The following is a 72,089-nucleotide window of genomic DNA, read 5'->3' as shown; positions in this document are numbered from 1 at the left end:
TTGGTCATCTCGCCTACAAAGCGCGGTCCCTGGTCTGAGTCAATGACTGCAGGGAGACTGAACCGGGCGAACGTCTCATTTAAGAGGACCTTGGCAGTGGTGGCAGCAGTGCAATTCCAGGTAGGATAAGCCTCAATCCATTTAGTAAAGATGTCTATAATCACTAGACAGTATCGATTCCCACGACTGGTACGAGGAAGAGGTCCAATGAAATCTATCTGCAACTGGCACCATGGGCCCTCGGCCAGCTGATGCTGTAGTGGGCCTTTCATAATGTGGCTATCCGCATTATTCTTAGCACAACTTAGACAGGACTGGATGTACATAGCCATGTCTCTATTTAAGTGTGGTCACCAGGCCACACAGATGATCCTGTCCATGGTCTTGTCTGCACCAAAATGACTCTGTTGGTGGGCGAGGGTCACCATCTCCTTATGGAGGCACGATGGAAGTACCAAGACCGGTAGGGCCTCTTCGGAGTTGTTCCTTAAGGCCATGATCAGACCATGTCTGTCCTTAAATATATAGTAGCCTTTATAGTCCTTCTTCTGCAGAAGACTTTGCACATCTGGATCCTGCTGTTGCAGCTTCTTGATGTCTACCTGGGCATTTAGATCAACGTCTGGCTGCTGTATTTTCATCACAGGAGTGCCCCTTCTTTAGCCAGAGTGTCAGCCGGATTGTTCAACCTAGAGGTTTGGCCAAACCCTTACGGTGAGCCTTTACTATACACAGGACTGTGTCTCCCTCGCAGTTGAAAGCCAGTTCCCATGCATGTCTCAAGTATGCAGCATACTTGATTGGCTTTCCATCAGCAGATATCATGCTCCGCTGCATCCAGATGGGCATTCAGGATGTAAGTGCTTGCACCACCCGTTCTGAGTTGGAACAGATGCACAGGTGCTTACTCCTGTCCTCCTCATACAGTACTGCTACTATTGCCACCACTTCCACAGATTGTACTGAATGGGGCTTGACAGTTCTTTGCAGTACTTGCTGGGAAGAGGGCTGAAAAGCAGCATACCAAGTCCTTAGGTGGCCATCCTGGTAGTAGCTACTTCCATCCACAGCCCAGATGGTTAAACCCTGCTCCTTTGCTTTACTGAAGCTGAGTTTGACCTGGAAAGGTGATGCAATAACTGGGTCCGGTGCTGGAAGTGGGCATTCATGTTCCTGGCCTTTGGTCAGTAAAGCATAAGGTAGTATGCTTAACTGGGGTGATTTCTGCACTGTGATGTCTCTATTCAGGAGATTAGCCAAATAAGGGGATGTCCTCGTTTACCCTACCAGAGAGGACGTACCTTACTGGAGTGTGGGAAGTCCTGAGGATGACAGAGGACATCCCCACCAGGTACTCGCAGTGGCCAAGTGCCCAAACTAATGCAAGTACCTCCCGCTCGCAGGCACTGAACAGCCTCTCGACTTCACTCATGACTCTGGAGCCATAAGCCACTGGCTGCAGCCCAGTCCCCTGATCCTGGACGAGGACTGTGCTGATGCCACTATTAGTTGTTCCCAGTTGCAAATAGTAGGGACAGTCGGGCTTAGGGTAGGCTAAGGCCGGTGCTTTGGCCAGAGCCTGCTTCAGCATGGTGAAAGCCTGCTGACGGCTTTCCTCCCATTGCCACTCCTGCCCCTTCTGAAGTAACTGGTATAGTGGCTTAGTGATCTCGGCGTACTTGTCAATAAACTCCCTGGAAAAAACAGTGAGCCCTAGGAAGGACCGGAGGGCCGATACATCATGCGGGGCTGGTTGCGTACAGATCAGCTCCCTGCGCTGCTGATCCAGCTTCTGTCCCTCTGGACCCAGATTGATTCCCAGGTAAGTTACAGTGTACAGAGCCATCTGGGCTTTTGCCGGGTTTACAATAAAGGCCCTCTCCTGGATCTTCCTTGGGACCTCTTCCAATGCATCCAGGTTCTCTTCCCTGGTTGGGATGGCGATGAGTATGTCGTCCACATAGCTCAGAGTACTACACCGGTTCCTCAGGGACTTCCACATTGCAGACACAAAAGCAATGGCAGATGGAAGGAGCATTGTGTAGCCCCTGTGGAACCCTGGTGAAAGTTAGTTGTCTGCCTTCATATGTGAAGGCAAACTTGTGTATTGATGACTGGTGTAGAGGGATGCTAAAGAAGGCATTGGAAAAGTCCAGGACCGAGAAGCACTTGGCGCCTGCTGAGATTGCTGCCATGATCTCATTGTATTTTGCCACCACCAGGGACAACCTGGATGTAATTCGGTTGAGCTCCTGATCGTCAACAGTCAAGCTCCAAGTCTTCTGGTCCGCCTTCAGAAGGGGCCAAATCAGAAAATTGCACGGACTCTCCAATTCTATGAGCACCCCTTGCTTCAAAAGAGCCTCAATGGTTGGCTTCTGCAGCTGCGGCAGGGTATCAATATTGTTTCAACGGCCTCGGATCGGGCCATCCACCCGGACCTTGGCGTTGATCCTGCTGCACTGGAGCTTGTTGCTGGCAAAAGCTCCAGAGTGCTTCTGGGCTATAGAAGACATGTTGGCTTCCCACTCAGGCTTCTCGATGTCCTCAGGTGCTTTGAGGGCTGCCACTCAGTGAGATGCCCCAATTACCCCATATTGATCGCAGTCTGCTGCTTGGAAGAGTTGACCATTGGGAAGATCCACGATAACTCTTAATTGTCACATTAGATCGATCCCTAAGATCCCTTGGCCACCCAAATGTTGGATACTGAAGGTGATCTCAGTTACGAAGTCCTTAATCTTACAAGTTTACTGGAATGGTAAAGGAGACAGTATTGTTGTCCCCTGCATACCCTTCCAATACCTTGGTGTCTTGAATGGGGATTCTATTTACAATGGGGTCTCTCTCCGAACAAAGGAGAGAGATCAAGGCACCGGTGACCACTAACAGCCTTTGGCTGACTTATCCGAACTTCCCCTTGATGATCGCCAAGGTCATGGGCCTGCACCAGGCATCCAGGTGGATGGGTGCCTTCCTCTGGGGCTGTGGGGATGCTCGGCCCCCGTCACATCAGGTCCTTCTTCTTCTTTTGAGCCAGACACTGCAGCAGCTCCTCGGTCGATAACCTATCAATGTCCTCTTTCTTTTCAAACTGGCTCACCTGCTTCCAGATCAGGTTGCGAAAAGTATTGGCCTCCTCCTTAGCCAAGTTGCTGCTTGCCAATCAGGATGTCTTGTGTGGAGGGGCTGGACTTTTGATGGTCTATGGGCCTTTGGAAGGTTGTGGGCTTTTGGGTCTATTGCAGGGGCTGTTCTGGTTGCTAGGTGGATGCTGCTTGGTATATTCCCGCTTGCCGGACTCGGTCACCTTTTCTTGGGAGCCGATGGAAAGGCCTCTCGTTGCAGCTCATGGGCTACCCGAAGGTGATCCTCTAGGTCTTTTAGAGAGGTGGCATGTGGGACAACCATTACCAGGGCAATCCTTACAGCAGGACTTAAACCCTGCAAGGCCACCTCAACAAACTCTGGCGTGTCACAGGAGAGTGCCCCCGCCAACCAAAACAGAAATTTCTTTCTGCTTAAGTAGCATTGTGGGCATTCCCATGGATGCTGATGCTCTGAATAGTATTTCCAATCAGGTTGTGATGGGGAAAGAAAAACCTCATCATGGCCTTGTACAGTTGCAGGCAAGAATCAACATCCCCCACCTGCAGCTGGCATGGCAGGGCGATTAAGTCATCCCCTGTCATGCACTCCCTGGTTAGGGACACGGCATCCTCCTTTAAAACCACAGGCAGTGAGCACAACTGTGCTAACCAATCTAGTGCCATATCCCGAGTAAGGGGTCCCAGAGTTTTCCCCACCACTCGAGCTTGCTTGGGCATATATGCCTTCAGCTCCTGCCTAGTTTCAGGAAGTCTATCCACCCCCAGCCCATAACTCACAACAATAGTCGTGACTGGTGCAATGGGTAATTTCAACCCCTCCTCACTGGCCTCTTGTGGAAGAGCTGATGATATGTGAGAGTCATTAGTATCCCATAAGGAAGCACGGCAGAATTCTTCCTCAGAGAGGATTGGGCTACTACTAGCACTCGCACTGGTTTTAGGTTTGTACACAGGAGTCTTATTCAAAGCTCGCAACATTCCCCTAGTCCTTCTTAGCTTATCCTGGAGCTTGTCCCTTTCCTGAAGACAGCTGTTGTGTTCAGCCAGCTGTTCTTGGCTTGAGCTCAGCTCCTTCAAGAGCTCCCGGATCGCTGGCTGAGACGCCCCTTGTTGGGTATGGGCTGAAAGCACCTCCTCCTCCCACTTACCCAACATCTCACTGAGATCCTGGACTTTGAGCTCCAGTCTCCCAACTTGTGACGTCAGGGTGTTATTCTGAGTCACCAAGCTCTCCACCTTAAATCCCAGCCTTTCATTTTCTGAATCCCTTGCTGACACTTGAGAGTTGAGATCTTTGATCTGGGCAGCTTGCGTGGAGCTGTGTTTATCCAGCTCCACACATGTCAGATAGGATCCATAGATCAAGGCATGCTTCTTCAGCTTTTTAGAGGGCTTAGGTTTCTCTCCCATAAGGGCTTCCCAACTACAGGAAAGCTCTACTAATGCCTCTGCTCCCTGGAACAAATCACTAGCCCAAGGGATTTTACCCTTCCCGAAAAGGTGAACACCAGTCACTAGAGAATCTTTATTATTTACCTGTGTCCAACCGATTCTTCCATAGGCCCACACACACATTGTGGCAACAGGGATAGTCCTTGTTCCACGAGCCTCAGACTTTTGAGCTGTTCGTCTACTGCCTGGTTTTGGCTGGCAAAATAAACCTACACTGGGCGCTTGGCACAGTGTGATGGAGAACTGTAATTCAGTCTCCCCAGTAACAGAGGGATATAGCAATGATGCAAGGTGAGGGATCTTTGGGCCTACAAAACAAAGCTGACTCCTGCTTGCTTTGTTGCTTCCCTGCTGCTAGCGGTGTGCAGAGTCGGGCCCAACCAGATATGGTGGTTGCCGGGATGGCCTCAACCCACTGCCCACCTTGCTGATCGGTCTCCATGGGACACAACGGCACCCTGCCGACAGACCACCGCGGTCTTGCCCACAAATTCCCTGACCAGTGACTGTTCCGGGTGTCACTCGTACTTGGTCACAGCAAGCCCATTCAGCCACCTTGGCCGAGAGTCCCTTTTTAACAAAAAACACTTTGACTCCGTGGGGAATCAACCACCCTATGGCAGCTGGGTATCCAACTGTGGCATATAGTGGCACTACTGCCATCAGGCCTTATGGTCTACCCACTGATCCCTGTCCCCTCGTGCGCTGCAGCACAGAGACCCAACCATGCAATTATTGGGTTGTGGTCACAGTCAGCAAAATAAAAAGGGCAAAAACAAACTGAAAATGGTGCCCTGCCGCAGTCACCAGACTGTTGAAACCAATCTAGAGGAACGTCCCCATAACTACATCTATCATCGGGGTTTGTTGTTAGCCCCTTAAAAAAAATAACCAAATAGAATGTATGGGTGTAAACAACCAAGGTATTTATTAAACCATCAACAGTTCTAAACAAGGTAAACCAGAGGTAAACCAAATGAATAAGAACACAGGTAAAGCAAGGACCCCCACAACAGGTGATATAAGGTAAGTGAAAGACAGGCAGTATACTGACTGTGACTGAGAGCAAGTTCCCTCCCCTAGGATGGGACCCAGGTAAGAGAATTGAGGATCAATGGATTACTACCATATCTTGCAGCCTTGAGAACCCTCATGACGACAGGACAGCTCCAGACACCATCCAGGTGGGTGGAACCCACAGATAAAGCATGGACCTCAGGATCAGGTGATGACAGCTCTGCCCCAGCGATGACTTGGCTAGTACTCCCCCGCGACATCATGGGTGTGTTTGTCCTCAGTGAAAGAGTGGCAGCTGGTGACACACTCTCTGCATGCAAGTGAGAATTATCCTCACACAACCAGATGAAAAAGCACGGTGCTCAGCGTACTCCTCTGAGGCAATCTAGAGAGCTGAGATGTGTGTTGTGCTTTCCAACAGTTGCAGCAGCAGCACCTCCAGACTCTGCCACCCAGAGGGGCAGCCCCTTCCCTCTGCTGTGCAGGCCCTTATATGCCCTGCTATTACTGGGCAGATCATAGGTCACATGGTTTGCTTGGTTTTCTGCCTTTCGGCAGAAAGGACAGGAAACTATACCTGAGGAGGGGGAAGAACGGCAGCCAAGATGGATTCCCAGTTGTTGTTTGGGCATTTCAAAATGGCACACCTAAGATGTTAAGCACCAAAGTTTTTCCCCTACACCTTCTGACCTTAAAGTCTATTAGTCTATGAATGAGTTCTGTTCAAATGATGTCAATCAACAGTTTCTTATTTTCAGTTACCATCAAGGCAACTTTTTATGGACACAGCAGTGTATTTGTACTCAACTGATTCACTCTGCTTGCTTCTGTAGCTCTGTGAACTCTTGTGACATTCAGTCCTGACACCTTTGTGCCTGTCAAAGACATGGTGTATATCTCCTGCTGCTAGCTTGCTGTTCATGCGGACTATGAAGTTGATCACAAAGCTGTTGATGATACCACTACTGGCCAGTGTATTACCCAAAGACATGTGGAATTGTCAGTTACTGTGCAGGTGACCTTGCAAAGTACATCTAATTGACACCTCTCTCTGCAGCTGCTTCTTTAGGTTAGATTTAGCATTGGCAATCCTCCTGTCAGCAGAATCAATGACAATGATACAGGAGCCAACTGTGACAAAATATTCTTGATCTCATCCTCTCATGAACTTGCTGGTAGGACTATCATTCTTGAAAAGATAAGGTTAGTGTCAAATATGTTTGTTGGAACAACCTGCACATGCTTTTTTGCCACTGCCATTGTCTCTACTATCCTTGGTGTTGTGTCACAGAACCGTATTGGCCAGCTACTTTCAAATTCTTGCATTTGGTGAATTCCAATTGTGTCATCTATGTTAACTAGTAATGGTGCCACTCTACCAATGACAAAGTTTACTATTGCCTCTGGTTGCTTAGTGGTGTCTCAGGGATCGATACACAGCTCTAGCTTTTTACTAGTGGTTTCTCTGTCCCTTGCATCTGTATCAATCCTTGACTTCATTTCTTCTTTGTAGATCTCTTGGATATGTGCCTCATTGGTGTCATAGAATCACAGAATATCAGGGATGGAAGGGACCTCAGGAGGTCATCTAGTCCAACCCCCTGCTCAAACCAGGACCAATCCCCAATTTTTGCCCCAGATCCCTAAATGGCCCCCTGAAGGATTGAACTCACAACCCTGGGTTTAGCAGGCCAATACTGAAACCACTGAGCTATCCCTCCCCATTGCATTTATGTTTGCAATGTCTTCCATCAACCAGCTGCATATGTGTAAGCTAAAAGTCCAAGTTTTGAGACTCTCTGGTTCAGGATGATTCTGATCATGCCACTATGGCCATACCTCAGGAAGGTGGTTTCAACATATATGTCACTGCATATGACATTCCATACTCCCAGAACACAGCTGACTATGTGTATGTCCAATATTTGAAAATTAATTCTCAAGAGTGAATATGTATGAATTTCAGTTAACCAACTGAGGGATTATGGCTTGTTTCCTGATTTGACTGGGAAGAGAGGGAGGTTAGAGAGAGGAGAAAAAGGTGGCATACTAGCAAGATATATTGCTAATACAGACACCAATTCAGACATAACATATGTACCTCCTAGCAAATTATGTTCCATAACAAAATATCAGTATGAAGTTTTCATTAAAAATAATTGAAAGTTGTTCTATTGTCACCTGTCTTGTGAATCCTGAGGGGTGGTAATAAGTGCTCATATTTCAAAATGCTCAACAGTTACAAGGTTCATTGGACAGTTTCTTTGAATTTAGGGCCTTGAAATTCAGAATCCCCTACAAAATATTGTCTGGACACTAAAGGTATGTCTTCACTGCACACATTGCACTTGAATGGAAGAGGGATCTGGCTAGGGGGTACAGGCATAAATCCCACATTTATTAAAATCTAGTGAAATTAATTTTCCAGTGATATGTGGCATGTCTTTCAACTACTAATAGACTAGAAGAAATTTATGGAGAACCTCTTGACATTATAAATGCGATGAGAGAGATCATAGGTCAACCCTGAGATTTTGTTGAAAACCTTTAGGAAATTATCTTTCTAGTAGCATATAGTATGGATTTATACTAGTCCAGAAAGAGTTAGGTATCAGCACTTAGTGTCATATGTGAAGTCTGAGAGTTTACGGTCACATCTGAAAGACCTCATTGCATATTTAGGCGGAAATGACCTTTCCTTTAAAGGAGACTTAAAGGAGAGTTGAGCCCTAATCCTGGGATCTGCTGCAGCTGCTTTGTACTGTTCAATGAGCGGATGATGGTCCTGGAAGATCTCCACTATGTAGGTGGCTCCTCACATGGCCTAGAACAACTGTAGCAGTTCCTGCACCACCTATTTTGGTGCCTGCTGTCATACAGGGTGAAGAAGGAAATATGTTTGTGGTTCCCTACACACTAGCAATCCCTGGCTGTCATAACAGCAAGACTCTAGGCTGCTGTAACATACACTGGAGGAAAGATGTAGCTCATGGAAGCCACTGATTTTTGGTGCTCAACTTCAGGTACCAGTGATCAGGTGGCTGATCACCTGTCCTGGGCTTTACTTGAGAAATCCAGAGAGAGGAAGTTTGTGAGCCAGGAAGAGGATAATAATGTCTTGACTGATCTTTTTCTTCTCATTCTCAAATCATTGTTAGAGACACTACTCTAGGATGTAGTGTTACAAAAAGTTCTCAGATATGTTCATCAGGGTTGGCGAAAAATTGTTCCAGATTATTTGAGGGTTTATTTTCATGTGAGACATAAATTGTCACCATGGGGTGATCATGGTCTCCTTTGGAGATCCCAGGTGGTCATACCAATGGCCATGTGGGCACAAATGCTGGCTGCTGCCCATGAATGGCATCTTGGGCTGGCACATATGAAGCAGAAGTGTCACACAGTGGAATGGTGGCCAGGAATTAATAGTCATACTGAAGAGTTAGTCAGAAATTGTGAACCATGTTTATTTAGTGGTAAATCCAATAAACCAAGCAGTGTACCCATGATCCTCACTGCCACCTGAGTCGTGGCAGGCCATTCAGCTAGACCTACATGGAGAAATAATCCCTGCCCCACAGCATCAGCAGTTTCCTTTAGTAGCCTATGGTCTTTTTTCCAAATCATCAGAGGTAGCAGCTAGCAGCCCAGTAACAGCACAAATTGCCAGATTTCGGCTGCAGGGATGGTTCTTTAGGTGGGGTTATTCCTGCACAAAAATTATTGATAATAGACCACAGTCTGTTTCTGCTTATTTCATCAATTCCTAGCAGACAAAGGGTACTGGCATGTCTGTACTCCCAGTTACCACCATCAGGCTAGTGAAGGTGTAAAGAGATTTAATCTCACATTGAGGAATGGGTTTCAGGCTCATCTATCTCAGGGTTTGCCTTTTCCACAAGCTCACCATTCAGTATTACAGCATTACCAGGCTGTTCCCCAAAGAACTACAGATCAGTCCCCTTTGTTGCTGAGTTGTGCTTATCATTAGATTTATTAGGCCCCTTTCTTAAAGCTTGCAGGAATATAGGTCAATGGGAGGTTCACCACCACATATGGAAGTATCAGGCATACTCCAAAGGTTATAATGATGACAAATGGAGGGCTAGGGTGAAGACTCTGACCATGGGGCAATGGATCCATGAGCACAGAGCATGCAGAGGGTCCAAATATGAGTCACAGCTTTCAATTCCAGTACAGGTTATGTGGCATCTTGGACTGGTAACACACAAATTTCACAATGAGTCCCATAGGCATATCAGTCATTTAGTGCAGGCATGGGAGCCCAACACAGGTGAAGTGGGTCTGAAAATCCCCACTGCACCTCAGCAGCTGAAGGTGTACTGCCTGCCCATTCAAAGGTTTTACCTATTCTGGAAGTGGCTCAAATTTTGCTTCCAAGTCAGCCCCTTATTTGCTACCAATATGGGTGACCTGGACACAAGAAATGGGGCTGCTCATACGTGGATTGTGGCTTTGCTGAGTTTTGTGGCTGGGCCAGGGCTGGAGGGAAGAAAAAGGGGCAAAAACTGTCCACTATTTCAGTGATGGTGTGGAGGAAACCTTGTGGATATGGCCTCAGCTTGCTGTCTGGTCCAGAGGGAGCTGTTGAAGCCTCACTAGATGACTCCAGGAGCAACTATGGACATAGAGTGTGTCCATGGGGATAAGCGGCATTGTCCCATAGCCCAGGTGCCCCTGAAGGTTCAAGGGAGATTTTGTTTGGGGTAATGGAGGTTGGGGTAATGGAGGCGCTGCCTTATCCAGTTGACTTGGGCATGGACTGGAGTCCCTTCCTCATTGGGAAGCGAGGTGGTGGGAAGAATCCCATGTTAGGAAAAGGAAAACCAGGGGGAGACAGGGAAGGAACCCCAAAAAGGAAACAGGAAAGACCCCTAGACAACAAAGCCTGAGTGAAGAGGACAAGAAATGTCCCCAGGGATGTGAGGAAGAAGGTACCAGGGAGACAGACAGCCCAAACTCCTTAGCCAAGGTAAGGGGGCCAAAAGATCTCCCTGCAACATGAGCCCCACGAGAAGAAACCTAGGCACAGTTAGGAGACTTGATGGAACCTGGGGCCCTGGATGATCTGGGGGATGAGGGGAGTAACCTTGATCCTCTGCCAGATGCACAGAGAGAGAATGAGAGGAGTAACCCCCCGGAATGCCCATGGTGTGAAGACCAATGTGTTGCTACAGAGCTATGAGGGTGTCCACCCCAACACACTGTGAGTTCTGTGGGTGGGGGATGAATGAACCCCACAAGGGAAAACCAGATGATCGCCCTAGGGATGGAGAGAGTTTTTCACAGGGTGGCCCCTCTGGTAAGGGAGGAAGAGCTCGGGGAAAGAAGAATCTTGCAGTTAGATAACGGGGGAGGTATGTGACAGAGTGCTAGGTACAAAGGCCTGAGTCAGCACTCTTCACGCTGCCCCAATCAGGCAAAGCACATTGGAGCTTACTATGCAAGGCTGTGCATAATTTGTGGGGCAGGACAGAAAGGCCAATTAAGTCATTAGCCAAGAGCCCACAAATAGGCACAGGAAGGAAGAGCACAGGGGGAAAGCAGGCAGTAAGAGGGAGAGAGAGATTGCTCTCCTCTGCTTGGGAAAGGTCTTAGGTATGCTGTGAAGGTGATGGGATGCAACCGTAAATAAACTGCACAGGGTGTTGAACCAGCAAAAGGGTCTCTGTGTAATTTGTGGACTGAGACAGAAGCAGGACCAAGGCAGCCCTGTTACACAGACACACAAAGGTCAAAGCCTGTTTTCACCTATGCAAATACCACTCAGCTGAAATCAGCTATTATGCACCCTGTTAACTCAAGCAGAATACGACCCTTCATTTGTAATACTGTTCTGCTATTGGTGGAAAGTGTATGTTGTGCAAATTCTACAGATTGTGTCAGAAATTTCAGGAAGCACTGATTTTATGAGAATATTTTCCAATTGACACCTTATGAGTCTTTCTCCACTCTGACCTATTTATCATCCTAAACCAGGGATGGCCAACCTGAGCCTGAGAAGGAGCCAGAATTTACTAATGTACATTGCCAAAGAGCCTCAGTAATATGTAATGAGTATATGTGTATATATGCACACACATAATCATTATATAATTTTATAATGTATATTTATTATACATTTATATTGTATAGTTAATGATAATAATAAAAACTTAACCTTTTACTTAGTGGGACTTCTGGTAATCCTTGCTTTCAACAATTCCCTTGAAGTTTGGTTTGTGTCCAGTTGTGCTCACATGCAGCAGTTCTCTTAAGTGGATGTCTGTCAGAATGGATCGGTGCTTGGATTTCACATGTTTGAGTGTCAAGAAAACGGACTCACAAAGATAGGTCAAGGCAAACATAGAGATTAATTTTAGGGCTGCACCTCTGATGTTGGGGTTTTTATCCTTTGGTACAGATTTCCAGAAAGTAAGGGTCCCCTCTGTCTTCTGAACAGATTTCAATCTGTCATCTTCCAAATGTTCTATTATTTCCATCTGGGATGTTGCTTTGTCAGTGACTAAAGGGGGCTTCAGACAATCAGAACTAAAAGGTTCAGCACTAAAAGGTTCAATCAGAAATCTGATTTGAGGTCTTTTCTGCTGCAAATCTTGGAATCTTTCCTCAAAACTGTCCGTAAGATCTTTAACCATGCTCGCATACCTAGTTGTGCTCCATTTTAGAGGTTCTGCTGCATCTTCTTTTGATCTGGCTTGAAGTTGTGACATTGAGGGAAAGTGTGTTGGCTCTCCCACAACCATTGATCTGTGAAACAACTGCAGTTTGTTCATGAACACAAATACGCTTTGCAGTAGGTCAGAGAGCAACTGAAACTTTCCTTGGAAGTCCACGTTTAGTTTATCCAAATGCAGTAGCCCGTCTGCAAGAAATGCCAGGGCTTTTTTGCATGGGCTATGTGCCAGGCCACATAATAGGAGGCTAATGTTACAGTCTGTGATCAGTTGACAAATCTGGCGGCGAACTGGGCTTTTACATCCATTTGGTTTTTCAAAATTTTAAGGTTTAAAGTGCGGAGTTCAGAACCTTGTGTGAATTCTTGATCCATATGTGCACAGCTCAAAGTGAAATGACGCTGCAGGTTTGAAGATTTGACTGAGAGATACACATCTGGCAAAGAAGACACATGACCTTCCCATTATGTTCAAAGAAAAAGTACTTATTCTCCCACTCCTGTTGGAAGCCTAGATTTTCATCTGTGTATTTTCTCTTCTGTTTGCACTTTCCTTCCATTATTAGATGGTGTAAGAAAAATATTGATAATTTCCACAGTAGCACAAACAGTGTTTACACTCCCATGTCTGAGTCCAAACTGAGTAATGTGCTCGCCACAAGCAGTCATGTAACATAACAGGTGTGACATTACATAACAGCTATGGAAGCTAATCACTGTGTGCTTGTGCAAAGATTCAAGAAGACACAGGCACCAACTTTCAAATGTGCTGGGGTGGTGCTTGACCCCCTGCCCTGCCCCAGGCCCAGCCCCACTCCTCCTTGGGGCAGAGCCAAGGATTGAACACCCCTGGCACATCGGAAGGTTGGCACCTGTGGCTCCAGGTCAGCACCTATGCTAGGAGATGTATATTAACTTCTGAAGAGTCGCATGTAGCTCCGGAGCCACCAGTTGACCACCCCTGTCCTAGCCTAATTGCTAAATGCGTTTGACATAATACCTTCATTTCTTTCCATGGCATTTTCTGCACACATTTTGTAGTAATGTAAAGTTGTTTTCTAAAGATTTGATTAGGCAACTTTTCAAACTTACTCATTTCAAATAAAGTTTCTACACTTCAATGTTTTCATATATCAGTGTTTTCCTTTCCTCCTGATATGCACTTGTTTAATTTGCTTATAATGGATCACAAAGGAATTTTATCCTCCCACCCTCATTTCCATAGAGACGGGAGGTGTTTGTTTAGTTTTATCCCCCAACCCTTGCTGTTTTACCTTTCTCAGAATACTTGCCAATATTCAGGACATGTACAATTTGATACTATTTTAACAATTTTCTTAGCAAGTTTTGAGTCTGTTTTCTTTATTATTTCTGCATTTAATCTTCTGCCTAAGATATTATTTTCCAACTTAAACATACCATTCTAATTGCAAATTTAAGTCCGGTATAATGCATTTAGTTCCATACAAACGTTTCATGTGACCTTTGCTAACCAGTAAAATGATACATATCCACAATTCAAGAACTAAAAATTTAATAAAAAGTAAGGGAAATGAATATTGTTTTTTCTTTGAATATGTCAACAGGGCACGGGTTTCATGATATTTTAAATTTTATGTAGATATTTTGGTAGAAGTGCTTAATTTATCAAATACAGAGATCATTTTCATCATTTCACCCCAGCAAATTATATAGAAAGATTCTCATTATAATGAAGGCTACTACTAATCAAGTTCTTTGCCTCTACATCTGATTGATACAACTGGTACTCTGTCAAGTTACTATACATACTGGGATACATTTTTTTTTAGTGTATGCATCCAGAAAGATAGACCCTCAGATGGCCTACAATTCCCAATTCATATTTAAAAGCAATAAAATATGTGGAAACATGAACAAAATAATTTTGAATATGGATTGTAATCACCAAGCAAAATACACTAAATGATAATGACTTTCTCTCTTTCTCTCCTTCTCTCTCCTGAGCTGAATCAAAATCACCAAAAAGAATATGAACCCAAACAATACTCATTTTTTAAAGTCCAGATTGTTGTTAGCCCAGCCAACACAAAGGAGGTGGAAATACAAGGAAACTACCCCCACCCCCTAGTCACAGTTGCAGAGGTGCAATCTACCCCATAGGAGGTAGGAGGAATGAGATGGAGATAGGGCCATGAAAATGAAGGGGTGTGAAATGAGAAAAATGGAAGGGATTCTCAAGTCTTCAAATGCAGAAACAGAAAAAAAAGATGAATGAGAATTGGGAACTGCTTATAAATATTTTACTAGTAATCAAAAATCCACAATCAAGAAAAAAGGCTATGCTCATTAAAGATCCAAACTGGCTTAGGGGGAAGTGAAAAAAACTATAAATCTATCTATCTATCTATCTATCTATCTGATATAGATATATACAAATTGAAAAAAAGAGGAAATTGAAGGTAATTATTATAAATGAGAAGTAAAGAATTGTAAAGAATTGATAAGGGAAGCAAAAGGACTTAAGGTGAACTCCGTGGCCAGCAAAATTAAGGACAATAAAAAGGAATTTTGTAAATATCTTACGATCAAAAGGAATCCTAACAATGGTATTGATTCATTACTAGATGAAATGGTAGAAATGTGAATAGTAATACAGAAAAGTCTGAAGTTTTCAGTTAATATTTCTGTTCTGTATCTGGGAGAAAAAAGATGACATATTTATACAATATGGTGATCATGAGATTCTTTTGATTGCAACAATAATGCAAAAAGGTGTTAAACAGCAGCTACTAAAGTTAGACATTTTAAAATCAGCAGATCCAGATAACTTGCATCTAAGCACTTTAAGGGATTGGGCTGAGACACATTCTGGACAATTAATGTTCATTAGCAATAAGTCTGGGAACATTCAGGAAATTTCAGAGAATTACAAAATAGCTACTGTTGTGCCAATATTTAAAAAGAGTAAACTTGAAAATCCAGCTAATTATAGGCCTAGTAGTTTAACATGGATCCCGGACACAATAATGGAATGATTAACAGGGGACTCTATTAATAAAAAAATAAGAAGGGTAATATAGTTAATGCCAATCACCATGTTTTATGGAAAATAGACCTTGTCAAACTAACTTAATATGTTTTTGATGCGCTTACATATTTATTTGATAAATGTAATAATATTGCTATAATATACTTACACTTCTCTAAGGCATTTGACTTAGTACCACATGCCATTGTGGTTGAAAAACAAGAACAATAAAAATTCAACATGGTTCACGTTAAATGGATTTTAAAGAAAGCTAACTTGATAGTCCTCAAACTATAATTGTAAACAGGTAATAATCATCGAGCAGATGTGTTTCTGATGGGATCCCACAGGGGTAGATACTTGGCCCTATACTATTTAAAATTTTATCAATGACCTCAAAGAAAACATAAAATCATCACTGACGAAGTTTGCAGATGATGCAAAAAGATTGGGAGAGTGGTAAATAATAAAGAGGATAGGTCACTGATACAGAGCAATCTGGATCAGTTGGTAGAGTGGGAATAAGCAAATAATATGTGTTTCAGAGTAGGGAAATATAAGGTAATCTAGGAATAAAGAATGTAGGCCTTACTTACATGATGGAGGACTCTATCCTGGGAAGCCATGACAGAAAAAGACTTGGGGGGTCCTGGTGGATAGTCAACTGAGCATGAACTCACAGTGTGATGTTTTGGAATATTAAGTAGGATTAGAGAGGTTATATTACCTGTATGATTGGAACTGGTGGAACCACTATTAGTATGCTGTGTCCCGATCTTGTGTCCACAATTCAAGAAGGATGTTAACAGAGTTCAGAGAAGAGCCACACGAATGATTAAAGAATTAAAAACAGATCTTATAGTGATATACTTAAGGAGATGAATAGGAGAGGGCTCTTCAATCTAGCAGACAAAGGTATAGCAACATCCAATGGCTGGAATTGTAGCTGGACTAATGCAGAGTGGAAATAAGGTGCAAATATATAACAGTGAGAGTTATGAACTATTGGAGCAATTTACCAAGGGTCATGATAAATTCTCCATTACTGGCAATTTTTAAATTAAGATTGGATATTTTTCTAAAAGGCATGCTCTAGTTCAAACAAGAATTAATTTAGGAAAGTTCTATGGCCTGTGTTATACAAGAGGGCCAAATAGGTAATCACAGTGGTCCCGTCTAGCCTTATAATATATGAATCTATGAAAGGGGCATAGCGAGGTTTGGGGGCTGTGGCTAGCTGGTGAGTCCCTGGCAGAGGGTCTTCACACAGATGGCTCTTTTTACCATGTACCCCCATTGAGATTCATGAGGATTTCAGGGGCATCTGCTGGTTTGAGGGATCCATTCCTCTGCTTCTTCTTTGGGCAAACTCCCCACCACCCTCCAAGTGAAGAATTCATAGCAAACTTGAGTGCACAAATTCTGCCTTCTGCAGTGGCTCTGGTAGACTGGCTCCCATGAGGCATCTCTACACCTTGCTCTTTTACCAGACATTGCCAGGATAGTTTGGGATGGCAGATGTACTCTCTAGTTGTTCTGGGCTACTGAATGGCTGCAAAGGGAAATGTAGGAGCACACTGTAAATTGAAGCAGCTCTTATGGCTGTTTTTGTTTATGCTAGTGGTTACTCCAGTCCTCCAGTGCCTCTAGAATCGGAGAGGTACAAAGGTGTCAAAAAGCAATCTTTACCACACCCGCCTTCCCCTCCCCCAACCCCCCCCCCCCAGACTGCACCAAGCTGTGGGTTGAAAAGAGTAACACAAAGGCAACATCTATATTCAGGATGGCAACAGCAGCAAGTTGTAAACTAAACGTACCCTTTCTCTACGCTGTCTGAACAGTGAAAGTTTTGGAAGCTAGATCCAAAAAAGCTGCTGAAATCAAACATCAAGGCTGAATGAAATCACTGTACTATGGTCTCTTTCTGAACATCTTTTGTTTTAGCTCCCAGGAAGGAGGAGCGAGAAGCAAGTTAAATAGAAGGCAAACTACTGACATCAGTGAGAGAGACAGACAGGAAAAAATGAAAGTGGAATGAGAGTTCAATAGAGCATCAAATACTGAAAACATCACTGTAAGTGGGATTTTTCCTCCTTGAACGTTTCAGAGACACTGAGAGAAACAGAATAAAAGGAAGAGATTTTTTAATCCAAACAAAATATATTTTTTTAAAATCTTGGCTACAGCAACCCCTCACACATTTTTTCTTCAGATTGTGTTTTGTCTACCGCCAAATACTAAGTACCGATGCAGACAATTCTCTTAAAAACAGAGGAATTTTAATCTGAGAAAGCTAAAAGCTTTCTATTTTTTAATAAAAATTGACATCTGAATCAGTATTTAATTTGGAAATCTTTGAAAATACACTCTCATATTTAAGATTATTTATTTCCTCTTATGATTGAAATGTTTGCTATACTTCTTGTTCCCCCAATTTAAAAGTAATTCCATATATTAATTTGTAGAAAAACAGGATTTTTATTTTAAGCACTGATCTGTTCCTGATGTTTATTCCTTATGTGAAGATGTTATCCTTTTTATGTGACATCACAAATGAATGCCCTGGAAATCATTATGATATCACAACTGCGTTACGGTGATTTTGTCCATTTTGAATTTGAATTGTGAATACCCAAATAAAACTAGCCACAAAGCATCTTTTATATAACTAAAAGGTTTCTAAATTTATACGTTATAAAAATGGTAACCTGCTAACAATAAAAGAAAGTATTTCTTCACACAACACACAGTCAACTTGTGGAATTCTTTGCCAGAGGATGTTGTGAAGGCCAAGACCATAACAGGGTTCAAAAAAGAACTAGATAAATTCATGGAGGATAGGTCCATCAATGGCTATTAGCCAGGATGGTCAGGAATGGTGTCCCTAGCCTCTGGTTGCCAGAAGCTGGGAATGAGCGACAGGTGATGGATCACTTGCTGATTACCTGTTCTGTTCTTTCCCTCTGGGGCACCTGGCACTGGCCACTGTCGGAAGACAGGATACTGGGCTGGATGGACCTTTGGTCTGATGCAGTAGGACCATTCTTATATTGTTTGTCAGGTGTGTCTGTGTGCATCTGAGTGTGTATAGCATGTATGGTTGAGAAATTATTAAAATTCTCAGAAGATTTATGTTTCTCAAACCCCTTCTTTATACATCAGATTAAACTGAATCAATCACGTAGTGCATCCGATGAAGTGAGCTGTAGCTCACGAAAGCTTATGCTCAAATAAATCTGTTAGTCTCTAAGGTGCCACAAGTACTCCTTTTCTTATCATGTAGTACAGTGGTTCTCAAACTTTTTTTTTCATGGACCGCTTGAAAATTGCTGAGGGTCTCAGCAGACCACTTAATGATCTTTCCAAATGTTGTTTGTATTGTTAGCTAACTACTGTAAAGCGCTTTGGATAAAAGCACCATATTAAAAAACCTTAATAATAATTAACTTGTTTTGTTCTACAAAGAAAAACACACAACTCATATTTTAATATCAGTAGTCTTACCTTTCTAATGTGATGGATGTGCTCTCTCTCTCCCCCACTGCAGCAGCCCCCAAGCTGGGGCTGAGAAGGAGGGGAGTCTTTCCTACTCTCCCCCACCGCAGCAGTCCCCGAGCTGGGGCTGGAAAGAAGGGCCGTCTCTTTCCAGCAGCCACAGCCCTGGAGCTGGGGAAAGTCGCCTCTTTCTCTGGCTGCCGCAGCCCTGCACTTCCCAAATTCCTCCACCCCCTCTTTTCACCCCACTGCCTCCTCCCACCTACCCCCTATTCCTCCCAAGGCCACCACCTCACCTTACATGTGCGTCTTGTCCAGGGTCCAGGCACCTAATTAGTGGAACCACGCCTGCAATGGATCACCTGAATGGAGCTCACCACATGATCACAGTTTGAGAATCTCTGACGTAGTACATTATTGGAGAAACATAGTGGATTTGATGGCATTTGGACAAGTTCTCCACTGCCTTGTACCTTGTGTAGTTATTTATATTCATGCAAGGTGGGTATACAATTCTACCAAATCAGAATGAGAGTGTTATTTTTGCACTCTGCACAGGCCTGACACATATGGTGCTGGTGGTAGACAATGAGACCTTAGAATGGTAGAAGTGCAAGCAAAAAGCAACACGCAAGCAAAATATTAATATGTGCCAGGGGCACTTGTAACTACAGTTCCTGTACTTTGTGGAGCATGTGGAATTCTTCCTTTGAGTTCCTCCAGGTTTGTGCATTATCCCAAAGGGAATGGGAGAGGATGAGAGGAGACAGGGCCATGACTGGCAAACTGTGAGAAAGGATGGTGTAATAAACACAGTCCCCCTGCATTCTGGCCCTTTTGAGACACAATCCTTCCCAACACTCTGTGGTAGACAGTTCTGACCTGCTTCATCCCCCGTGAGGGCCAATGGTTGAATGCCACAGAAAAATCCAGTAAGAATTATAACAAAATATCTATAAAACATGAGAAGGACTGTAACTGTGATAGATCCTTTCAAAGTGTGAGAAAAAAGGCCAGAAATGCTCTCAGTAATTTTCTGGTGTATCATATGCTATTAGAAGAAACCAGGAAGCAAAGTGGACATTACCTGAGACTCTTAACTATATATTTTGTTTTGGCAATTCTTTTCTTAGTGGAAGCAATACGCACATAAATTGCCCTTTCTGCTGAACAAATATGACATCTGCTTCTCTCTATTCAGCCAAGAAAAGGAAATGTCAAGCTTGTTGGAACTAGAACCTGGTTTATTTGTACTGAATTAGTACAATCACTGGTGTTTTAACTATTTTGATTTGGTGACAGTTTGCTACTGATACTACCTCTTGGACAAACAGCTAACTCTTTTAAGTTGGTTTTCTTATCATTGACAGGAGAAAATGACTGAGTGGCTTTGGCCCTCATTTGAAACCCTTTGTGGTGCTTTAGCCTGGTGCATATCCTGCAGCAAACATATTGCTACTGTGCACTGCCGTCTTCATCTAGTGACCTGAACAGGTGTTGACAGATGAGGGAGCTGACAGGCTCCCCATCTGTTGAAACTGGAAGATATTGTTACATGTGAATTTGCTGGCTTTTAAAAACCTGAATAACTGCAATTGTGTGTAAGGGTCACCTCTGGGCTCAGTTATCACTCCAAAGGAAAAACAGGGCCTTTTTTGATTCATACATTTTTTGGCTTTTTGCAAACTGATGTCCTAGGAATGCATGGCCTTCAAAATTCAGTCGGGTCATCATAAAGTGGCAAAGGATTAGTCAGACTAACACTTCTTTGACCATAAATGAGAGTTCAGTTTTTGCAACTCTATTATAAACAAAATTAAATCACTGGTTAAGTTCTCTGATATGAAGGAAATCTGAACTTTACCTTCCTATCTTTCTGTCTTTGTATTTTGGATATTTTAAGACCTCCATTGCTGTGGTATTGAATGGAGTCTTGTTGGCCCTGATCTTTCAGCTTATTCCACATGGCAGGACCTTGCCCATGCATTGAGTTCGGTGGGATTCAGCATAAGTGCAGGGGTCTGCCTGTGCAGAACAAGCTGCAGGATCAGGGTTTTAGTATGTATCCCATTTTCAGTCCTCACAGAAATTCTTATTAACCAAGTGTGATTAATAATAACACAAATAGTACACAAATAAACAAATAATAATAATAATAATAAATACACAAATAACACAAATAATAACACAAATAATCCCCCCCTCACTCTTCTCTTCTGCAGACTAAATAAGACCAGTTCCCTCAGCCTCTCCTCATAAGTCATGTGTCCCAGCCCCCTAACCATTTTCGTTGCCCTCCGCTGGACTCTCTCCAATTTGTCCACATCTCTTCTGTAGTGGGGGGACCAAAACTGGACACAATACTCCAGGTATGGCCTAACCAGTGCCGAATAGAGGGGAATAATAACTTCCCTCAATCTGCTGGCAATGCTTCTACTAATACAGCCCAATATGCCATTGGCCTTCTTGGCAACAAGGGCACACTATTGACTCATATCCAGCTTCTTGTCCATTGTAATCCCCAGGTCCTTTTCTGTAGAACTGCTGCTTAGCCAGTCGGTCCCCAGCCTGTAGTGGTGCATGGGATTCTTCTGTCCTAAGTGCAGGACTCTGAACTTGTCCTTGTTGAACCTCATCAGATTTCTCTTAGCTCAGTCCTCCAATTTGTCTAGGTCAGTCTGGAGTCTGGACCCTATCCCTGTCCTCCAGCATATCTACCTCTCCCCCCCAGTTTAGTGTCATCCGCAAACTTGCTGAGGGTACAATCCATCCCATCATCCAGATCATTAATGAAGATGCTGAACAAAACTGGCCCCAGGACAAACGCCTGGGGCACTCCATGTGGTACCGGCTGCCAGCTAGACATTGAGCCATTGATCACTACCCGTTGAGCCTGATGACCTAGCCAGCTTTCTGTTCACCTTTTAGTCTATTCATACAATCCATACTTCTTTAACTTGCTGGCAAGAATACTGTGGGAGACCGTATCAAAAGCTTTGCTGAAGTCAAGACATATCATGTCCACCACTTTCCCCATATCCACAGAGACAGTTATCTCATCATAGAAGGCAATCAGGTTGGTCAGGCATTTCTCTCTCTCCATGTGTGTGTGGTTTTGAGGTACAAATCCTATCTTCCACAATGCAACAATTTTGGGAAAACTCCACCAGGGGCCATTCTTCCCTCATTTCATCCTCTGAGGCCTCCTCTACAGATGTTTCCCTGTTATTTTCTAAGTGCATATTGGGAAATCTCTTGTTTAGCATATTTCTCATTTCTGTATAATGGGCCGGATCCTCATCTAGGGCAAATCAGCACAACTTCATTGGAATCAATGCAGCTCTGCCAATTTATGTTAGCTGAAGCTCTGGCTTAATATTTTAAACCCATTTCCTGCTTACATTGAAGTCAATAGGAATTTGGCCTTTGAATTCCATTGGAGCAGATTCTTCCCTATTTCCCCTTGTTTTTTTCTGTTTGAGGGTCAATATTTTTGGATAGTTGCTGCAAGTATAGAGCAGTTGAATGTTCCTCCTTAAAAACTTTAACTGATATCTGTCACAGTGGGATACAATACAGAAAAAAATAGTTTATTTATTTTAGATATTTATATCTAAGTATTTATACTGTAAAGTGCTTGCCTGTTCAATCCTGGTTTTGTTGCCTCTTTGATATATGGTGAGAAAGATGTGGTATTTGCATTATGTTAAAGGTGATTTTCAAAGGAAAAGACTATTGGGCTTGAACCCCTTCTTGCTTTCCTCTTCTTTTTTTACAAAAGGCTTTTGTCTGTTTGTTTTTTACAATAGAAGTGCAGGTCCTGTCTATCCTGGAAAACTCTAAGATGATGGGAAGATTTTTCAAATGTTAACAACACACAGGCAAGAAAACTGAGAAATTGAAAAGGGAAGAGATTTTTAGACACACTGTTTAAAATCTTTTTGGTTTTTGTTTGTTTTTTGTTAACACCCATCTAACGTCAACAAATTAACATTCTGAATTCATTATATCATTATTAAAGTTTCACTATACTCACATACATCTTTCAATTAGGGTATTAGAATTAACATTAAATATGCATCTTGATCCCCAGCAAATTTTCCAGCAAAACTAGACAAGGCCAAACTTAACAATCTGCATATTTCTAAGGTAAAAACAGAAAAAAACAACAACTTTCAGGCCTTCTGTAAATATCATTAAAAAATCAAAAAGGAATTTTTTAAAACTCCTTTGCCGGTCACCTTTTAATGCAAGCTTTGTGTTTGTTCAACAGTGCTTGGCTGGTCCCTTCCCTTAGGTCACCTGTCTTATATCCCATTGTATTGATGTGCAACACTTTCCACATTCATTACGGAGGATTGGAGTAGGGCTGTTTTAATACCTGAACACATCTGTGTCTGTCAAGCCATGAGGCAAGGTATTGTTGAGGAAGCACTTCTTTGATCCACAGAGTTTATTTATCTTCTCTCCCTTGTTATCAACTAGCTTGTATTTGACTTATTGTGAAGCCATGCCATGGTACTGAGGTCCCTTTCATTAAAACTTTTTTTGTAAAATTAAGTTAAATAGAGTGGAAGTGAAATTATAATAGAATGCCAATGGAATTGTGTGTTCTATCCTGCACAATACCAAAAGGATTAATCAAATCAGTGGCAAAATGAGTCCCCAGAATAAAAGTTATTTTCCAGCATTGTTTTTTCTGTCTCTTCTGGTTTCTTGCCCTCACTATTTTTTTTCTTTCTTTTTCCATATGCAGTACTTATGGTTTCAAATAATGCAAATAATCTAGAGTTAAGTTAAAGACTGAGTACCAGGATCTGATGTTTTCAAGTAGCCTGAAAGTTTATTAATGCTTTCCAACTCATTTCCTACATCCCTGCCAAAAGCACTCTTAGGTGGTTAGTAAAGTATTTGAAATAATCGACATCTGACCTATGTTTCTTATGCTTTTTTCTTTTCAGGATATCAGATACTTTTAGCAATCTGGTAATTTTTTATTGTAGAATAAAAATTCTGAATTCTGACCAGCTGCTAAGAGTTTACTTTAGTCAGAATAATTACAGTTGGGAAATGATTAGCCTGTTAATATCCATTATACACTTAACAATAGTAGAATTCATTTTCTCATTCTAAGGAATTTAATCTCTCTTTGATACATACATTCAAGTAATGTTAAAGGCAGAAAGACATGAATGATCAATGGAAGAAGGAAACCCTGATCACTCCGCACACACACAGCAACATACTCTATCATGGTGGTCACAAATCTCCCTATGAAATGGCCTCAGCTATTTAAAGGGTCATGTACAACATGGACCTGTAAAATTTGCCTTTTTAATGTATTTTATGTGATTGACAGCAGTCTTTGCATCTCACTAAGGGATCTCCTGACTTGTGCATGACTTCTAAAGCAAAAACAAAAACAAAAAGACACACCCTTAGCACATCTTCTGTGTTTGTGATGGAAGATCCTTCAGAAGACATATGTTAAAGCCCAAAGTGGTTGAAATAAGCACAAAAATCCCAGGGTCAAATTCTACTCTCAACTAAGACCTGGAAACTACAATGTGAAATTATTACTATTAAATCAGATACATTGTATCATTAGGAAAAAAACAAATCTGGAGATAAAATTCTGAATGCAGGTTAATGTGAAACGATCTGTAAAGACTTACGCTCTTCAGTCACCATAGTTGTATAGTCACTTGCTGTGGGTTTGTCTGGTTCCATGTGGACTGCTTGGCAATCCTTGGTACACTTAGGATATAAATAACATATCCTGACATTAAACTGGATGTCTGAACTGCAGTGTTGTTAACATTTGTATGATTGGCCTGGCAAAGAAACTTACAGAAAGGTTAGACTTTTCTACAATCAACAGTCTTTTATGTGCTTTTGATTAAAGTTTAATAAAAATGTTTCAGTGAGGTGAAGACTTGTCAAGAGCAGGTGAGGAAAGATCAACATTTATTCAGCCCAAATCTAATCCAGCCACTTTTTTCCCCTTCTCATATTCCCCATTCATACAGAAAGGCTGGAGTGTCCCATCTGAAACAAAACAGGCCGCATGACATTGCCTCTTAATTAAGTGGGGTGGGGGGATGGGGAAGCTTCTATTTGCAGGACCTTAGGGATCTAAAACTCTATCTGTACCCTTTTACCTGACACTGTTCATCTATTTATTCCAGAGGTTTTTCTTTGACTATAAGGATATAAAATTCCATTGGGGTCACAGTGAGTCTTATTCAAAAACACACCACCATAAAACATAAGAAGGCAAAATTCAGTGATGATCAAATTAGAGCCAAAATAAACCAAGAAATCCAACATTGCCAAATCCCAATGTGACTGTGGAGTTCAGGCTATGCAACCTGTTTAGACTAGGCAAACTGCAGCTCTGTCTCAGAGTACTCTTTACTGATTAGGAAATAGGGCTGATAAAATTATCACATTAACATTTTATAGAAATTTGAGGAAAGGAGAAGAAGGAGAGAGTAAGCAAAGGAGGCTTAGTACAGATGTTTTCAGGGTGCTCTCCAAAGTAATCATGTCCTTTGTAGTATCAAAAGTCTTTATCTTGATGATGAAAATGGTGTTTGAGATGACCAACAGTAACATGAAATAGACCCCAATTAATAAAGCATGTGGTTTATGTATAGACTGGTGATTTTATATTAGCTCATTTAATATAGTGTAAACTTCTAAACTGCTTCAGTCTGCCTAAAGTACCTGGTTTGTGGGGCAAAATGCACCTCCCATACTGCCCAAAGTGGCACTGATGTGCCAGTGTTCCAGCAATGGAATGCTGGCTCTTAAAACAATTCCTACCATATTAAAAATATAAACCAGTCTAGCTTGACTGGAAGGTTAAATGAACTTGATTGTTTCTGTCGTATGTTATTTTTATAGCACAGACAGTTATACTTCTGTCTTGGATTGAAAGATCTGTCCTAACATTGGACTTTTGCATTGTAGCATTATGGCAGTATGTGACTTTAGACATAATTTACCATTGTGAGCTGTACCAGATTTTGGTGGAGATGCAGGAAGTTTGGGACTCTATTATTAAACTTTCAATAATATTTAGAAATTTTATGAGGCCAACAATTTAGAGTCTAGTCCTTTAAGGAGGGGGGGTTATTATTTTGATATTGGATAGTCTGTTTAGTTGATATTTTGTTTGGTGGAAAATTAAAAAAGCAAAATATTGATCACTATTTGGAGAAGAAAGAACATTATTGTCCTTTACTCCATTACTCAAGACTTTAAGGTGCACTTCAGGTTTTTGTATGTGCTTCAATTCAATATATAAAAAGTTAGAGCAACTTAAACAGTTTGTGTAAAAATAAGGAACTCTTTATAAATTAAAACAACCAATCAAAGAAGAATTATACAGAAATAAGAAATTAGTGGTGGGGAAAATCTCATAATTGTCTGAGGTTCAGTTTGGACAGTTTAGATGCTTTTCTCAAGATTAATAACCTTAATTTACAACTCATGTTATCTTAAATAAATGCAGGGATGTGTGTGTGTGTGAGTGAGACAGAGAGTAGAAACTAAAGAGAAAATTACAAACAAAATAAACATTAAGCTTAATATTAACACATCTAGACCTACTGCTACAAATAGAATAACTAGAAAAGCTTGAAATTTAGTTCCACAGACTAATTGGTCAAATTGCCTTAACAGTTCCTATATTCTGCCATTGTCTCTTTTTTCTAACCTAGTTGGCTGTTAAGCCATTAACCATAGTTTCAGCAAGTCTCTCTGGAGCTCTATGTGGTTCATATCCCATAAAAAAGTATAAAAAAAGACCTAACTATGTCTTAGTGATAGGGTGAGTCTATTTGCTTCTTAGAAAAACCAGGCTCTTTTGTCCTTCCAAAAGCACAAAGACGTCTTTTCACATGACCAAGAACAGGTAGATAGATCCAAAGGAGTCTGAGTATCTGAGCTCTACGTTAGTGTAAGATGGAAGGGTCTAACTTCCACCACATTCATATCATTACAAACTTTGGCCCATCATCTCTGATTCATAGCCAGTAGCTAATAACATTTTCAAAATGTTAGTCCCACTGTCAGCTCTCCATAAATCATTAGTGCTTCCTGTTAGCTAGAGAGACCTCAAAAACTGCCAGAACAGATCATTTACACATGTCACATTCTGCCACTCTTACTCATGAATAAAAAGAACATAAGGGGCTCCAGTGCAAAAAAACACTTGTTTCCAATAGACCATGAGCAGGCAAAAAAGAAAATCTCATTGATTTAATTTAGCATATGAAATTTTTGCACAGTAAGTGTAATTCTGAAGGGGGAAACGAGGATTGTACTGCTTTATTTCTTGTTTGAAGCAGACATTCTGAGAACTGGACAACATATTTTTGAAGAGCTACACAATGATATACTGCATAAGAGAAAAGGAAATAAAATGTAACCCAAGTCTGGCATAAAAATTTAAAAAAAAATCAGATATGAACCTTACTTAAGCTCAGGTTCCCCCCATGACCATTTCCCCTGCATGACAGAGGTAAGCTGACAAGGAGAACTGCTTGCCTCACAGATCACTGACAGAGCTCCAGCAAGACATCTGACATGTGAAAGAGCAAACTCAAAAGAAACATCAACAATATATGAAATAATGAAAATAACTTTCAAAAATGTACTTTTTAAATGACTGTACAGTATGTAAAGCATTCAATACCCGATCAATAAGAGAATCCTCTGAAAGAAATATTTATGTTGCCTCAGATATAGATATGAACGGTTTTCAGATAATTTAGTATTTTGTTGACATTGACAAAATTATTTTGTACATAGACACATTTCATTCTCCTTGACAAAGACAAAACAAAAACACAAAACAAAACAAACCCCAACCATCACTATTCCTTGTCTTCCCTTCCTTTCTTTTTTTAATAAGTATATTGTGATGGAAAACAAAACTCAACCTTTTGAGGTTCACATTTCTGTCTTCCTCACATTGAAAAGTTTTGTTTATACCTATAGCCATATTATCTAGAAAAAAAAAAGGCAGTCACAGAGGAATAAGCCATGGATTCCCCTTCTGCATCCTATACTGGGTGAAATAATTGAGTGTAGAAGAGGGACTGCATAGCTGACTAGAAAGACTAGAAAGACAGCTTGGGTAAAGTAATGTCTTTTATTGGCCTAACTTCTGTTGGCGAGCTACAAGCTTTCGAGCTTGCACATCTCTTCTTCAGGTAAAAGATACTACCTCATCCACCTTGTGTAATATCCTGGAACTGCCACAGCTACAACACTGCATACAACAATATCAACACCAGGTTTCTTAAAGAACTACCCCCGCTCAGACAGGCATACACAAACAGACATTTAAACATCTCTTTAACAAAAAACAGATAACCCCCATTTTGTTGGTACAGAGATGTTTAACTGTCTATTTGTGTATATGTGCAACCTGTCTGAGTAGTGGTCGTGCTTCGCAAATATATATGTTATATTTCTTAGACAAGATTTCTACTTTCCACTTCCTGAGAAATGTTTCAAAGGAATTATTGTCTACTAATTCACTTTATGCAGAGTAGCAATATCATCAGAGTAATGAATTAGAACTGTTTATCCATCTTAATCCCATCATTTACTTTTGTGCAAATGGGACTAGCTCTCCTTAGAGGAATGAGGCAGCACATCTTCCAGTCAGGCAGGTTTAACATCCTGGTTTTTGCTTGGCCTGTGGATTATTCTACCCTTCAATGTTTATCTATAACATTCCATTTCACTCTCAAAATTTGTCAAACTGAGTTTGATGTATTGAGAAACATGAGCATTTTTAGGAAAAGTCAGAGACCCTCAATATTTTTTGCTAACAATTCCCTATGCATCCTATTTACTCTGCAGACTCAGACACCTGCAGTTTTTTGTAAGATTGTGGGTAATGTAGTCAGATTGGAATTCTCATTACTAAGATGTACTATAATTAGGATTACCTTTAGAGAGCATTCAAAAAGCGCAGGACAAAAATCTGCCAGATCATGTAAACCTGGCCTTCACCTGTGTGTGCACAACACACTTCCGCACACACTTTTCAAACTCCATCCCTTATACACATAAGTGATAGAATTTATCACCTATGGGCACATTATAATGGTCAAAATGTGTGTATGTAAACATTTCTGTGTGTATGTACATAGCATAAATACAAAGGAAGGCCACTTTTTTGAAAACTTGGCCATCAGCATTCAACCATGCAATCCTATTGAAATTGACTATGAGACGCAACTGTTATGCTGAAGGCACACAGCTATACACAAAACAGAAGCCCTTTCTCCTTTATACTCCTGTTTGGAAGGTTTATTCTGTCAGTTTCCTTTTTCTGACGAGGAATAACAATCTGTTTCCCATTAGCATCCATCTTAAGGAGATCTTAAATGGCACTGAGCAGGGCACTCAGAGCAATTGCTATCTTAAGTAATCAGGTGCTTTTCCTTTTAATAGTTAAGTGGTGTTACAGTAACAGATTCAAACTACCATTTTAGTTGATTCTCTGTATTTTCAATGGAACATATCAATGGAACACACATTAAGGCCACAAGGATATAGAATGAGGTGCACCTTTAGAAATATAATCCATGATGAGCAAACAAAAATGTTTTGAAACAAGATGGGTTCACCCCTGGAACTGCATTTATTTTTCTCATCTTTTTAGGCCAAGTAATGGCACAAAACCTTTATAACAGTTACACCTAATGAAGTACAGAAAGTGAATGATGAATAATATATGGTGTTTCATTGTATGCTCTCTTTGGAAAGGATTTGCATTAAACAACATTCTGACATCATTCAAAATTAAAAATAAATCTGTCTTCTAAATGTAATATTTACAGAGAGAAAGCTTTCTTCCTTTTCTCTAAGTGTGAGCACTATACTGTTTAGATTTCTTTCTGGAATTAGGCAGCTGAAATCGTTTGTCTTGCTCCATCATTTGCTGATTTTAATTCTTTTTATTATCTAGAGTGATGGTCAGGTAGATTTTTATGTTCTTTGCATGAATCAAACTAAATACATTAATAAATAAAGATTGTCTAGTACTTTACTATTACGCTCTAGTGGCAAAGGACCTGTACTAATGCTCAGCATTGTCAAATGAGGGCAGAATGTCTGAAAATTCAAGAAGAGTGGATGGAATGTTTTAGATATAAATGTGTAGATATTCTAATTAGAATGTTACTTTTCTCACTGGTAGAAAACTGAAAGGGAGTACAACTGCTGTGAAGTCTCTGTAAAGTGTTTCTTGAAAAATAGAAATATAATTGAACTGCATGTATGTTTGATTAATTCAAGAAGGTTTCTAAAAAAAAAAAAGATAGCATTAGCCTGACATTTCTAATGACAGTGCTGGTAGAAATGCAGGAATCTGGAGTAGCCCATGTGCTTCCTAATTAACCATCAAAACATAGAGACAGGAACAGTTCTTTACTTTCATTTTGCTAGGAACACACATTGATATACAGCCACACATTATTGTCACTCAACTTCCTGTGGAGACACTTCTATGTAAAAGCCCATCAAGATTGGCTGTAGTCTACTCAAAAACTAACAGTCTTATCTACTGGTTTATTAACATTTAATCACCTGACTAGGGCCAGACCTCCTGGCTGAGCACCTTCTGGTTTCAATTACTTCAAGAAGAGTCAAGGGTGCTGAACAACTAACCTTGTAGGGTTGGATTCTAACTCACAGAAGACATTCCACTAATGCCTGGGTATTTGAAAGGGAGGCAACTAGCTACTGCTTACAAGCTATAGAGTCTGACTTGTAGAGCATCTGTGCGACACATACATTTCAGCACTACATTTATTATTTTTTCCTTTCTAGAGTGGGGTGGGGAATAAAGCAACACCATCTCAGGGTCAGAATCTGGCTGCTTCTGTGCAAGTGCATGTGGCAGGGGAGATGGCACAGGAGTCTCCACCTCTCTGTGCTTATGTGCTGGGGCTGACCATATCTCATTGAAGAGCCAGGTGCCTACGCTACATTAATGTTTTTGTGGGTGAAAGTTATCTGAAAGGAGGTGGAAAGGCTTGTGGTGGGGCAGCTGACTGGTCACTGAGTGGGGATCATTCAGCACTGTCTCCAAGCTGCTGGAGTTGCTGTTCTGGCATTCAGAATCCAAAATTTCCCAGAAGGCATTATGGCTGAGTAACCTTCTGGCAACTCCTCCACTGCAGCTCCAACATACAACCCAGTATTTTGTCCACATGATTCCTGATATGGAACTTATTACCCCACTTTAAAGAGGAAGGAAATATTTACCTGCAGAGCCAATAAATAAATTTGTCCAATCAATATCTCAGAATCATAAGTATGCTGCTTCTTGAAAGGATAATAGTATATTATTCTGATCTTCCTTTTCCTTAATTAGGCAAGGTCACAGTGAATGTGCCGCCAAACTGTCGCCACCAGAATTCCATATTCGCTCTGGCAGGCAGTCTGAGTTCTTCTTTCTATCGCATTCTCCCTTATGAGTTTTTCAGCAACAAATGACAGATTTCTACACGGCAGTTGAATCATGTAACAGTAATAAGAGTACATGAGGAGAAAAAATACAGACATTGTTTTATTTCTGCTACCAAATATCACTAAAATTCTGATTGAGATCTGACCACTCAGATGATCTGAAATAGGGTAGAAGGCAAAGCATAGATCTGACATACCCTTAATTGAGCCTCTGAAGTACTTGTCTTAAGGAAAATATTCAAGTTTATACTCTTTATTTAAAATTGTAAGAATAACTTTGAGGATTTCAGCTACCCAGAGGCTAATAGCAATGAATCTGCTATTTGAAATATACATAGATTCATAGCCTACGTCTAGGCTAACAGTGCTGTACAGAGTCCATACACTTCATGCCCCTCTAGCTGGGTATAAATAGAAATTTAGATGATGAGGCACTGCTTAGGTGACTAGAGTAAAAGACATGTCAGAACCTTAGGGACTATACCCTACTTTGCTCACTACACACCCATGCACTGCATCCCACATCTACACTGCTATTTTTAGCAGTGTAGCGTCCAGCTGACTCCCTGTTGCTGGAGCCTTTCTCCACTGCCTATCCCCTTCCAGAGCCTTTTCTTATGGCAGAAAAAGGCTACAGCAGCTATCCACTGCTGGAGCCTTTCTCCTCTGCCTCCCTTCTGCCAGAAACTTTCACTGCCAATTGCAGCTACACAGCACAGTGTAGACCCAGCCTGCTTTTCACTGCGATGTGCACCTGCATCTATGCTACAGGCTGCCGCGAATGTATACAAGGCCATAGATCCCTACATTTAAAGGCCAGAAGGAACCACTGTGATCATCTAGTCTGACCTACTGTATAACACAGACCATAGAACTTCCCCAAAATGATTCCTAGAGCACAGCTTTTAGAAAAACATCCAGTCTTGATTTAAAATTGTCAATGATGGAGAATCTATCATGACCCTTGGTAAATTGTTCCAATGGTCAAATATCATTTGTCTAGTTTCAACTTGTAGCCATTGGATCTTGTTATATACCTTTCCCTTCTCGACTGATTAAATTAAATATTAAATATTTGTTCCCCAAGCAAGTACTTAAGATTAGAATCAAATCATCCCTTAGCTTTCTCCTTGTTAAGCTAAATACACTGAGCTCCTTAAGTCTATCACTGTAAGGCATGTTTTCTAATCTTTCTTCTCTCAATGCTCTCCAATTTATCAGCATCCTTCTTGAATTTGTGGACACCAGAACTGGACACAGTATTACAGCAGTGATTGCACCAGTGCCAAATACAGAGTTAAAATAACCTCTCTGTTCGTACTCGAGATTCCCCTGTTTATGCATCCAAGGACTGCATTAGCCCTTTTGGCCACAGCATTGCCCTGGGATCTCATCTTCAACTGATTATCCACTATGACCCCCAAATATTTTTCACTATTTCCCAGGATAATGTTCCCCATCCTGTAAGTATGACCTTAATTCTTTGTTCCTAGATGTGTACATTTAGTCATATTTAAAAGCATATTGTTTGCTTGCACCAAACATACCAAGTGATAAAGATTGCTCTGAATCAGTGACCTGCCCTATTCATTATTTATCACTCTCCTGAGTTTTGTGTCATCTTAAAACTTTGCCATTGATTATTTTATGTTTTCTGCCTGATCATTGATAAAAATGTCGAATAGCATCCCTGCAGGACCTCACTAGAAACACACCTGTTCCATGATGATTCCCTGTTTACAAATACATTTTGAGACCTAGCAGTTTGTGAGCTTCTAATACATTTACTGTGTGCCATGCTAATTTTATATCTTTCTTATACATGTTTTTAATCAATGTCATGTGGTATCAAGTCAAATACCTTAAAGAAGTTTAAGTGCATTATATCAACACTATTACCTTTACCAACCAAACTTATTATCTCATTGAAAAAACCCTCCTTTAATTCATTATTAATTGAGTCCCATAGCAGCTGCTTCATAATCTTGCCTGGGATCTATGACAGACTATCAGGCCTATAATTACTCAGGACATTCCGCTTACCCTTTTTAAATATTGGCACAATATTAGCTTTTTTCCCAGTTTTCTGACAATTCCCTAGTGTTTTTTTTTTTTTTTGAAAAAAATCTGCATTAATTGTCCAATGAGCTCCTCAGCCAGCACTTTTAAAGCTCTTGGATTCAAGTTACCTGGACGTCCTATTTTAAAAATATCTAAATTTAGTAACTGCTGTTTAACATCCTCCTGAAATACTAATGAAATGGAAAGAGTGTTATCATATGATATAACTATGTCATTGGATTTTTACCAAATACAGAACAAAAATATTTAGTAAACATTTCTCCCTTTTCTGCATTATTATTGATAATTCTACCATTTTCACCCAGTAATGGATCAATACCATTGTTAGGATTATTTTTTGTTCTTAATATACTTAAAAAATCCTTCCTGTTGTCTTTAACTTTGCTGGCCTTAGATTCCTCCTACTGTCCCTCAGCTTCTCTTATCAATTTTCTACAATTCCTATAACAGAAGTGGGATTATAAACATTTAAAAAAATATTCCTTTAACTGCAGTGTACATTCAGAAGTCTCTTGTTGATCTATTTTACCTTGAATATTAAGGTACAGGCATAGGGTTTATTTGGCAACTCTTATAAAATGTGTTATAGTACAGTATAGGCCATGTAACCTCATATAACTCTATTGCAAACTGTAATGCTTTAATAATAATACCTAGCTCTTATCAGCAGATCTCAAAATAATTTACAAAGGAGATTAATTTCATTAACCCAATTTTCAAATGAGGAAACTGAGGCCTGGGGAGGTGAAATGACTTGTCCAAGGTCATTCAGTTAGGCCAGTGGTAAAACCAGTAACAGAGTGTAAGTCAGTGATCTCTCCATTAGGCCACACCGTTTCCCATTACTATAAAATACTGTTACATATTTACATGGAAGCATACAAGAGTAAACTCCATCAAATTAAAGGGCTCAGCAAGCAATAAGAAAGAGGGGATTTTATTCAGTGCAAGCCAACATTTTTATTTTAAAAGCGTAAATTATAGAACAAGACAGCTGTTAAACATGCTGTTAAAATGTACTTGCCCAATGTTCTTTTATTCTCATTTACACAGATGTGTAGTGTTTATGAGCCAAATTCAGAGAAACTAAATAAATCAAAGCACCTAAGTAAGTCTAAAGTCTAAATCTAACTTGATGTTGCATACATCTGCATCTTCCTTCTAACATGTATGTTATACCACCTTAGACTTCTTCTAAACTCCCGCAGGACTTGATTTTACCACCAATCATACTTGAAGTCAATATGACTACTCACAAAGAATGTCAAAGTTCAGCATGAGTAAGGGCAGCAGAATCAGGCCCTTACTTAGGCCAGGTATACACTGAAAAGTTGGGTTGACCCAACCAGGGCTGGCTCCAGTGTTTTTGCCACCCTACGCAGCAAAAAAAACCCCACTTGCTGCTGAAGAAACAGCTGCAGCTGCACTGCTGTAGTGCTTTGGCATAGACAATCACTACAGCAAAGGGAGAGATTCTCCTACTACTGTTGTTAATCCACCTCCCTGAAAGGAGTAACTAGGTCAACAAAATAATTCTTCCGTTGACCTAGCACTGGAATGCGTTACCTAGGGAGGTGGTGGAATCTCCTTCCTTAGAAGTTTTTAAGGTCAGGCTTGACAAAGCCCTGCCTGGGATGATTTAATTGGGGATCAGTCCTGCTTTGAGCAGGGGGTTGGACTAGATGACCTCCTGAGGTCCCTTCCAACCCTGATATTCTATGATTCAATGATTCTATGATTCTACCTCTGAAATCAATAGGAAATTCACCATTGACTTAAATAGGACCAAGACTTCAACTATATTCTTGATTTATGACAGTGCAGCTTAGGTCACTTTTTTATTCATTTTTAAATAATGACGGACCAAATTGTCAGCTAGTTTAAACCAATATGACTCCACTGATGCTAACGGAGTTACATTTATTTACACTGGCTGACCATCTGGGCCAGTGTACATGCATAAAGAATCTAGCCAGAGAGTGATGGTCAAGGATGTAACTTCCTAATATTGCCTGTGCCACTGACAACTTGTTAGGTAAGCTGCTTTATGTTGCGTAGTTAAACTAGACCAGAAACCAGACTGATATCCAAACAGAATTTACAGTTCACAGACACCATCTGAGGTTTGCTTATTACCAATTACTGACTATAATCTGCCTCCCTTGAAGTCAAAGAGAAAACTTCCATTAACTTCAGAAGAGTAGGACTGGGGTTAAGATTGCCTCCATAGGTAGATATTTTTAAATTCAACGATGAACCAAAAATAAACTATACCTGTTTACAACAAGGACACAGACTACTGGTCTTTAGAACCTGAAACTACAGTAAACTGTGAAAATCAAGTTTAGATTGACACAAAAATGGTCCAGCATAAAAAGTTTCCATTTGATTGGTAAATGTTATTGAGCAAGACATAAGAAAGATGGCTACAAATATCATAGGGCTTCTTTTTTTTTAAATGAACACAGTCTAACTTACAACATTTTTTTTGGAAAATTCCCAGTGCTTCCAAAAGAGATTTTGATTTAAACTTTCTCCTGCAGCAAGTTCAAAAATTTGCATATTTTGCTGATAGCTTGAAATCTCTTTTTGCTACTGTAATATATATCACACAAATATTCCCTTCCTCATAACTATGCCCAAAGGTTTCTCAGAATCTCAGGTCACAGAAAGTCTCTACAGAAAATATTTTTTATTATTATTAGAAAACATTTAATAGCAAATTAGCATGTATAACAGCAAGTATAACTGAAATATACATTTTTCATTTTTTAAAATACATGTACTTTCAGGGCCAATGCCCAAGGCATTTACTTCTGGGCACAATTAATGAAGAAGAAAATAATATATAATTATGTGCTTACGTTATTTAGACTTAGACTAAAAAAAATCTCTTTCTTCTAAGCCTCTGGGAGTATGCACAAGAATTAAAACATAATTAAACAAAAATACTTAATATATTGCTGGCACATATGCTCCAATCTGGAAAACCTCCTAAAAGATCCCATAACAAAACTAAATAGAGTCTTGGGGTGGTTAGGGTGGGAGAACCTTTTTATGTTAATGTCCAGACCAAGGCCTTGATTCTGCAAACTCAAGTTAATAATTTCATTATAAGAAAAAATATTTCTTCTCTTCTTCTTCTAGCCTTAGACCCATTTTCATTTCCATTGTATTAAAGATTTGTTGCATCTTCCTCAGTTCCTCAGCATTCAGAGCCATATAAAAGCCACCATCCTGTAGATCTTATTTTAAAATTTAATAGTCATTCTCCTATCGCAGAGCACTCTACTCACTTCTCCCCATTTAGCCCATGCCTTTTCTTTTCTGCTTATACATTCATCTATGAGTCCATCATTATCCTATATTACCAAACCTAGGTACTTGAACTTCTATACATTTGGTAGTGGCCGACCCCCCAGTTTTATAGGCTCGCTTCTTTTCTGCCAGGTATCATCAAATCTGCAGACCACATATTCTATTTTATTTCTGCTCATTTTCATGCCATTTCTTTCAAGTACGCTTCTTCATCTCTCTCATCTTTTCTTCCACTTCCTCTTTACTTTTCCCCATCTTCTGCCAAAAAGCATGCACCAGTGCTATTGTCTGGATATTTACTGTATGTGCATTTAACACCAACATGAACAGAAGGGGGCTTGACGTTTCTCTATGTAGCCTTATAACTGTTGTAACAGTACACTTAGACATGTCCTAAATGAATCTGATATAGTATTCAGGTATCTGTTTCATTCTCATATACCACCTGATGACTTTTCTCAGAACATGGTCATAAACCTTCTCAAGATCAATGAGTACTATGTTCAGGATTTTCCTCTTTTCTCTATATTTTTCCACAATCTTAAAGCAAAGATAGCATCCATTGTTGCTTTGACAGTTTGTCATTGACCTTTATTTGTCTTCATAGTATTTGATTAATAACTTTCTTCCAGATCTTCTTCATGTGGCTCATGAATTTAATTCTGGAATAGTTACCGCAATTTTGTATGTCTCCTCTCTTAAATATTGATACTTTCTCCAGGCATCAGGTATCTTCTCAGTCCTCAGGTTGCCATTAAACCATTGTGTCAATATATTCGTGCCTACTTGCCCCAGACACTTCCATACTTCTTGCCTCTGGGGCCAAGAGCTTTCTTATTTTCCATGTTGCCCATGCTTCTGCAACTTTTGATTTTAGGACAGGTGCCACCAGATCCTGGTTTGGTGTTCTCATATGGCATGGTTCTCTTGGATTCTCTTCATTCATAAGACTTTCAAAGTACGTTTTCCACAGTTCCTTAATCTGATTTTCATTGATCAACTATTATTACTTTCATCTTTAATGACTTTAATCTCTCCAGTGCCTTTAGTTTTCTTACCATGGGTCTTTGCCAGAATATATATTTCTTTCTCACCCTCCTTCATTTCAAGACAGGAATATAAGCCTTCCGTAGCTTTAGCCGTAATGGCTGCCACTGCTTTCTTCACAATCTTTTTGGCTTTTTTGGACTCCTGAATATCCTTTGGCAGGGGCATCGCTTGCCAAAGTTTAAAACACTTTTTCTTTTCCTTCACAACCTCTCAATCTTTCTTTTTCCACCATCAGATCTCACTGGGAAAAAAAGGCTCTTGCTTTTCTTTCACAAAGCAGGCTCTTTACACATTCTTGAATTTTGCTTGCAATATGATTCCAACATTGATTCATATTTTCTCTTAACCCTTATGAAGAGATCTTTTCAAACACTTTCATTTTAAATTCCTTGCTAACTTCATTAAGCTTCCACCCCTTGGTTTTCTGTATTGCTTTGGATCATTTTCTTCTCATGTATAACATGTATCCATAGTCGAGAACCAACATTCTGTGTTGAGTTGAAGTGCTTTTCCATGGGATGACCTTAAAGTTTGTGATTTTATTCAGCTCAGCTTAGCAGGAAGTAATCTATCTGTGCCCTCATACTACCACTATAGGTACCTAGTCAAATGTTTTTCCACCTTAGTGAAAAATGTATTAACAACTATCAAATGATATAAGATAGTTTCCCCTTCCTTGTTCCTATGTCCATATCCATGGCTGCCATGGTACCTTTCAAAGCATTTACTATCTCTCATCAGCTCCAATGATGACTCTTTCATTCTTTATCACCTGCTGTACAACAATGTCCTTTTCCTCCCATAAATCTTCTTTTTCTTGTTTGTCACATCCCACTTGGGTGGGTATGAACATATATCATTTAGGGGGCCTTTTTTCAAAGAGCTATCTTAACCAAAATTAACCTGTCTCTTGCCTATCTACAAGCACTACACATTCCCACATCACTCTGTCTCAAACTATTCCAACTCCATTTCTCTTAGTAGATATGCCATAGTCTAGAAGCTTATAGCCTTACCCAATACCTATTGCTGTTGCTCCCTTCCATTTGGTCTCCTGAACACAGGCAATATGTAAAAAATATATTTACAGTGTTTCTTAACTTCCAGATTTTTTACATGCAGAAAATATGTACTTTTATCTGCTTCTCCTTTTTGTTGTTGTTCCATCAAATGTCACTTACTAGTCTCTTGTACGCATTCTAACACATTCACACATTCACTCATTACACATGTATTGGAAGTGAGATTTCTAGCCCTAATATTGTCATGGACTCAGTGAGCTAACTTTGTTACCATATGTATTTTCTACAATCCTATTATTGTACTTAGGAGTAGTAGCTAAATTAAATCCATTCTGTTACTCCTCTCTCACTATCAGCGGGTCCTTTTGGTGTGAAAGAGCATCGAAAGTTGCTGTGGTGGCTCATTTGTCTTCTTTATTTTTCACTTCCTCTTACTATCTCTTAGATCAGTTACAGTAAATCCTCTCCCACAGAAAAGAAAGCATATTTAATTAGGATGATCTGTTCCTGAGAGCTTGTTATGAATGCTACCTTTATATTTCAACATCTACTTTAGTTCCTAGAGACAAATTTTAAATCCTTCACTTGTGGATGTATCCTTATATTTGCTTGGGTGTTCAAATGTAATGGGGGTAGTGAAAACCTGGTTCATTGCACCAAATATATATATTAGTCTTGGATGAATTTGAGCTTTCCACAGTAGTGTGTTCATGATGAATTTCCATTTTATATATACACATTGTTATAAATCTATTTGTCTATTTTCACCCTTCTTTCTTTGACACACCATTCATTGTAACATAAAAGACATATTCAGGCATGCAAGGGAGCTTTCTTGGCCAATGACAATAAGGCTGCCAACTGAAGTTCTGCGAAGCTTAAAGGCTGGAGGTCTACAAGAGGACAATCCATTTTGCTGCAGGTATATTAAAATATTTTTTCTATTTACAATCTTAAGTGAAACTTTACACAAATGTTGTATGGAACAGGAGCATTTGGGAAGTCATTGTGCTAAGGAGACAAGGCTGTTCACTGATGTAATGGAATCCCAGTGGCAGAAAAATTCAGTGAAATCCTTTGATACTGTGGTCCATCAAATCAGCCCACATTTTACTAGAAAATGATTAGTACCACAGGGCTCTTGTGTGTAAGCCCACTTTGGGAGACAAATGGTTCCCAAAAAGACACAAATATAGAGTTAGGGCAGCAGACTGAGGGGAAAATACAATATAGCAAAAACTCCCACTCTGGATATTTTTATTATGATTTTACTAGAGAAATCCAATGACATGGTTTAAACAGTGGATAAAATGACTCAAGTGATCCTCAGTAAATAAAAATCCTTGCCTTACCGAAATTGCATGTATTGAAGTTAATTTCCTAACACAGTCAGAAAAGTGGTAACAATCTTTTGCTGATACAAAAAAAGTTACTGTATATTTTTTCCAACCAAAACCAACAGCACTGAAGATTAAGAATGAGGCTGGCAATGATTTAGAGATCAGTTTTAAGTGCTGCTATTTTTTATTAAATGCCTTATGGTCAGGCTGGGAAATATGCTGACTGGGCTATTTTATTCCCCCTACATTACTATAAATTTTTCAATAATACATTGAAATATATGGTTAGATCATGAATATGAGAGTAATAATTTGAAGGAAAAAATCAGTATTTATAAATAAAACTAGGTTTGGAATAGTAAGAGTAAGAGTAATAGTAAGGCAAGAGAATAACTTAAAAAAAAAAAAAGACATCCTCACCAACTGCTGAATTGCAACTTCAATAAGAATTGAGGATCTTCATCACTTTACAGGATCTGGCCCTGATGAGACTCACACAGTAAATGAGGGCTCAATCTCACCTCTGTTAAAGTCAAAGTGAGTTTTACCATTGACTTCAGTGGCAGCAGAGCCAGGCCCTCTATAACCTTGTTTACCCTAGGGAATTTTTACAGGTTATTTCTCTTGTCACTATCAGTACCATGTCAATTACACCTCTTCTGAGCAGGTTTAATTGACAAACTTCTGGAAATAGCCATCAGATCTTGAAAACTATCAAACACTAAGGTTCCCAGCACTGCTGATAGTAGTATAACCAGATGTTGGCGGGGGTGGGATTTTTTATAGAAATCCTTAGTTCAGACAAGCCTAAGGGTTTTTCATTCCTATTTAGGCTTTCACGGGGCTTCTTAGCGTCTCTTCCTATTGACAAAAGGATCCTTTGTTTTGTCTTCTTTCTTGGAAAAATATTGTACATGCCTTGAAATGAGCTTGTTTTGTGAGTAATGATACTTGTTGACTGCAAACCATCTGAAAGACCATTCAATAGACTCGAAAAGGCAGAACCAAACTTTGACTTTCCTAGGATACAAAAATTGGACTACATTTATGTGTGTGGTTTAGTGGATTAGGCAAAAGCCTAAAAATCAGAGAGTCGTGAGTTCTATTTCCATCTCTGCTTCTGAATGATCCATGCACTTACACAGTATTTACAAACATTATTTAAGGTGTAAATATTATTATTCCTATTTTACAGAATTGGAGTAGAATCCTGGCCCCATTCAAGTCAATGGTGAAATGCCTATTGGCTTCAATGGGGCCAGGATTTTACCACTGGAAACCAATTCTCAGAAAGACTGAGTGACTTGCCAGTGTGACATATTATTTTAATGAACTTGAATAGCATTTGGAGAGAGAACTGCATTTTAAACCTGGGCCTAATAAAACTTGGTCTATTATACTGGGCATAACAGTCCATAACTTTTCTATGCCTCAGTTTCCCAATCTGTAAAATGATATTGTTTGTATGTGCAAGACCAGCAAAACTTTTCTTTTTCATTCTCATTCTCTTTTAAGGGACTTAATCCATTTCTCTCTCCTTCACCTCTACCCCAACTCTTTAAATTACTATAGCCTTTTGTCTTATTTATCTTCCTTATTCTAAGATATCTTAATTACTTGGGATTTTTTCTGATTATATTCAGGGCCCATCCTGTTGTAACAACAGCCTTTATATTCAGGAAAAGCTCTTGCTTTCTAAAGTGAGCCGTTCACTTGGATGTTATATCAATGTTCTCTGGGATGTGATAATGCAGCATTGACATGACCTAAATCTTTTCAGTGATTCTGAGCACCTCCGTGCTCAGTAAGGGCACACAGACTCAACTCCAAATTATTGTCACAGATACAAAGTGCATCACAGTGGTGTTTAGGCCACCAGGATAACCTTGCTGCAGAACCCAAGTGGATAACCTCCACTGAAAGAATATAGCTGTTGAGGTGAGGAGAAAAAGAACACCAGCAAGAGGGTAGGTAGGTGGTCAAGAGTGTTCAAAATCATCTGCCTCTCAATACTATTTAATCTTCTCTTTGACATAAATTACATATAGAATAGATTTACTTTAAAGTAAATCAATTGCCTGTTGTATGTAGTTGTTATCCTTTTACCTCACAAAGTTTTGGAGTAAATTAATTAAATTTACATAAATAAATTTACACTCTTCATGGAACCTCTTGGGTTAAAAAAACACAGAACAACTTTCCCATTTGTCCTCTCTAATTTAGATTACTCAGAGATGGGAACATCAGTGCAGAACCCAATATACTTTCCTACACCTACATTAAGACATTGTATTTTTGAAGATGTCTCTTATTTTCACAACATTGACAATAAAAAAGAGTTTTAAACATAATTAAGCTTTGAAATGAAAAGCATACCAAAATAAAGAAAAAATATTACTTAAGTAGCATTGCAAATATGGTAATAATATGCCTTTAAAAGTTACGTAATTCTAACAGGAAGTTATGTATCTGTAAGAAAGAAGAAGAAATTATTCAATGGAAGAAGAGACTGCAGGAGAATATGAGACTCATTAACTATTAACATCTGTAATGAGATACACTAAAAAGGAAATAACAAGGAAACAAAGTGCATGCATTTTGTTATTTACTAACAGGAGAGAACACAGCCACACCCATGTGTTTCAAAGAAAGCAATAATTACGAAACATCACTTTTTAAATTATTTCTGATATAAATTGTTAATAGTATCCTCATGCTGTTCTTCTTTTCAAAATCTGGCTACCTCCAAATATCCCTTTGGAGACTAGATTATTGCTTCGTAAAAGAGTACAAATCCACTATCACCTCCTATCCCCAAATACTGTACATTGTCTAATAAGAGTATTGTCACTTTAAACACTACGGAGTGGAGCAATTTCTAGGAAAGAGTTGTATTTCTCAAACTCTAACATGAAAAATCTTGGAACACATTAAAAAAATCTTGAGACAAACAAATTCACATTTATATGAGTAGTTATGGTTTGCAGTGCCCGTTGACTTGGGAACAGATAATGGGTCATACAGCATTTTATTGATTCAAATCCAGCATAGGTTGATATGGACCATCCAAAGGCTAGTAAGTGGACTATGTAAAATGAATTCATTGACTCAGTGAAAGCTCTAGTGAACCAGTGTTAACTTCACCCCCAAAATCTTACACCAGAACTGGAACATACTTGCTCATCTTCTTGCTGCAAGAACTGGTCTATGTGTTTGGTTTTATTGTATTTGGATTCTTTTCCCCCGGTTTAATTTCATTTTGTTATTTCCTGACTGTGTTTCTAACATCTCTTGACCCTGAATTACTATTTGTGTTATTTCCCTGTCCTCACCAATGTTCATAACTCCTAATTTTGACTACACAATTTTACTGATGAGGAAAAGCCATTCATTGCTGTTCAGACTGAAACAAATCAATCCAAATGTTGTAAATATGGATAGTTTCTGAATCTATTTAAGATGCCTACTGCCATTTTCTTCCAGTTCACAAAGGCAACAGCTACTCAAAGAACTTGGCATATATGATGCTGTGAAAATACTGAAAGTTGAAACTATTTCTTCCCTACTGAATCTCTGATTGCTACACTGCACGTTCACTTTCAGTAGCTACAAAATGATTTAGTCCGGATAATATCTCTCTTTCTGAAGTATTCACTGGAGATTCTGGGTATGATCTTGTTCTCGCTGAAATCAGTTTTATAAAAGTGTAACTCCATTGATTTCAAAGAAGTTACTTTTATTTACAGAGGTGTGAGAAGTGAATCAGGTTCTATGTCAAATCAAGAGTTGTTAGTTAGGGAAAGGCACATGAAGATGCCTGCAATGTTGTTTAGCTGTTTGGCAGCAGCTCACTGAAACCAATAGTTTAACTGCTGCATCATGAAGCAGCAATGATATTCTACAGCTGGAAGAATTTCTATACTGTAAATAGAAAATATATTCAGTGGGCCTGTGCTTAAACACTTGAATATAAAAAAGACAAAAATAACCCAACAATACCCATTTGGCAATGAGATTCTGGAAGTTGTTTCTTTGCCCTGGTCTACACTGGGACTTTAGGTCGAATTTAGCAGCGTTAAATCGATGTAAACCTGCACCCGTCCACACAATGAAGCCCTTTATTTCGACTTATAGGGCTCTTAAAATCGATTTCCTTACTCCACCCCTGACAAGTGGATTAGCGCTTAAATCGGCCTTGCCGAGTCGAATTTGGGGTACTGTGGACACAATTCGACGGTATTGGCCTCCAGGAGCTATCCCAGAGTGCTCCATTGTGACCCCTCTGGACAGCACTCTCAACTCAGATGCACTGGCCAGGTAGACAGGAAAAGAACCGCGAACTTTTGAATCTCATTTCCTGTTTGGCCAGCGTGGCAAGCTGCAGGTGACCATGCAGAGCTCATCAGCAGAGGTGACCATGATGGAGTCCCAGAATTGCAAAAGAGCTCCAGCATGGGCCGAACGGGAGGTACGGGATCTGATCGCTGTATGGGGAGAGGAATCCGTGCTATCAGAACTCCGTTCTAGTTTTCGAAATGCCAAAACCTTTGTCAAAATCTCCCAGGGCATGAAGGACAGAGGCCATAACAGGGACCCAAAGCAGTGCCACGTGAAACTGAAGGAGCTGAGGCAAGCCTACCAGAAAACCAGAGAGGCGAACGGCCGCTCCGGGTCAGAGCCCCAAACATGCCGCTTCTATGATGAGCTGCATGCCATTTTAGGGGGTTCAGCCACCACTACCCCAGCTGTGTTGTTTGACTCCTTCAATGGAGATGGAGGCAACACGGAAGCAGGTTTTGGGGACGAAGAAGATGATGATGATGATGAGGTTGTAGATAGCTCACAGCAAGCAAGCGGAGAAACCAGTTTTCCCGACAGCCAGGAACTGTTTCTCACCCTGGACCTGGAGCCAGTACCCCCTGAACCCACCCAAGGCTACTTCCTGGACCCGGCAGGCGGAGAAGGGACCTCCGGTGAGTGTACCTTTTAAAATACTATACATGGTTTAAAAGCAAGCATGTGAAAGAATTACTTTGTCCTGGCATTCACGGCTCTCCTGGATGTACTCCCAAAGCCTTTGCAAAAGGTTTCTGGGGAGGGCAGCCTTATTGCGTCCTTCATGGTAGGACACTTTACCACTCCAGGCCAGTAACACGTACTCGGGAATCATTGTACAACAAAGCATTGCAGTGTATGTTTGCTGGCGTTCAAACAACATCCGTTCTTTATCTCTCTGTGTTATCCTCAGGAGAGTGACATATAATTCATGGTCACCTGGTTGAAATAGAGTGCTTTTCTTCAGGGGACACTCAGAGGAGCCTATTCCTGCTGGTCTGTTTGCCTGTGGCTAAACAGAAATGTTCCGCGCTGTTAGCCACGGGGAGGGGGGAGGGTTGATGGGGTAGCCACGCAGTGGGGGGAGGCAAAATGCGACCTTGTAACGAAAGCACATGTGCTATGTATGTAATGTTAACAGCAAGGTTTACCCTGAAAGAGTGTAGCCACTGTTTTATAAAATGTGTCTTTTTAAATACCGCTGTCCTTTTTTTTTCTCCACCAGCTGCATGTGTTTCAATGATCACAGGATCTTCTCCTTCCCAGAGGCTAGTGAAAATTAGAAAGAAAAAAAAACGCACTCGAGATGAAATGTTCTCCAAGCTCATGCTGTCCTCCCACACTGACAGAGCACAGACGAATGCGTGGAGGCAAATAATGTCAGAGTGCAGGAAAGCACAAAATGACCGGGAGGAGAGGTGGCGGGCTGAAGACAGGGCTGAAGCTCGAATGTGGCGGCAGCGTCATGAGAGGAGGCAGGATTCAATGCTGAGGCTGCTGGAGGACCAAACCAGTATGCTCCAGTGTATGGTTGAGCTGCAGCAAAGGCAGCTGGAGCACAGACTGCCACTACAGCCCCTGTGTAACCAACCACCCTCCTCCCCAAGTTCCATAGCCTCCACATCCAGACGCCCAAGAACGCGGTGGGGGGGCCACCGGCCAACCAGCCACTCCGCCACAGAGGATTGCCCCCAAAAAAGAAGGCTGGCATTCAATAAATTTTAAAGTTGTAAACTTTTAAAGTGCTGTGTGGCATTTTCCTTCCCTCCTCCACCACCCCTCCTGGGCTATCTTGGTAGTCATCCCCCTATTTGTGTGATGAATGAATAAAGAATGCATGAATGTGAAGCAACACTTTATTTTCTCTGCAAGCGGTGATCGAAGGGAGGAGGGGAGGGTGGTTAGCTTACAGGGAAGTAGAGTGAACCAAGGGGCGGGGGGTTTCATCAAGGAGAAACAAAGAGAACTTTCACACCATAGCCTGGCCAGTCATGAAACTGGTTTTCAAAGCTTCTCTGATGCTTACCGCGCCCTCCTGTGCTCTTCTAACCACCCTGGTGTCTGGCTGCGCGTAACCAGCAGCCAGGCGATTTGCCTCAACCTCCCACCCCGCCATAAACGTCTCCCCCTTACCCTCACAGATATTGTGGAGCGCACAGCAAGCAGTAATAACAGTGGGAATATTGGTTTCGCTGAGGTCTAAGCGAGTCAGTAAACTGTGCCAGCACGCCTTTAAACATCCAAATGCACATTCTACCACCATTCTGCACTTGCTCAGCCTGTAGTTGAACAGCTCCTGACTACTGTCCAGGCTGCCTGTGTACGGCTTCATGAGCCATGGCATTAAGGGGTAGGCTGGGTCCCCAAGGATAACTATAGGCATTTCAACATCCCCAACAGTTATTTTCTGGTCTGGGAATAAAGTCCCTTCCTGCAGCTTTTGAAACAGACCAGAGTTCCTGAAGATGCGAGCGTCATGTACCTTTCCCGGCCATCCCACGTTGATGTTGGTGAAACGTCCCTTGTGATCCACCAGAGCTTGCAGCACTATTGAAAAGTACCCCTTGCAGTTTATGTACTCGGCGGCTTGGTGCTCTGGTGCCAAGATAGGGATATGGGTTCCGTCTATGGCCCCACCACAGTTAGGGAATCCCATTGCAGCAAAGCCATCCACTGTAACCTGCACATTTCCCAGGGTCACTACCCTTGATATCAGCAGATCTTTGATTGCGTGGGCTACTTGCATCACAGCAGCCCCAACAGTAGATTTGCCCACTCCAAATTGATTCCCAACTGACCGGTAGCTGTCTGGCGTTGCAAGCTTCCACAGGGCTATCGCCACTCGCTTCTCAACTGTGAGGGCTGCTCTCATCTTGGTATTCATGCGCTTCAGGGCAGGGGAAAGCAAGTCACAGAGTTCCATGAAAGTTCCCTTACGCATGCGAAAGTTTCGCAGCCACTGGGAATCGTCCCAGACCTGCAATCATGTAGCAATGCCGTACCGCGTCTGCCAGCACCCAGGAGACATACGGTGACGGTTACCTGAGCGGGCTCCCTGCTTGCCGTGGTATGGCATCTGCACAGGTAACTCAGGAAAAAAGGTACAACACTATGAGGTCCCACCAGCCTGTGCTTGTTTCCCGAGCCCAGAATTGGCGTTCCACGGCATGAACCTGCCCCATTAGCACCATGATGCATGCATTGGCAGGGCCCATGCTTTCAGAGAAATCTGTGTCCATGTCCTGATCACTCACGTGACCGCGCTGACGTCGCCTCCTCGCCTGGTATCGCTTTGCCAGGTTCTGGTGCTGCATATACTGCTGGATAATGCGTGTGGTGTTTAATGTGCTCCTAATTGCCAAAGTGAGCTGAGCGGCTTCCATACTTGCCTTGGTATGGCGTCCGCACAGAAAAAAGGTGCGGAACAATTGTCTGCCGTTGCTCTGACGGAGGGAGGGGCGACTGACGACATGGCTTATAGGGTTGGCTTCAGGGAGCTAAAATCAACAAAGGGGGTGGCTTTACATCAAGGAGTATTTCAGGCAGGACTTTACGGAGGGTTCCAATAAGAAATGGTGCACCTAAGTTATTTTTCTTATTGGAGCAAAGAGGTTAGCCTGGCCTCTGTTTGATACATGGCTAGATTTACCTCGCTGCACATTCTCTGTGAGTGACTACAGTGTGACCTAGAGGAAGGAGTCCCCTAGACAGGGGAGGGGGGGAAGCAAATGAGTACAAAACAAATCTGTTCTATTTCTTGTTTTGATCCACTCCATCTATCTTTTACATCTTTGGCTGGCAGCAGACGGTGCAGAAGGACTGCATGCCATCCACATCTCATGGCTGCTCGGCAGAAGATGGTACAGTACGACTGCTAGCCATCCTCACCTCTTGCCTGCCCGGCAGAAGATGGTACAATACGACTGCTAGCCATCCTCATCTCTTGCCTGCCCGGCAGAAGATGGTACAGTACGACTGCTAGCAATCCGTATCGCCTGACTGCTCACCATAAGACGGTTCAATAGGACTGACTGCAGGACTAAAGAGAATGACCTGGTCAAGTCACTCCAAATTTAGTCCCTGTGCCCATGTCTGCCCAGGCGCTCCCAGCCAACGTGGCCAGGAGCACCTCGGACACAACGATGACGGCTACCAGTCGTATTGCACCGTCTGCTGCCAGAAGGCAATGGGTTGCTGCTACTGTGTAGCAATGCCATACCGCGTCTGCCAGCACCCAGGAGACATACGGTGACGGTTACCTGAGCGGGCTCCATGCTTGCCGTGATATGGCGTCTGCACAGGTAACTCAGGAAAAAAGGTGCGAAACGATTGTCTGCCCTTGCTTTCACGGAGGGAGGGAGGGAAGGGGGGCCTGACAATATGTACCCAGAACCACCCGCGACAATGTTTTAGCCCCATCAGGCATTGGGATCTCAACCCAGAATTCCAATGGACAGCGGAGACTGCGGGAACTGTGGGATAGCTACCCACAGTGCAACACTCCAGAAGTCGACTCTAGCCTTGGTACTGTGGAAGCACTCCGCCGAGTTAATGCACTTAGCATTTTCTGTGGGGACACACACACTCGAATATATAAAACCGATTTCTAAAAAACCGACTTCTATAAATTCGACCTTATTCCGTAGTGTAGACATACCCTTTGTTTCTGAATCTCTAAGGCATTTGATCATCTGTCTGAGATAGTGATTGCATTTTTGGTTACTTGTCAGGTAATTACTGGCACAGGTAAAGAAACAAGTCAATAAGTAACCCATTTGGCTTCTGAAGTGTTTTTATGAGATTTTCATATAAACCAAGAGACTGCTTGTTAAAAATTGAAAATTGGCTAACACCACTGACACTGTTGAATGGTATTTACACATGTAATAGAGGCCTATAGAATTCTATAGATAATTACAACTTTTGACCCATCCTATGGAATTTAATATAAAATTATATCCATATCTATATATACACACTTAAAATTCTTTAGGTTTTTTGAGTAATTTCTATAGACCACTTTTCCATTTCCATAGAATCTTTTAATTTTAATTTCTATTACATGCTATAGAATTATTAGATTATGGCAGGCTAACATTTGGAAAAACTTGCCACTATTATTTGTCATATGCTAAACTACACATTTTGCAAGATAACATCAGGTTTGTGTTTAAATTCCAGCAATTGCTGGGCTGATCCTTCCTCCTTCATGTTAAGTAAATCCTTACTTAAAGAATAGTCAGTGAACCATATCAAAGGGATTATCAGTGGAATATGTTACTACTCAATGTGAGTAAAGGTGACAGAAATGGTCCCTCTCAATTCAATGGAAGTTTTGTCACTGGCTCCAGTAGAAAGATCTAACCTTGCATTTGTTATTGGGATGCATCTGCTGTTCCAGATCATTCCAGATGAAAATCAAGAAGAGCTGAAAATGTTAGGAAATGTAGCCTGCTTCCAGTAAATCTGTTGAAAGGGTAACCTGATTAACAACTTGTATCATTATTATACATTTTTATATGTTGTGTGGATTCACAGGTGGTATATAAAGTTGGGTATAAATTGATGTAAATCAATAGTGTAAGCAGACATAAATTGGCCAGATTCACACAGGCATTTGGCACCTAACTGCCTCTTTAGGTGCCCAAATCCAACCTTTAGGCACCACTGACTTTCTCAAAATCACCTCATGGCTGCTGCCTAACCGCATAGACACCTACATCCCATAGGCACTAAGTTTCTGCTGATCAGCGTGTGTAAAGTTGCCTAAATCCTGACAGCTATCCACAGATAGCAGCTCAAAGTCCTAGTACAAGCCAAAGCCCCTGAGGCCACAAAGCAGGATTCTCAAGCTATGTGTTCCCCTGCCTGTTTTGCCAGTAGGACTCAGCCTAAAGGCATGCCTTGCTCCTCAGGCCCTCCCCCACAAAAGACAGTCTGGGGTGAGTGGGAATAGCCAATAGCTTGGTGGTTAGGGCACTTACTTGCAATGTCAGAGACCTGCATTTGAATCCCCGCTCTATCTAATTTGGAGCCAGGGTTTGAAGCCAGGTCTCACAAAGCCAAGATGAATGCCCTAATTAGTGGGCTATGAAGTTAATCTCTCTCTGAGGCCCAATGAATATACAAAATGGAACAGCCACATCAGGAGAGAGAGACAAAAGTGGTCTAGACACAACTGTGTACTGCGTTAACTAAAGATGTGATGTTGCATTGATTAAGGGGCTATTAATGGGTTCTCTAATCAGAAAGTTGCATCAGTACTATTAAATATATGATGTACCTATTTAGTTAAACTGGTGCACCTCTGTGCATGGACACACTAAATCAGCTTAAACCTGGCTTGGAATCATAGAATCATAGAATATCAGGGTTGGAAGGGACCTCAGGAGCTCATCTAGTCCAACCCCCTGCTCAAAGCAGGACCAATCCCCAATTAAATCATCCCAGCCAGGGCTTTGTCAAGCCTGACCTTAAAAACTTCTAAGGAAGGAGATTCTATCACCTCCCTAGGTAACGCATTCCAGTGTTTCACCACCCTCCTAGTGAAAAAGTTTTTCCTAATATCCAACCTAAACCTCCCCCACTGCAACTTGAGACCATTACTCCTTGTCCTGTCCTCTTCTACCACTGAGAATAGTCTAGAACCATCCTCTCTGGAACCACCTCTCAGGTAGTTGAAAGCAGCTATCAAATCCCCCCTCATTCTTCTCTTCTGCAGACTAAACAATACCAGTTCCCTCAGCTTCTCCTCATAAGTCATGTGTTCCAGACCCCTAATCATTTTTGTTGCCCTTCGCTGGACTCTCTCCAATTTATCCACATCCTTCTTGTAGTGTGGGGCCCAAAACTGGACACAGTACTCCAGATGAGGCCTCACCAATGTTGAATAGAGGGGAACGATCACGTCCCTCGATCTGCTGGCAATGCCCCTACTTATACATCCCAAAATGCCATTGGCCTTCTTGGCAACAAGGGCACACTGCTGACTCATATCCAGCTGCTCGTCCACTATAACCCCTAGGTCCTTTTCTGCAGAACTGCTGCCTAGCCATTCGGTCCCTAGTCTGTAGCTGTGCATTGGGTTCTTCCGTCCTAAGTGCAGGACCCTGCACTTATCCTTATTGAACCTCATCAGATTTCTTTTGGCCCAATCCTCCACTTTGTCTAGGTCCCTCTGTATCCTATCCCTGCCCTCCAGCGTATCTACCACTCCTCCCAGTTTAGTATCATCCGCAAATTTGCTGAGAGTGCAATCCACACCACCCTCCAGATCATTTATGACGATATTGAACAAAACCGGCCCCAGGACCGACCCCTGGGGCACTCCACTTGACACCGGCTGCCAACTAGACATGGAGCCATTGATCACTACCCGTTGAGCCCGACAATCTAGCCAACTTTCTACCCACCTTATAGTGCATTCATCCAGCCCATACTTCTTTAACTTGCTGACAAGAATACTGTGGGAGACCGTGTCAAAAGCTTTGCTAAAGTCAAGAAACAATACATCCACTGCTTTCCCTTCATCCACAGAACCAGTAATCTCATCATAGAAGGCGATTAGATTAGTCAGGCATGACCTACCCTTGGTGAATCCATGCTGACTGTTCCTGATCACTTTCCTCTCATGTAAGTGCTTCAGGATTGATTCTTTGAGGACCTGCTCCATGATTTTTCCAGGGACTGAGGTGAGGCTGACTGGCCTGTAGTTCCCAGGATCCTCCTTCTTCCCTTTTTTAAAGATTGGCACTACATTAGCCTTTTTCCAGTCATCCGGGACTTCCCCCGTTCGCCACGAGTTTTCAAAGATAATGGCCAATGGCTCTGCAATCACAGCCGCCAATTCCTTTAGCACTCTCGGATGCAACTCGTCCGGCCCCATGGACTTGTGCTCGTCCAGCTTTTCTAAATAGTCCCTAACCACCTCTTTCTCCACAGAGGGCTGGCCATCTACTCCCCATGTTGTGATGCCCAGCGCAGCAGTCTGGGAGCTGTCCTTGTTAGTGAAGACAGAGGCAAAAAAAGCATTGAGCACATTAGCTTTTTCCACATCCTCTGTCACTAGGTTGCCTCCCTCATTTAGGAAGGGGCCCACACTTTCCTTGGCTTTCTTCTTGTTGCCAACATACCTGAAGAAACCCTTCTTGTTACTCGTGACATCTCTTGCTAGCTGCAGCTCCAGGTGTGATTTGGCCCTCCTGATTTCATTCCTACATGCCCGAGCAATATTTTTATATTCTTCCCTGGTCATATGTCCAACCTTCCACTTCTTGTAAGCTTCTTTTTTATGTTTAAGATCCACTAGGATTTCATCGTTAAGCCAAGCTGGTCGCCTGCAATATTTACTATTCTTTCGACTCATCGGGATGGTCTGTCCCTGGGATTCCTTGAAATACAGCCAGCTCTCCTTATACTGGTTTAGCCTGCCTCTGTTATATAAAATGTATATAACATTAAATTATTTACTTAACAGGTGCAAACTAACCTGATATATAGTGTCCACACTGTATACTGAGAGGACTAACCTTAGCAGGAAAAGCAACAGACACTGTAGTACATAAATTATCACCAGGTGTATTATAAATAGAATAAGACATTGAATACAGTAATAATTTAAAGCAAATAGGACTGATGGGGGACCTAATCCTACTCCCAGTGAATTCAGAGGCAGGCACGACACAACTCTTCTCTGCAGCATTCAGTGTGTGTGAAGCTCCTGCTATTCTTTTGTGGCCTTTACCCTACTATGGCCCATTTTGGCACACTGCACAGCCTGCACCTGGAGGAATCCCTGAGTTGGAAGGGACTTGCAGCAGGAAAGCAAGAAAGAGACAGTTTTGGTTATGTTCCAGTTGTTCTCTTCATGCTGCATGCTCCAAGGGGTAGTTGCTGAGCTTTATGCTGGGACCCTCATCAAGTTTGTTCCCAGAAGCATAGCCCAGTCAATATTTGAATGACCTCTGCGGGGTGGCTTTCTCTGGGCCTCCTCCACACACAAGGAAGGTGCCCCACTGGTGCTCGCTACAGGTTTCCTTACCCTCTCAGGTAACATTGTCCCAGTGAGGGGTTTTTCTCTGGGCTTCCCCCACTTCAGTTGATGTTCCTCCAGTGAGGGTTTTTCTCAAAAGCTCTTCCCATCTCCCTGTTGCAGCTGATGGTGTCCAAGAGTGGGCATGTGCTCCAGGCTTCCCCATACCCTTGTAGATGACAGTGCCCCAGCAAGGGTACTTTCTTTAAGCTTATATTTTATCAGGGGACTTTGACTGAATGAGTGCACAGGAGGCCCTGATGTCCTATCCTCTACAAATCCATAAAATGGCAAATACATTTATGGCATGTAGTGGTACTGTTTCATTTAGGACTACTACACCCATGGGAGAAGTCAAAATGTGTCCCTCCAAATCTGAAATTTGTTAGGAGAAAGTTTCTTACTCTGTGTGTGTGTGAGAGAGAGAGAGAGAGAGTGTGAGAGAGACAGACAGACAGAGTTAGTTAAATGAGTGCTGAGCCCTTAGAGGTGATCCATTACTCTGCAGCCATTATAATTTGTCATACATGCTTCACCTAGCATCAGCTGCAAGATGAAATGCTTTCAGATCAGCTTATCAGTCAACCTGGATTTGTCAGGTCAACATCCCTTTAACCCACTGTTCTGGTTCATGGGCTTCTGGAAAACATGGCAGAACCGATCAAATCTAACAGGCATTTTTTTTCCCCCACAATGTGAAGCAGAGCTTCCAGTGCACAACAACACTCACAATCTGACATCCAGACTAATCCAATACAGTTAAAACACTACTGACAGTTAAACCTTTGCGTCTATTTTAAAAATGTAATTAAGAATAATATTAATAGTGCAATAGTTCATGTTTTGAACATATATGCCAAGGATACAATTAAGATTAAAGAATCTATTTTGTTGTCATTATTTTAATTTATTTATCATTTTAAAATATGCACTTTTTAGTCAGAAAACTATACCAAAATTATATGATGTTGAAATTATTGAGATCATATTTATTTTTGTTTTAATTGCTTTCTTTTATCTAAAATGGCACAAGGAATCATGGTATATACTACATTAGCACTCTCAGTTAGAAAATGACTTTTGCAAAACATGGCATGAAACATAGATATATTCAACATTTTATTATGATGCTTTGTGCATAAAACATATAGAAAAATATTTTCAGTGTATATTATCAAGCAACATTGGCTGAATTCCATCATATACTGAGATGTACAAGGTACTTTCAAAATGGATTGGTGATAACATTTCTTGAAATGTCAGTGAAAGTTAAATGGCTAGGTAATGCAACACCTTGGCCCAGTGTGTAATTCACTGTTGCAGATGGTATCATGCCTGCAAGATACTCCATCTTATTCCCCAGTATTTTGTGCCCGTTTGGCTACAGACAAAAGCTTTGTATAACTGGTAAGGGGAGACTCCCAGCTTTCTGCTGGAATACACAGCACTTTTTTCTTCTTCTTCATTTTAATGGTTGTCTAGAATAAAAGTTTAAATATTGAACATATAATTCTATATCAAGACCATACAATTGAATAGGAATAGGAATATATTTCTAATATGGAAGAATTATAAATATTAAGTTATTTGTCATATTTCATATTTATTTCTCTGTGTATTTGACTACAGCAGTTTGCTATAACCGTATAGTACATTTTATGGGAATTTGAAAGTACATAAATGACTGTACTATAGTTTTCATTGATTCATCCCCTTTCTTAAATTATATGTCCCTGGACAGATAGTGTCCTATAAGAGGTAAATGAGAATGTAATTAACTGGGTGGAGTTTGTGGGAAAGAGCTGAATTTTAGAGACCTAGCATTGATTCTTTTTAAATAAATATGCTCTTCAGTTCATATTTTCCGCTACTGTTGTTGAAAATCAGTATCGTGTTGAATATGTTGTGTTTTGCTGAAAATTTTCAATAATAAATTTTCATCCTACTTGACTTTTACTCATAGTTTTTCTGTCACATTCCCCCCATTTTAAGGGCACACAAACTAAAATAATCTTTCAATCTTTGTGTTGTAGCATGTAGCATAGTGACTTGTTATTGCTGAGTTATCAGCATTTCTAAAAATTAGGCCACTCACTAAGTAATTTTTTTAACTCTTAACATGGTATGTTAGCTCACCAGTTCACAAATGTGTGTCTTACTGAGCATTTGCATTTGTCCTTTTGTGTATGCCATGGTCTGGGATTCTGCAAGCTTAGATCTTTGTCAAGAAATGCTGATTGGTTTGACAATAAATAAATAAATAATAAAAAGTGTGTCCATTCCAAAGACTTTGCAGACACATAACAAGCCAGTCCCCAAACCTAAAGAGCTTATAATCTAAATAGACAACGCAGAAACCAAAAGGAGTGGAAGGTGTGATGCAACACCAATATTTTCACTCACTTTTATTTTCAAGTATAGAGTGGTGAATTTTCAAGTGTATAAGTCGTGGTGGAGAGGTGGTGTGGTAGGAGAATCAACAGAGGTATCCAAGAAGGTCCATCATACAGAAAGCCCCTTTGAGTATTTGAGTTGTGGCACATCAAGAGTAAAGGGTTAAGAATATTGATGGAAGTGAGGAAATACAAAATTGTTAGGCCTATAGATACTCACTGTGTTGATCTGCCCCTGACTGGAGGTGCCACAAGTATGCTTAACAAGAAACCCTAAGCTCAGACTCCTCAATATCAGTTTTCATGGGAAGTGAAAGTTATTTAAAATAAAGCATGATTTACTGTGGCTATGTTCTTCTGAAACTGAATATTAACTGAAATGAAGTAACCTGAAAATATTGAAGTGTGCTAGAAGATGTATGGCGTATGAGGCATATTGGTTTTATTAGATTTATGCACAGCTTAAGGAAACAAACCAAATCTAACTCTGAATATGATGAATAGGAAAATGACTAAGAGTAACCTGAAGCCAAGCAAACCTGCTTCAGCTCTATAAATGTAAGGAACTAAGTGTCAGGAGGACATTAAGCAATTAGCTGAAGAATGTACCCCTATTGGTTCTGAGAAGTTTCTTTTGGTGATTGCTAATTTACTTTTAGTCAATATGTCTATTCAGGTCAAAATTTATAAGTTTCCAGGGAACTGAGGAATGATTATTAGATAGCTATATTTAAAATAAAAATGGATAAGGTGCTCTATAAATGACACTTAGAAATAGTTGTTATTGCTGTGAGACCTATGCACAGCATTGAATGTCCTAACAAAATCACCAAGTGGCAGAGTTATTTTTGTAAACACAAGATCCATTTAAAACAATGATCCATTCCATTGAGTTGCTATAGGTATTTGGGAGAAGAGCATATACATCCACATCACTACTGTAACATAAAACTTTCATCTTCCTGGTCTATGAATCTCAGTAAAAAAATTAATAAATAAATAAATAAATAAATAAATGGACACAAATCTGACATCAGGCATCATAACATTCAAAAACCGGGAGGAGAACACTTTAACCTCTGTGGCCACTCAGTAAAAGACTTAAAGGTGGCAATTTTGCAACAGAAAAGATTCAAAAACAGACTCCAATGAGAAACTGCTGAGCTTGAATTAATATGCAAACTAGATACCATTAACTTGGGTTTGAGTAGAGACTGGGAGTGGCTGGGTCATTACACATATTGAATCTATTTCCCCATGTTAAGTATCCTCACACCTTCTTGTCAACTGTCTAAATGGGTCATCTTGATTATCACTACAAAAGTTTTTTTCTCCTGCTGATAATAGCTCATCTGAATTAATTAGCCTCTTACAGTTTGTATGGCAACTTCCACCTTCTCTGTATGTATATATATATCCTCTCACTATATGTTCCACTCTATGCATCGATGAAATAGGCTGTAGCCCACGAAAGTTTATGCTCTATTAAATGTGTTAGACTCTAAGGTGCCACAAGTACTCCTGTTCTTTTTTTAGTAAAAAATAACTACTGCATTTTATCAGCAAGGCTAGTATTTTTAGTGCTATGTCAAATCAATAAGATTCTCACCTTTTACAATTAGGAAAGGCTCTGTCTTCTTCATACAGTTTTTAACTTTAAAAAATGTCCAAATTACAAACTGGATAAGAGCAACCATTCAATCTTATCCTGTGATGAGTGAAGTAGGCCTTTATAGTCTTTGAATTTAGCTCCATACGTTCTCATTTCAGAATAAAGTCATAAGAAGAACCATGTTCAGGAGTATTAAACAATTCCTAATCAGTTTGGCCTACATGTATTGATTCAAAATGAAAAAAAAAAAAACCAACAACAAAAAACAAAGCGGGGGGAGAAGAGGAAAATATATTAACCCTTTTCTTGCAGGCAACAAAAAACTCAGTTCCATAATAGCAGCAATGGTTCTTAAATGAGCACATATGTGCGTTCAAACTTAAAAATAGGTAGATAGATAGATAAACAGACAGACAGACAGACAGACAGATAGATAGATAGATAGATAGACAGATAGATAGATAGATAGATCTGTGTCTGTTAGAATATCAGCACTGAGAGAAGAGGGTAAAAATGTGGGTTTGCTTTGTGATATCAATAATATTTGTCTAAATCAACTTCCTCTCACTTGTTATAATTCATTCCTTAAAGTGATCCTCTGAGAATTTTCAGTTTAATTGCTCTGTCTAGCAAATGGTGTTATATAGTTTGAAGTGACAGGTGGTTATAAGGTAATAAAACCGACTCCCTAGACCACAAGCTTAAAAGCTCTATGCAAAATGAAGTAAATTGGTTTTATTTTGTATTCTGACACTTATTAGTTCTTTAGTGGGCAGTCACTCACATCATCCAGGCATCTGAGAACATTCCTTATATTCCATAGTTAAGAGAATAATATCCAAGAGTTTTAAGACTTTATTAAGATTGCCAAATATTTCTCCTTACTGCAGACCTTTCTCCACATAAAAAAACACCACAAGGAAGTGTTTCTTACAAAGAAATTAGAGAGTGGTTGAATTTGTTCAGTGTTCATTTGGGAAATTCTGAGCAAGGTGGTGTTGCTTGAAACCCTGAAGGTTCAGAGGGCTAGATAATGTATTTAAAGGATAGTTTCTGAATTAACTCTGTAATGGCAGGCACCATCACCTTGGATGACAGCAAATCCTTAAACAGGTTGAAAGGGTGACTTTATCCTCTAAAGTATGATCTCCAGGAGCATTATGCAATTTTGTGCCTTATAAAGTTAATTCTACTTGAAACTGGACATTATTTAGTCAAGAAAGCTCAATAACTATGCTGGAGATTTGGCTTCTAGATAGATGCATAGATTAAGGAAGATCAAGTAGAGACAAGTGTAAAGTAAATTAGAATCTCTATATGGAGCATCTCCACTATGGATTGACTTTCTTGATGTGTGTTTACTTTAGCTACCATTAATAATTCAGTGAGAAAAGTCATTTTAGAAATTGTGAAGTTTGAGCTCTTGGTTGGGGTGGATAGGGATTTTACTCTTTGTTCTGTGGAAAAACTTTGTCACTTTGGGAAGAAGAAGAAGAAGAAGAATGGAATTTGTTACATCTCAGCAGAGCATAGCTGCTATTAGAGGGCTAGGGATGTGAGAGCACTCATGTCACTGCCTCTGACACAATGTCAAGTACACTAAAAGACAATGCCTGTGACATGAGGCTAGCCCTTTGTGTTGTCATTTTCAGCCTCCCTGAAGAAGTTTGTTTTGTGAACTATGCCTGTCACTAACTTTACAGGAAAAGTCACTAGATTGATAAAGCTTATGCAGTTTACACTGCTATGTGGAGGAAGTAAGATTTATCATGAAGGGTATTCAGAACCTACTGTTCTAAGGATCTTTTAAATGTTTCTCCTTAATATCTTCACACATAACACAAAACAAAACAAAGCAAACACCCTTGCTTTATTCTCCAAAGTTGACACTATCTTTTTTAGCTTGTGCACTTAGTGCCAGAATCAAATTAAGAATCAAAACTGAAAAGGATATTGCCCAATTAGACAGTTTTCTTTTCCATACAGCTTGATCTCTTCCACACTTCTTTACTGATGACCCTGGTGATTATTAGCTGAATAAACTATGCAGTGTACTCTGAAGGGAGTTCATCCTAGGAAATTGTTTTAATTTGATACTGCAATGGGAGTCAATATGAATATATTTGAAATCCAAAATCTAAAAAAACCCCAGACAAATGAATATCCATATTGTTTTTAAAATACTCATTTGTATGCCTGATAGATAGCTGAGGACTGAAGTAGTCAGGCTGATGCATTGTTTTAGATCACCGGAAAGTTAAATCCAGTCTGCTGATGTCTACTAGATTGACAGCTAAACAAGTAAACAGCCATTTATTTTGCAAAATAATTCAAAACTATTTGTACGCTTGTTTTGTTTTTATTATGTTCAGTATTTCATTTCTGAAAGTAAGTGTAGTATCAAAGTAATATGATTTTTTTAAAAAAACAAAATTGCATATCAAAATATTATAGTATTAATGAAAACCCCAGTAGTATATTGTAACACAGCAATAATAAAATTCTTTAAGTGTAACAGGAACAGGAAGCTTGTGAAAGTATTTGTGGTTCCATTGGATCACCAGAAGTTAAAGGGGGCAATTAAGGAAGATAAGGAAAATGCTGATATGCAAAGTGATTTCTTTGCCTCAATCTTGATATTGACTGATGTTGGGGAAGATACCTATCCAGGATGTACTCTGTTCTGGTATTAATCATGAGATACATTCAGAGACTGAGGTATCAAAAGAAGTGGTGATGGCGAAAATTGATAAATTAAAAAAAAAAGTCACCAGGCCCAGATGCAGTACACCCAAGAATTTGGAAGGAGTGTAAGTATGAAGTGGCTGAGCTACATAGCACAAATGTGCAATCTCTCATTAAAAATAGCTACTACATCAGAGGATTAGTAGCAAAAATTTTATCTATATTTCAAAAAGTACTTAGGATGCTCTCTGGAATTACTAGGGTAACCAGATGTCCCAATTCTATAGGGAGAGTCACGATATTCGGGGCTTTGTTTTATGTAGGCACCTATTACCTCCCACTCCCTGTCCCAATTTTTCACACGTGCTATCTGGTCACTCTAGAAATTACAGACCAGTAAGCTTCACATTTATACCTGGTAAATTGGTTGAAATAATTATTAAAAATAGACAGGTTTCAGAGTAACAGCCGTGTTAGTCTGTATTCGCAAAAAGAAAAGGAGTACTTGTGGCACCTTAGAGACTAACCAATTTATTTGAGCATAAGCTTTCGTGAGCTACAGCTCACTTCATCGGATGCATACGTGGAAACTGCAGAAGACATTATATACACAGAGACCATGAAACAATACCTCCTCCCACCCCACTCTCCTGCTGGTAATAGCTTATCTAAAGTGATCACTCTCCTTACAATGTGTATGATAATCAAGTTGGGCCATTTCCAGCACAAATCCAGGTTTTCTCACCCTCCGCCCCCGCACACACAAACTCACTCTCCTGCTGGTAATAGCCCATCCAAAGTAACCACTCTCTTTACAATGTGTATGATAATCAAGGTGGGCCATTTCCAGTACAAATCCAGGTTTTCTCAACCCCCCCCTTCCAAAAACCACACACACAAACTCACTCTCCTGCTGGTAATAGCTTATCCAAAGTGACCACTCTCCTTACAATGTGTATGAAAATCAAGGTGGGCCATTTCCAGCACAAATCCAGGTTTTCTCACCCCCCCCCAAAAAAAACACACACAAACTCACTCTCCTGCTGGTAATAGCTTATCCAAAGTGACCACTCTCCCTACAATGTGCATGATAATCAAGGTGGGCCATTTCCAGCACAAATCCAGGTTTTCTCACGCCCCCACACACACAAATTCACTCTCCTGCTGGTAATAGCTCATCCAAACTGACTACTCTCCTTACAATGTGTATGATAATCAAGGTGGGCCATCTCCAGCATAAATCCAAGTTTAACCAGAACATCTGGGGGGGGAGGGGGTAGGACAAAACAAGGGGAAATAGGCTACATTGCATAATGACTTAGTCACTCCCAGTCTCTATTTAAGCCTAAATTAATAGTATCCAATTTGCAAATGAATTCCAATTCAGCAGTTTCTCGCTGGAGTCTGGATTTGAAGTTTTTTTGTTGTAAGATAGCGACCTTCATGTCTGTAATTGCGTGACCAGAGAGATTGAAGTGTTCTCCGACTGGTTTATGAATGTTATAATTCTTGACATCTGATTTGTGTCCATTTATTCTTTTACGTAGAGACTGTCCAGTTTGACCAATGTACATGGCAGAGGGGCATTGCTGGCACATGATGGCATATTTCACATTGGTGGATGTGCAGGTGAACGAGCCTCTGATAGTGTGGCTGATGTTATTAGGCCCTGTGATGGTGTCCCCTGAATAGACATGTGGGCACAGTTGGCAACGGGCTTTGTTGCAAGGATAGGTTCCTGGGTTAGTAGTTCTGTTGTGTGGTATGTGGTTGTTGGTGAGTATTTGCTTCAGGTTGGGGGGCTGTCTGTAGGCAAGGACTGGCCTGTCTCCCAAGATTTATGAGAGTGTTGGGTCATCCTTCAGGATAGGTTGTAGATCCTTAATAATGCGTTGGAGGGGTTTTAGTTGAGGGCTGAAGGTGACGGCTAGTGGCGTTCTGTTATTTTCTTTGTTGGGCCTGTCCTGTAGTAGGTGACTTCTGGGAACTCTTCTGGCTCTATCAATCTGTTTCTTCACTTCCGCAGGTGGGTATTGTAGTTGTAAGAATGCTTGATAGAGATCTTGTAGGTGTTTGTCTCTGTCTGAGGGATTGGAGCAAATGCGGTTGTATCGCAGAGCTTGGCTGTAGACAATGGATCGTGTGGTGTGGTCAGGGTGAAAGCTGGAGGCATGTAGGTAGGAATAGCGGTCAGTAGGTTTCTGGTATAGGGTGGTGTTTATGTGACCATTGTTTATTAGCACTGTAGTGTCCAGGAAGTGGATCTCTTGTGTGGACTGGACCAGGCTGAGGTTGATGGTGGGATGGAAATTGTTGAAATCATGGTGGAATTCCTCAAGGGCTTCTTTTCCACGGGTCCAGATGATGAAGATGTCATCAATATAGCGCAAGTAGAGCAGGGGCGTTAGGGGACGAGAGCTGAGGAAGCGTTGTTCTAAATCAGTCATAAAAATGTTGGCATACTGTGGGGCCATGCGGGTACCCATAGCAGTGCCGCTGATCTGAAGGTATACATTGTCCCCAAATGTAAAATAGTTATGGGTAAGGACAAAGTCACAAAGTTCAGCCACCAGGTTAGCCGTGACATTATCGGGGATAGTGTTCTTGACGGCTTGTAGTCCATCTTTGTGTGGAATGTTGGTGTAGAGGGCTTCTACATCCATAGTGGCCAGGATGGTGTTATCAGGAAGATCACCGATGGATTGTAGTTTCCTCAGGAAGTCAGTGGTGTCTCGAAGGTAGCTGGGAGTGCTGGTAGCATAGGGCCTGAGGAGGGAGTCTACATAGCCAGACAATCCTGCTGTCAGGGTGCCAATGTGTGTGTGTGTTTTTTTGGGGGGGGGTGAGAAAACCTGGATTTGTGCTGGAAATGGCCCACCTTGATTTTCATACACATTGTAAAGAGAGTGGTCACTTTGGATGGGCTATTACCAGCAGGAGAGTGAGTTTGGGCGGGGGGGGGGGGGGCGGGCAGAGGGTGAGAAAACCTGGATTTGTGCTGGAAATGGTCCAACTTGATTATCATACACATTGTAAGGAGAGTGATCACTTTAGATAAGCTATTACCAGCAGGAGAGTGGGGTGGGAGGAGGTATTGTTTCATGGTCTCTGTGTATATAATGTCTTCTGCAGTTTCCACAGTATGCATCCGATGAAGTGAGCTGTAGCTCACGAAAGCTTATGCTCAAATAAATTGGTTAGTCTCTAAGGTGCCACAAGTACTCCTTTTATTAAAAATAGAATAATGAAGCACCTCAACAATCATGATACGATAGGGTGTAACAAGTACAGTTTCTTCAATGGAAAATCATGTCCAACTAATCTATTAGAGTTCTTTGAACATGTAAATCAAGAAGTATCTATCTGTCTGTCTATCATAGAATCATAGGACCGGAAGGGACCTCAAGAGGTCATCTAGTCCAGTCCCCTGCACTCCTGGCAGGATTGAGTATTATCTAGACCATCCCTGGCAGGTGTTTGTCTAACCTGCTCTATCATCACGTTTTACAACATATCATGTAGTTTCTATGTACCTTTCATACAGGATCTCAATGTTTTTCACACATTATTATTTTTCACTGATTCAAAAGCAAAATGACATTGTAGAAAGGGGAAAGTCCTACTTAACAGGAAGATTAACCTCTATAATAATCATTTATCTACTATGGCCCTGATTCAATAAGCTACTTAAGCATGCATCTAACTTTAAGTATGTGAATAAAGTTAGGCATGTGCTTAAGTGGGTTGAAGAATGGGTGTATGGTGTATTGTACAACATTATTCCAAAAATACCTGACCTATTAGCAGTAGGTTTTGAAGCATTTTGGTACAATGAAAGAAAAACAAAAACACATTTTGAAAAACGGTGCTAACAAGCATAGCCTGAATGCACAAAAGGAGATAGGCATTGTGATGAGAGAGGAGGTGTGCTCTCTCTCTCTCTCTCTCTCTCTCTCTTTTAAAAAGTCATTTGGAGAAGAAAGAGACAGACATAGAGAAATGACATGAAAAACACCTTTATTCTCATAAAATTACATTAAAAACTATATTTTTGTAAATGTACAACATATACTCAAAAAGATGTGAATAAAATAAAGCAAAACACATCTGAAAAGAAAATTAAACATGGATAACTAAAGCATCATCACCAAGTTCACTCAAAATATTAACACACCAAGCAAAGTGTTCAGATTACAAATCAAGTTATAAAAAGTGTAATCAGTCTGCAGCTGGGCCACAATCAGTGCTTGGAACAGCCCTAGCACCTCACACAGCTCTATCCTGGCCATTCTGTTCTGGTGAGATTTCAAAATGGCGAGTTTTACCTGACCCAGCAAGAAGTTAGCCATGCAGGAAACTGGCCAAATATGAGCCAAGTGTCTTACTCCAAGAACAGAGGCTTTGAGAAAACCAGTCCCAAACCACTGAAAAGCTGCTGCAAAAAAACAAAATGAGGACTCAAACGGGGGCATGTAGGGAAAAATAAAACACTGTGTCTGAAGCTGAGCAAGAGAGACTCTGTTCAGAGGCCTCCTGGATAATGTGGTGCACAAAATGTTTGGTTGCTATGACGTTGTGCAGGACCTTCCACGGCAAGTCACAGGAGTGCTTCGGAAGAGGAGGTTCGTACAATGTCCTCCAAGCCAGGACCATGGAGTCACCCAGAGACAGACACATCCTCCAGGCTGTAGCAGGGAGATCAGAGAGGGTGACATAATGTTGCACCTTGACACACATACCAGAGAGCTGCTACTTGGACATGGTTGCAAAAGGAACAGTCACCAAACCCCTCCAGGACAACAATCTGCCTGTTTGTACAAGGATCTCATCCACAGATGGGGAGACAACTAGTGGGGGGAACACAAAAGCCTCCCTGGAAGAACAATCCCTGCAAAAACTTTCTGCAAATACTGAGCAGCCTGTTGAGGGAGAGCCGCCTAGAATTCAGCATGGACCTTATCCAAAAAATGCACAGACTGGATTCTGGTCTCAACAGGAAGAGCTGTCATTGACTTCCAGCTTGACTAGCTAAGAACAATCAGGTGGGACAGCTTGCTGAACCCAGACTGAGCAAAAGCAGAAAATAGGCTCCTTGAGGAGAGAGCTTCTGAAGGAAAAAGTGGGTTAAAAAGCAGCGACTCTTCCAAGAGCCATGAACTGGAAAATGCCTGGCCTTGTTATGTGTTTTGTAGAAGTTGCGAGGCATTAAAAAGACCACTATGGAATGGAGGCAAATCTAGACTCTAATCAACTTGGTGCCAACAAAAATAGGTGAGAGTCAAAGCCTATTCCCCCAACATGCTGCAACAGAGAGAGGCAAGGGATTTCCAGCCCAGCAGGGAGTCAGAATATAGCGATCGCTGAACAGATTGGAGGTGAAAGGCCACCACCCTGCTGACTAAATCAATGAGCCCTTGGCCCCCTTCATCTAATGACAGGAATAGCAAAGCAGGGCACAACCAGTGTTAATTATTTAAAAAAAAGATTAATAATGTCTGTGAATCTGGTTGAAAAGGCCCAGGAGCGGGTCCAGACACACTAGCTGGTGCCACAACACTGGCAGTCTAAACCTGTCCCCGAAAAGAGAGTCCAGGAAAGAGCCAGTGCCATTTCTGTAGGTGTGTTTCACCTTCTTCTCAGCCCTTTCCCATTTCCTGAGCATATATTGTTCAGATGCAAAAAAGACCCTTGACACCTTCAGCCCAGAGGTGTCCCATTGCAATTGTTGGGGCAACAAAGGCGGGTCGCTAGACTGCCATGATCTCAGTGCAATTGAATTGCTCTTAGCCCAGTTAATGAGGGCAGAAGATGCCTGTTCATACACTTGCAAACAAGCACAAACTGCCTGCACATCATTGTCGGATGTGATAAAAACCGAGATATCATCAGCATAGACTAACAGAGGAACCCAGGAATGCATCCGGCACCCCTGGCACAGAAAGGCCAGTCAGATGGCTTCTGAGGATGTGCAGGAATGGCTCCAACCTGAAAGCATACTGCATTCCAGACAGAGGACACCCCTGATGAATGCATCTGTGAACTGGGAAGCAATGGCTAAGACCCCCATTAATCTTTACGTCACTAAAAACTTTACAGTACAATAAAGAAAAACATGAAGAGACCACTGGCTTAATCCCAAAGTTTCTAATGTTTTTAAAAGGTCACTATGGTTAACTCTATCAATGGCCTTCTCCTGGTCCATTGAAACAAGCCCCACATCCTGATTACAAAGACTGCTAACTGTAAAAACACAAATTAAAAACAAATTAGCAAAAATACAGTGGTTAGGGATCCAATATGTTTGATCAGGGTGTATCAAAGAGTACAGACAGTCCTTCAGCCAGTTGGCTAAGGCCCCGGATAAAATCTCATAATCACAACACAGAAGAGAAATAGATCTCCAGTTCTGTAAGTCACACAGATCCCCTTTTTAGTGCAACAGGGTGATCACTGCACCATGGCATCTGAGGAGCAGCTTCTTCTCCAAGAAAAAAGTCAGGTCTGAGGAGATGCCAGAAATGCTTGTAAAATTCAGATGGCAGCCCATCAGTACCTCGGCCTGGCCTGTAGAGAGCTGCTGGGCAGCAACAGAGAGCTCCTGCAGTGGCAGTGGGGCATCCAGGCGCCATTGGTCCTCACCAGTAAGACAGGGTAACCGCTGGTGCAGATCCTACATTGGTAGCACATCTCAGGCTTCAGGCGAGTACAGGGTACTGTAAAAAGAAACAGCTGTTTTCTGGATCGCAGCAGGGTCAGCTGTCAGACGACCATCTGGCAGGCATAGCCAAAATATCTGCTCACAGTCCGTAGACTTTTTCTCCAACGCAAAAAAGAACTTTGTAGGAATTGAGTGAAATGGGCCTCAACCAGGGTTCCTTGAACCTTCTCTTCCAACAAGCCCATCAGGAGAGAGTACTTTTCAGTTAAAGTTTGGTGACTCTGCACTGGGTTTCCTGTTTCAAGGTTGCCATGAAAGCACAAGATCCAGGGCCCTGGGTGCCTGATGCAAGGACAGTGTGGTAGCTGGTTATGCTGCTGGCACAACACTTCTATTCGGACCTTTCCAACATCCCACCACTGTCTCAGGGAATCATACAGGCACTTGAGCAGCTACCAATGCTCCCAAAACACAGCAAACATCAGGCTGAAATTCAAGCCCTGTAATAATTTGGTATTAAAGCACCAGTGGGAAGCTCAGGCAGGAAGAGGGAGAGACACACTCACAGAGACATAATGATGATCAGACAAGTAATGGAAGACTGAACAAATACATTCACACAAGCCTTCATGGTATAAAAAAATCCAAATTCAGAAGGCCCATTGAAGACAAGCAAGCAGCTAGGATTGCCAATATCCCAGACCACAGCAGGAACAACAGGCATGAAAATAGCAACATTGGTATGATCAGGAATGGCTTGCTCAAGGAGTCAACTGTCGACCCTGGCAATACTGCAGCCATAAGAAGGGCTGACTCCTCCACTGATAAAAACCAAGAGACCCAGCAAATGGAATGAAAACCAAGCTTGACAGACAAGTTATCTACTGAGACCCATGTAAAATTATAAAATTATGAGACCCATGTAAAATTATAAAAATCATTTAAATGAACCAGTTTTGTTACACTTGCTGCAATAAAGGAAGAGACGAGACTCCTAGAAACAATGCTTGGAATCTTCATGACAGGGTTATAAACAAGGATTTAACAAGGAGCCCTGGGAACTCCAGCCTCCTATTCTGCATCCTCAGCTAAAAAAAAATCTCCAAGCATTAAAAGGGCTTTGATAAAACTGAGTAACACCTCAAAATTGAGACACGCAGGGTCCAGCAAAAAGTTCCCAATTAAAACCCAACCCCCCCACACCACCAAACAAATGCAAAGGCCAGCTGCTTCCAAGGAACAGGTTCTTCCCCAAAGAACAGATGTTGCAAAGACTGTAACTGTAAAGTAGCATCTCTGCTCAAAAAATCAATGAGACCTTGACCCCCTTCCACAACAGGCATATACAAAGTACTCTGCCTCAGCCAATGACGACTAGATCAGAAAAAGTTTAAAAAAACCCAAAATGCTTCTGAACTTTTTCTAACAAGAGTGGAGGGGGATTCAGAACAATACACTGATGCCACAACATAGATGCAAATACATTATTAATGACTAACACCTGCCTTTGGAAGGAGAGTAGAGGCAAACAGCACCTTTACGTTTGGAACCTCCCCTCTAACTTTTCCACAATTCCCTCCCAATTCTGACAGAAAATATCATTCGCACCTAGCATAATTCTCAGTTTCTTAAAGCCAGTTCAGCTCCACAATAGACCCCAACAAAGTCAGGGGGTGGGAGATCACCCAAGCCCCCAGCAGGAGTGTGATCTTCCACCCATTTATGCGAGCTGAGAAAGCCTGCTCAAAAGAGTGCTGACATTCCATCAAAACCTGGAGATCATAATCACGAGTAATAAAAATAGCCACTTCTTCAGCACATGCGGAGACCTTCACTGGAGTACAAGCTGGAACAGGGAGAAAAAGACCAGAAAGGTGCTTTCACAACACGCATAACAGAGACTTGACAGAAAAAGCATAATATAACCCAGAGAGGGAACAACCCTGACTGATTCCCCTGCAGACTGGAAAGGGGACACTCAAAACCCCATTCACCTTAAGTAGACTATATATATATATATATAGTGACAGACCCAGACCAGTGGCATACAGGAGTCTGGTAGAAGGCAAATTTACTGGCCACTGGATAAACAGTTTTCTGTTCCCTGAGTGACCAGAGCAGAGGATGCCCTAGAGCAATCAGGAATCTGCTAGAACCAATTAAGACAGGCAAGCTAATGAAGACACCTGGAGCCAATTAAGAACTTTCTGGAATCAGTTATGGCAGGCAGGCTAATCTGGACACCTGGTTTAAAAAGGACCTCCCATCAGTTAGTAGGGGAGTACGCAAGGAGTCAGAATAGTGCTGGATGACTGAAGAGTTCAAGCGTGATCAGGCTTTGGGAAGAAGATCCTGCAGTGAGGATAAAGAAGGTGCTGGGGGGAGGCCATGGTGAAGTACCCAGGGAGTTGTAACTGTCATGCAGCTGATACAGGGAACATTGTAGACAGCTGCTATCCACAGGGCCCTGGGCTGGAACCCGGTGTAGAAGGTGGACCCAGGTTCCCCTCATCCCCCCAACTCCTGATCAGACACAGGAGGAGTTGACCTGGTCTGTGAGAAACACCAGAACGGATGGTCTAAATTGGAAAGGGATCTGGCCTGTCCCTGACCCACTAGTTGGGACACAGGGACTGCGGGGATTGTTCTCTGTTTCCCCCATGCTGGCCAGTGATGATGTTAGCTGAGTGGACGGCAGGTTTGAGCCACTAGCAAACGTGGTGAAACTGAGGGCTGCTGTGAATCTTTGAGGCAAGCAAATCTGCCAATAAGTGCAGGACCCACCAAGGCAGAGGAGGAACTATATATATATAATTATACTGAATGGAGGAGACAAACCCCAAACCAAAAGCACAGAGTGCAAAACAAAAATCCATGATCTACATGACCAAAAGCCTTCTTTTGTTCAAAGGAAGTCAACCTAACATGCAAATCAAACATTTCTGAGGCCAAAATTACATCAAGCAATAGGGAAAAGTTATCAAAAATGGACTTGTTGGGGACACATTAGGTCTGATCAGGGTGCACAGCTGAACCAATCACAGTTTTCAGTCTATTTGCCAAGAAATTTGAAAAAAAAATTATAGTAGGAGCAAAGCAGGAACACAGGTCTCCAATTCTTCATCTCCCCAAGATCCACCTTCTTAGGCAAGAGGGTAATAACCTCTTGATGACAACTAAGTGGCAATATCTTCTCTCTGATGTTTTCCTGAAGCAGCTGGAACAAGTGAGGCCCAAGAAGGGTCCAAAAGGCCTTTTAAAACTCAACAGGCAAACCAACAATACCAGGTGCCTTCCTTGAAGCAAAGCCACTTTGGGCAGAAGTCAATTCTGAGATTGTCAAGTCCTGTTCAAGTCTGTCCACAACCAATGTTGAGATCCTAGGAAGATCCTCAAAGAGCTGCTGAGTCTCATATGGACACACAAACTGTACAAATATAGGTCTGAGAAAATATTCACAGCAAAATTTCTAATACTCACAGGATTTGAAAGCACTTGGCCCAACGATGTCTTTAAATGGCCAGTTGTCTTCCTCTCTGCATGTTTCCTTTCCAGGCCACAATAAAAACTGAGTAGGGAAATCCATTTGAGAAAGGCCCTGAAACCAGACCCTAACCAGTGCACCCTGAACTTGGCTATCCAACAGGTCCAGCAAGAGCTGTTTTTTATATTGAAAGCTCTCATGCAACTGAGCATCACTACTACCAGGAAAGGCTTTTTCAAGTTCCACAGTCCCCAACTCTAATTCCTCCTGAGCAAAGACCCAGGGTTGTCTTCTGTATGTATTGCTGAAAAAAACATTTAATATTAACTTTACCCACCTTCCACCATTTTCTCAAGGAGGGGAAAACATTCTTTGAGGCAACCCAGGCTCCCCAAAAATAATTGAAAGAGTCCTGAAAGTGAACATCTTATAAAATGTGAATGTTAAAATGCCTGCATGGCAGACAGTCTTGAATAGAGGGAAGAGACGATACAAATAAAACCAAACCACGTTCTGAAATACCAGTAGGGACATTTGTCTCATTTGCGAGAAAGCAAATGAGACAAATCATGAGTGAAAACATCAAAATGTTACAAACGGGCCATAGAGAAAGAGCTGGTCCTAGTACTCAACCCGATGTGCTACTTTACATAAGGGTGAAAATGTCGCCACACATCAGTTAGATCAGAATGCTGTAAAAAAGTTTCAAGTCACTGAGCAGACAGTGGCTGCAGTTCCAAATGATTCCCATTCAATCTCTTATTAAGAGTACAATTAAAATTGCCCCCCCCCAAATTAAAATATCACTTGTCAAACAATTTGTCAAAAGAGCATCTAAGCTCTAAAAAAAATGCACCCTGTCTTTCCCTACAGCAGGAACTAGCCATTAATAAAAAAAGATGCTTTTGCTCAAAAGTAGCTCAAATCATCAATAAACAGCCTGAAACAACTTCCTGCACAACCACTGAATGAGGCTTCATCTTGTCTGCAAAGAAAATGGCAATCCCTCAGCTTTCAGTGGACCCATGACACAGAAAACCTCCCTGCTCCAATCAACAAGCCAATCAGTTTGGTTACTATCATCTGTGCAAAAATAAAACATCCATCTTTTTCTGGGACAGGTACTCAAAAAGAACCATACATTTTTTAACACCCTGGCACCCATTCACATTCAGAAAGCCTCATACAAAATTATCCATCAGACCAGTACTCATCAGAAAAAAAAAAAGAAAAAGACAGACACAGAACCTCCCCTCCTCCAAACCTCAAACAAAAATACTAAATTCTCCTATATCCATTAATCCCCAACATTTCCATTGGTCAAAGAGACATGCACTTTGGTCACCAGTTTTTTTCAATCTGTACCGCTTCTGTCTGTCAAACTCAGACACAGATGCACATCTCATAGTATACTTAGTAGACAACAAAAACAGATTACGGTCAGGAAACCAATCTGCTCCTCTACTCCATGTTTTTCCTTAGTCTAAACCAAAACCCTACCAATAGAATCTGGGATATATCCCCCTCAGGGAGTTCAGGACCCAAAGAATCTGAGTTTGTCATCCCGCACACTCTGAGACTCAGAGGCACTATTAACTTCAACAGGGGGAACCTCAGAGAGACTAGATGGAGGGGGTTGTGGGGATTGAGGGGGCAAAACTACTCCCTGAAAATTGTCCATACCCCCAACCAACAACAACCCTCAACAGCACCTTCAACAGCATGCTTCCCAGCTGCATTGACCATACTAGCCTGCTTCACAGCACCCTCAGAAACTGGAGCCCCTTCTGCCTTGTT

The sequence above is a fragment of the Natator depressus genome, chromosome 2 (assembly GCF_965152275.1).
Source record: "Natator depressus isolate rNatDep1 chromosome 2, rNatDep2.hap1, whole genome shotgun sequence".
NCBI lineage: Eukaryota > Metazoa > Chordata > Testudines > Cheloniidae > Natator > Natator depressus.
Note: the sequence above shows the minus strand (reverse complement) of the source record.